Source organism: Aethalodelphis obliquidens, unplaced genomic scaffold (assembly GCF_003676395.1).
Source record: "Aethalodelphis obliquidens isolate GAN/ISIS:26980383/991018 unplaced genomic scaffold, ASM367639v1 scaffold4, whole genome shotgun sequence".
In the NCBI taxonomy this organism is placed as follows: domain Eukaryota; kingdom Metazoa; phylum Chordata; class Mammalia; order Artiodactyla; family Delphinidae; genus Aethalodelphis; species Aethalodelphis obliquidens.
The window spans coordinates 37,779,091-37,851,179 of record NW_020837948.1 but is presented as its reverse complement, the minus strand read 5'-3'; the positions used below and the strand labels follow the sequence as shown (position 1 = coordinate 37,851,179).

General features: G+C 40.4%; 1 protein-coding gene across 1 annotated transcript; it reads left to right on the top strand.

Annotated features, from left to right (window-relative positions):
- The first annotated feature begins 41,359 nt into the window (after positions 1-41,359).
- Positions 41,360-68,708, top strand: RGMB (repulsive guidance molecule BMP co-receptor b). Its single transcript, XM_027100548.1, has 5 exons — positions 41,360-41,740; positions 42,707-42,782; positions 45,990-46,255; positions 51,370-51,878; positions 65,267-68,708. Exons 2-5 carry the CDS (start codon positions 42,778-42,780, stop codon positions 65,933-65,935), a joined length of 1,449 nt encoding a protein of 482 aa, XP_026956349.1. The 5' UTR covers positions 41,360-41,740; positions 42,707-42,777; the 3' UTR covers positions 65,936-68,708.
- The last annotated feature ends 3,381 nt before the right edge of the window (positions 68,709-72,089 follow it).

Here is a 72,089-nt window from a genome sequence, read left to right as displayed (position 1 = left end):
TCATCAATAAACATATGTGTCCATGTGCCAACATAAAGGTGGCAAACTATTAGATTCTCTAAAATCTGTACAAAAACAACAAAGTTAGCAACACACTGAGCCTCCTAGCAGTCTGAGTTTCCCGCACTGGGGTTCTTTTACTGACAAGAGGCTATGATTTGTGTTACCAAAAAATATCAGCTCCTAATTTGGATGAAGCTGAGATGAATTATACATAGATCATTGGAAACAGTGTGGTCTACGGTGAATGAGGGATCTCAACAAAATCCAACCACTGACGTGCTGAGTGCTTTGAATAAGTCAATCATTATCCATCTGCCTCAATTTAAGTGTTCAAAAAATGGGGTTGTTCAGAGAACTAATTATTAATGTATGTCTGTAAGTTGTTTTGAACTTCTCTTAGAAAAACATCAAACAAAGAAAAAATATTCCTGTTTGCCTATAATGACATAATTTTGTTTTCTTTGGGGCCAAAATATGTTCCTCCTCCTACAGTTTTCCTGGCTCCCTGACTCACTGTTGCCTCACTGTTCCTGCCTGATTTGTTTTCTAAATGATCATTTCTAATGATTTTCTGGTCATCTCTTATAGGATATTTTGTATTATTCCTTCTCTAGAGAACTAACCAAAAGGAGTTGGGTGTGTGTGTGTGTATGTGTGTTGCCGGAGGTGTGCGGGGTGGTAGTCTGCACTGTTACAACATTTATCTCAAGCAGTGAGGAAGTTCCAGTTAAGGAGGGCACAGTTACTTCTCTTTTTAAGAACATAGATTAGACAGGAAAGAATTGGGCTAGTTCCTTGATCCTAACTGGAAGTTATATGACTGCCATTAAAATTAAATCCTAATACATTTCTCAATATGTGAAATCTCGTATACTTACAGAGAAATCTAGGCACAGACTAGGACTGGGACGGTGCATAGAAAAAAATGACACAGAATAATGTAAAACCATGAGACAGACAGTGATGAATAGTTCATCCAAGAATCCAAATAGCCAAGTATTACAGACTTCTTAAGTTCTAAGTGAAGGAACCACTGAGCTAGAATGGCAGTTAGATGAAATCCAAAATTCTGAAAGTAGTAGAGCCAAGGGGAATTAAGGTCACCTGTCAAAAGGAGTGATACTGAGAGTAATGCCAGGAATTCTAGACTCACGTGAACCCAGCTATCTCACAAACACATCATACTGGTAACAGAGAAGTACAACTAAAGAATAAATGTGATCTGTTCTATAAAAATGCATCATCTTCCCTAGGAAAGCAACTGAAATAAGTACGTTGTGTTGTTTAAATCTATGGTAACCAAAAAGCCCATCTTGTGTGTATCATCAAGCAAAATAAATAGGGTTTTGTATGATAGAACTTTCATATGAAGAAATACAGCTAAGACTTGCAATAGTATATGAGCCCACTTCACATGAAAGGTGAGCCTACACCTGCATTCTGAACTTGTCTTCCTCAGGAAGCTTTGAGGGAACATTGTATGGGGGAAGAGAAACCATTAAAATTGACACTGCTGAAGAGATTCCAGTAGCAAAGACTTAAAAACTAAACCATAAAGCAGGGACTTAGTCTGAGCCACAGAAGAAAAATAAGACAAACAAAATTTTCATAAACCAAAGTCCGCTTGTCTTAGACATTTTGCAAATGGAAAACACTATATTATATTAAATTTTAAGTTTTTAATTTAAGGTTGATATTTTACATTTTGAGTTTACACTGCCGTCATTTCAAAAACATCAAAGCAAGTCTGTTTAAACTTTTTTCTTCCCTCATCCTCATACCAGCCTGAAAGCTGAATAGGAAAAACCAATCTAGCCAACTATAGGTAACTTAATTTATTCTTGTCTGTGTTTCAATATGAAATGTCAGAATTTGTGGAGAGGGGTTGGGGAAAGAGTAGATCTAAAAATAATAGTGAACAATGTATATCTATTGAGGATCTGGTCAAGAATGACCAGCAGCTGACCATTAAAGCTGCCACCCATAACTGAAAATATTGAAGTAGCCCAATTTTGAGTACTCTCATCCATAGCAAAAACCCATGGAATGCCAGCTGTCATTGCTTTGGCACAGGCAGTATTGCTTCTTCTCCTGCCAGGCCCACAGATCTCCTTTGCCTCCCTCAGTTATTTTTACAAGCCAACCAGCACTCCCAGCAGCTTTCCCTGCTGTCTCTGAGGTGCAGTCTTTTAGAGATTTCCTACCTAACTTGTTCATGCTTCAATGAGAATAAGCTAAAATTTACTGGACATGAGAAGAATTATCCTTTTATCATTATTGTTAAGGTAATGTAAAAGAGACTCCAGGGCATGACCTCCACACAGCCACATGGCTTAGACTGCACACCACACAATGCCATACAACTTCATGGAACAACATTCACGCTAACTATGATGTGAACGGTGCCTCCGGAAACTGTAAACTGCAGTAGTTCCATTCAATATGTTTGTAGAACTATAAAGAGTTTAAAAATCTGACAAAACTGATTCTCTCTTCTCAAACATCTTCCTACTATTCTTCCTAACAAGGTGTATAAATCACTCTTTTATTTTCAAGTTGTACAGAGAATACAATTTCCATATTCTTTCATGATATATTATTAAAAGAACTAAAGAGGGAGAAAATTTAAGTATCTAATTTTCCTTACCAAGGAGAACATTTCGAAAAGAAGAAAAGGTGTTTAGTTTGTTTTGTTTTCCAGCTAGTGTATTCACTAGAGCCCAACAAGAATCTTCTTTATTTTTAATGTTCAATGTACAAATTGCATTTTCTGAAAAGAACATTTTAATTCTGTGAATAGTCTTCACATGTTATTATGTAGAGTGGCAATTTCAATTCAAGTTAAATCATTTCAGAGTTAAATGGTTCTATTCACATCTGCTAATCTTAAAAGGCCAAGAAAATGATTGGATTTTTATTGGATTTAGTTTGCAATCAAACTCTATGTGGGTCAGCTGTTTATAGGTGCTGTTATAAATCTAAAAATGTCTGTCTTAATGATCATCCCCTATTATATTTAAGAAAGTAAAGGACCCTGGGAATGATACATCTCCTTTTCCTATTCCCTCAAGCAGTACTGAGAAGAAGGAAGTCACAAATATATTAAAAAATCTCACTGACACCCCCAAATCTGAAGGATATCTTCTAGTGAAGAGGAAAGCATGACAAGGCAGAGGATGAAGAATGCATTTCTAGACTTGAAACCCCTTCCCCATAATAAAGAGATCATAACACACCAGAAGCCAAAAAGAACTCCCTAAATCACCAATTTGTTTTTCTCCCACTTAAAAAAAAAGCAGGAGAGGGCTTCCCTGGTGGCACAGTGGTTGAGAGTCCTCCTGCCGATGCAGGGGACACGGGTTCGTGCCCCAGTCCGGGAAGATCCCACATGCCGTGGAGCGGCTGGGCCCATGAGCCATGGCCGCTGGGCCTGCGCGTCCGGAGCCTGTGCTCCGCAACGGGAGAGGCCACAACAGTGAGAGGCCCGCGTACCGCAAAAAAAAAAAAACAAAAAAAACAGGAGAGACCCATGTAGTGACTTCCCAAAAATAATTGCATCCCACTGCAAATACTTAGCAAAGTTGAATAAGAAAAGGGGAAAAACAAAGACACACTAAAATTTTAATAACCTAATGAAAACAAATTAGAAAGCCTTATGTGAAGATTATCTGTTTTGTGGCAATTAAATAGCACCAGAGTCACTTGGAAGAATTCCTAAATTTTGACCTCTACTTTTACCCCACAGACAAAGGAAGAAAGGCAGAGAGACAGATGGAAAGAGAGAGGTGCATGGGAGTTGCCAGAAATGAAGGCTCGGTAGAACAGAATCTGGAACCTAAGGACCTCCTCCAAGGAGTGGGAATAGTCATCTGATGCCACCCATCACCTACATTGGTAGGTTCTTAAGATATATCCCAAGGTCTAGTACACTCCCCTGATCTAGGACCTTCTGCCAGGTTTCTCTTGCCACACATTCAGTCCCATTGGGCTGGGTCCTGAGAAAACTCAAGCCGACCCATCTTTTTCATGTGCTCACTTGGGCCACAGAAGATTCTTGAATGTTTGACTCCCACAAAATTACAGAGTACAATTTGACCAACTGCTGGCTCCTCAATCCTTGCCTCATTAGCAGAGGAAACATTACCAGCCTGGGTCTTGGCTTCAGAGTTTTCCAGATAAGCGTAAGCACAAGTCTCCTCATTTTTCATACAGGTTTAATATTCTAGATAATTCTTTTTGAGTCCCCCTCACTTGACTTAAGGTAAAAGAAATGAACTACTCTCTCCTACCCTCCCTCTTCTTTCTCATAAGTGAAAAGAAATATGCCAAAGTATTCTTTACTCCTAAAAAGTTTTTTCAAATAACTTACTTGATTAATCTCTAGCCTCCTCTTACATGGATTAGAATTGTGTGATGGTCATGGATCTATGTCACCTATTAAGTGCATGCTTCAAAGATGTATCTAGCACATCTGTTTAGATCATAAACTACTCATTATCCATTGGCCTCAACTTTGAGGTTTAGCCAATGTTCATTTTTTAATTTTTTTTAAATTTTTATTTATTTAATTAATTTATTTTTGGCTGCACTGGGTCTTTGTTGCTGTGCGCAGGCTTTCTCTAGTTGCAGCGAGCGGGGGATACTCTTCGTTGCAGTGCGTGGGCTTCTCATTACGGTGGCTTCTCTTGTTGCGGAGCATGAGCCCTAGGCATGAGGGCTTCAGTAGTTGTGGCACGCAGCCTCAGTAGTTGTGGCATGTGGGCTCAGTCATTGTGGCTCGCGGGCCCTAGAGCGCAGGTTCAGTAGTTGTGACGCACAGGCTTAGTTGCTCCGCAGCATGTGGGATCTTCCCAGACTAGGGCTCGAACCCATGTCACCTGCGTTGGCAGGCAGATTCTTAACCACTGCGCCACCAGGGAAGTCCTAGCCAATGTTCTGAACTATCAAGATCAGTCCTATTTGCTTTATCTTACATAATATTTGAAATATTATACTTATAACATTTGTTTGTGGCTACACAGTTTGGGTTGGTCTAACCTGCATTCGTTAAACTAGAATGTCTTGTTTTTCCTCAAAGATTGGGAAAAGTAAAGCATCTACCTATAATTTATTCTCACAGAGGGACCATGATTTGAGCTTTTTAGTTTAATGGTTCACTGAAATGTCAAGAAGTTCTCTTTATTTATTAGTTAAAACAACCAATTCTTACTAACTTCAATTATAATGTAATGTAAATTAAATCTTCTCCCAGAATTACATATTTTATTTTAGAATACCAAAAGAGATAAGATATGGTTAGGTCTATCAAGTGTATCTTCTAAATGCCATGCTTTCCTTTCAAAACCAAACAAAAGGGTCAGCCCTTATTCTGAAACTAGTGGATTCCATACCTTATTCTGGTATGAATGCTCATATCCACAAACTTGCAGATAGCCCTGAAGGCAAAAAGTAAGAAGTACATCTTCATAGGGATAATTTGGACTCTAAGCTGTGTGACTTTTAGCAGGACATTCAATTTCTCTAGACCTCACTTTCTTATTTATACAGTAGATATGCCAGGTGCCCCTCATAACCCAGTTTTCCTCTTCTTTCTAGGTACACAGCTAGACTACATTTCCCAGCCTCCCTTGCAATTAAATGTGGCCATGTGGGTGAATTGTAGTCAGTGGAATGTGAGCAGAAGTGATGTGTGCCTTGGAGGACTATCTCATGAAAACCTCCCAAATACTCTCATCTGTATTCTTTTTTCTCCTGGCTGGCTAGAAAGGAGATGACCCTCAGGGAGACTTTGACAGCCCTACTTAATGAACACAAACCTATGTGCCTTCTCAGAATGTTTCAGTGCCTCATTCTTTCCAAAGGTACCAATCACTGCCTGGACCACTCTGCAACTGCCTTTACTGGTACTGTTGATGAGTTCTCCAAACTGGCTGGAGCCCCAGGTGAATCCCCATGCCTCCTGCATGGCCCTCACGGCCTACTCATGCCCCATCCTGCTCTGTGATCCTCTACATTTTTGCATAAAATGCCACACTGTATCTTCAGTGGCTGGTTCCCTGAGTGGTCACTGCACAGCTGACCATACAATATAGAAATGTGAGCCCTATAGCATGAAACTTGCCCATGAGAAACATGAAATAGGAAGACCAGCCTTGGCTCCACATTTAAAGAATCCCTCTCTGTGTTGGGCTTCTTTTCTTCTAGCATGTCCAAAGGGGAATTTTCTACAATACTTCTCTTCACCCCTTTCCCTCTCCTGAACCCAACTGCCCTATGCCTTTTTACTTACCCATTGTATTCAACGTTCTTTACTCTTTTTTTTCCTGTTTTTAGACTCCCACCTTCTCATATGGATTACTTTTATTTCAGAGTGAGGATACTCCAATCCATGTATATTTTAGGAAGAGAGTTTCCATCATAGAGGCAAGTATATCATGACATATTATGTATTATTTTTCATAAGTTGGCTCTTTCCCTTTGTTTGAAGAGTCAATCTGGTTAACCATAAAATGATAAAGAATATATTTATCTTACTACTCAGACTATTTGAAGTAGGAAGAAAGTGATGACAACTCTAGGTCAATAGCTTTAAAAACATGACCTTTAAATGAACAAAACATTTCCCTGTTATGAGAAGGGAATGAATTTAGTAAAAAGAACAAGGGTATAGATAACTGTGCCACACATCTGATTCTGCAAAAGAAGTGGCTGAACTTTTTAAAAGGACTCCAAGTAGGTCTGATTCCTTATAGGTGTTATACCCTCTGCTTCTTTTCTAGGCCCTCTTTATGCCATGCTTCATTTTGTTTTGAGCCCAGATTTAGCAACCATCTCTACTTATTAACCATATCATTTTTGGCAAATAATTTAAGTTTTTTGAGTTTCAGCATTTCATCATAAAATGTGAATAGCATTTACTTCCATAGGTTTTAGGAGGATCGAATATGGTAATGTATATAAAATATTCTAACATATGATCTGTCACATAAGTACTCAGTAATGTAGTATGTTGTGTACCTCCCTTTCCTTCATCTTCATTTCATCCCTCTGTAGGTAATTGAAACTATGAGTCAATGCTGAGCATGATCAGGAAAGGTAGATCATATCTGATTACAAGTAAGGAAGTTAAACTATTCCTGCCGTGTGTGTGAGGGCCCTAAGGCAGGAGAGATGCCTACTCTATGAGTAAATGAACTGCTTACAATATCAACTTCTTTGATAACTCTGGTGCCCTGTTAGGAAATCAAATCCTGCATTAATGGGTTTGCCCTCTTTCTAAGTCACATAGGGAAATACAGAATCTGGTCAGGAAGTTCTCTATTCCTTTAAATCATTGTACATTTCTGTACTTATCTTTCAAAGGCAAAGCAGAATGCATTAAGAGAAGTCAGGCAAGTAGAAAATAAACTGTGCTGCAAAATGCTTTCTCTTTATTGACAACTGAATGGAGATTTAAATAAAACAGGGGGGTAGGCAATTTAGTCAAATGATGAGCATGATTAATGTTCTAAGCAATTTCTAAACAAGTCAGAGCATATATTTTACCATTTGTTAACAGCCCCTAGGTCTTTTGGTCCAGTTAGTTTTAACAGGCTCCAACCAGAATCCTTAAAAATGTTCAAAAAGCTACTTCTTAGGCTAGAAACAAAGGAGCTAGGTAAATAATAAGGTAAAGGAGTTAAAGATTTATATATATTTCATATCAATTTCTATCTCTGATTAAGCTCACTTCTCATAATGTCACATAGTCTCTCTGTATGTATATTTCTATCTCCATCTATAAAATGGGATCATACAGTCGTATTATTCAAAGGAGCCTCCAAAGATTGTATAGTATGTGATCCTGTCTCTCAACAGGCCAAAAGTCCTAAATCAATTAGTAGCTAACCTGTTTATATAACTAATGCCCGTTGTTGGTCATCCTGTCTAGTATCTAATAATCCAAATAGTAGTAAATAGATAAATAAAACACAAATAGGTTATGTTTTTTTAATCCATATATTGTGTCCACTTCAATTAAATTAATATCAACAAATATTTACTGCTTACATTTCTTACCATGTGCAGACAAGAGTATTAGGTACTACATTTAGTTTATTCAGGTCAAGCATGGTGCCAGTGAGGCCACATTTGTAAAATCAAGCTCCCAAATATTCCAGTTAATACAGATCTATTATCTGGTCACAGGGTGCTTTCTTAATCCTGGAACTACAAAATTACACACATCCAGTCCTTGGAGAAAAGGAAGACCAAGGAAGAGATTATGGTTCCATTAGACAAAAGAATCAAGGCACAAAACCTACAGAGTGAGCTAGTGCCCTCTAAGGGAAAGACACAAGCCATCTACCCACTATCATTCCATCAAATTCTCTCCCACCACATACCTGATAAGGAAATTCTCATCATAAATTAGGTGTCTATAATTCTGAGCTTTTTAAAGCTTTAATCAAATTAAAATTTCTTCGGTTTACTATCACATTCCAAAAGCAGTCCGCAAGACTTAGGAGTTTCACTTCAAACCCTTATAAGGCAGTCACTATTCAATTATCTTGTGCTCAACAGTCTTACTTATTCTTATGCTGACACCTTCCAAACAGAGCCCTTATGACATCCCTCCTTGCAGCTTACCTTAATGAATACCTCATACAAATACTTTTTTAAGAAAGCAAAATGTTCCCTATTGCCGTAAATAACTTTTATATTGGAGGAAACTTGGCTGCCCAAGAATAATAAAAGGGAAGGAGAGACAGAGATGCCAGAACAGCTGATAGATTCTGGTTGCCAAAGTTTTAAAAATATGATTCTTTCTCTGAAGTAAGATACCTAATACTATATTTTTTATCACTAATGTCTTTAAATTGCTTTTTTATGTGAATGTTATATTTTTGATCCCATCAATATAGTCTGAATTGTTGAGTTAGATAACTGACTTTGAAGTTGAGGGTGCAAAGGGAATCTTTAGTAATTGAAAATTTTTATATACTCTGTTAGTAGTTACTGTAGTTTCATAAATGGTTTTAAGTATTCAAATTTAAAAAGCAATTGGGACTTTTGGGAATATAGAGTAAAATTGATTTTAATGTGTCAAATTACTGCAAATTTTTCTACAGTTTTTTTATGCAGTTAGAAAGAACACATAAGGCTATAAACTTGTGAGCTTTAAAATTTTAGGAACTTATTCCATCAATTTTCTGGAGTAAATGAACATTTTGCACAAAAGCACAACCTTTACAAGAGTTGATAAACTAGTCATATTTTCTCTGACCATGTAGAGAAATAGGAATATATAATTAAAGGTCATGTTCTATTGTTTTTCTTTCCACTTGGAATATTAAAATTAAAATTGAAGATTTTATTTGTAGCTGCCAAGTGCTAAGCATGTGTTGAAACCTATCAAAGTGAATATGCAGTCAATCCTCATTATTTATGGATTCTGTGCTTGCGAATTCACTACTTGCTAAAAGTTATTTGTAACCCCAAAATCAATACCCGCTGAGCTCTTGAGGTCGTTCCCAGACACACGCGGAGCAGCAAAATATTTGAGTCATCTAATGGCCACATCCCAGCTGAGGTTGGACAAGGTGACACTCTGCCTTCTTGTTTCAGCTCTCATACTATAAAGAAGTGTCCTTCCTGTGGTCTACTTAGTGCCATATTTTTCACATTTTTGTGCTTTTTCTTGGTCATTTTACTATTTAAAATATCCCCAAGCAAAATAATAAAGTTCTGTCTAGTGTTGCTGAGCACAGGAAGGCTTAATGTGCCTTAAAGAGAAAATGCATATATTAGATAAGCCCTTTTCAGGCCAAGTTATAGTACTGGTGGCCATGAGTTCAATGTTAATGAATCAGCAACATATGTTAGATAAGGTGTCTTTAAACAGAAACACACATAAAAGAAGGTTATGTATCAATCGATCACAACATAGGTCAATGTGACCAGAGGCTCACAGGAATCTAACCCTGTTTTCCCCTAGTTCAGTATTCATATTAATTCAGTGTTCATAGCAACTTTAGAGAACCCTACTACTGCAAAAACCAAGAATCTTCTGTAAATACTGACTAATCTTCTGACTAATTCTGACTAATTCTGAAAGTGAGGGGATGGAAAAAACGCAGATAGAAACTAAAAGAAAGCTGGAATAGCAATACTTATATCAGATAAAATAGACTTTAAAACAAAGACTGTAACAAGAGTCAGAGAAGGACATTATATAATAAAAAAGGGATCACCAGAACAAGAAGATATAACAATTGTAAATATATCTGACCAATTCTAATTGGTCAGAATTAGTCTACGGATAATCAGACGTTGGGGATACTCTCAAGTTGCACTTCGCTGTGATCCCATGGCTGCCTTAAGTTGATCTTTTACTATCTCCCACTCAGTCAAGGGCTTTGATCACTTTACCTTCCACCCCTACCTCATTTTTATAACAACGTGTTGACTTGGGATCTCCTAGTTAATATAATAGGCTCAAATCCCTATAGAAATCTGAAGTTCCTTTTGGGATTGATACAAATACCCAAGGATTATATGCTTTCTGCTCACTTCTGATTCATTCTGCTTGCTCTGATGATGTCATTCAGTCTATGGACTGCCTCACTATAACTTATAAATACACAAAAATTTCATATAAGCCAAGGATGAGTTTAGTGTCATCACCTGAAGTTTGGGGGCTGTGGAAACAAGAGAAGATCATAGTTCAGGTAAACAAGCAACTTTACAGTGAACATTATACATTCTTATTCTTAAGGTATCTTATAGCCACACCATCACTGGAGAGCTTCCAGTGCTCAGTCCTCCTCTACTATGTCTTGGACTCACCACCATGTTCTATACCCATACCCTTTCAAGAGCAAAAAACATATATTTTATGTTCTCCTAGAGAGAAATTTACCATCCTTTTATTTAACCCTGGAGCAATATGGTTACTCATACATTAAGGGTTTCATCATCTACTCCAAGTGGCCTATCAAGATCTTTTGCTGAACCAAAATTAAAATTTTCTCCCTAATAGGAATTCTATTGCGAAAGTTGAACTTTAGTACCGTTTCAGCATCACAGAGCTAGTACACAGTGGAGCCAGGTTGTAGCCCACATTCTTGGACTCCACAGTCTGTTATCATTTTCTTTTTAATTGAAGTATAATCGACCCACAACACTATGTTAGTTCCAGATGCAGAACATAGTGATTCGACATTTCTGTACATTACAAAATGATCTCCATGATAAGTGTAGTTACCATCTGTTACTCTACAAAGTTATTACAATATTATTGACGATATTCCTCATGCTGTACGTTTCATACCCATGATGCATTTATTTTGTAATCTCCTTCACCTATTTCATTCATCCTCCCACCCCACGCCCCTCTGGCAACCATCAGTTCTCTGCATCTATGAGTATGCTTCTGTTGTGTTATGTTTGTTCCTTTGTTTTTGCTTTTTACGTTCCATACATAAATGAAATTATATGGTATTTGTCTTTCTCTGTCTGACTTATTTCACTTAGCATAATACCCTCTAGGTCCATCCATGTTGTCGCAAATGGCATATTTTCATTCTTTTTTATAGTTGAGTAATAGTCCATTGTAGATATATATCACATCTTCTTTATCCATTCATTCATCTGTTGATGGACACTTAGGTTGCTTCCATATCTTGGCTATTGTAAATAATGCTGTGATGAACATAGGGGTACATATTTTTTTTTGAATTAGTGTTTGTGTTTTCTTCAGAAAAATACTCAGAAGTGGACCTGCTGGAATGTATAGCAATATACATTATAGATATAGATATAAACATAGACATGTAGACATACAAATATATAGACATCCGTATGGTCTAATGTGTTTCAAAGCCAGTGTTTCCTTAATGATTTTCATTCTGGATGATCTATCCATTGATGTAAGGGGTGTAAGTCTCCTACTATTATTGTGTTACTGTCAATTTCTCCCTTTATGTTTGTTAATACTTGCTTTTAAGTGCTCCTATGTTGGGTGCCCATATATTTACAATTGTTATATCTTCTTGTTCTGGTGATCCCTTTATCATTATATAATGTCCTTCTATGTCTCTTGTTACAGTCCTTGTTTTAAAGTCTATTTTATCTGATATAAGTATTGCTATTCCAGCTTTCTTTTAGTTTCTGTTTGCGTTTTTTCCATCCCTTCACTTTCAGTCTGTGCATGTCTTTAGATCTGAAGAGAGCCTCATATACAGCACATAGATGGGCCTTGTTTTTTATCCATTCAACCACTCTGTCTTTTGACTGGAGCATTTAGTCCATTTACATTTAAAGTAATTACTGATTGGTATTTACTTATTGTCATTTTGCTGATTGTTTTCTGATTTTTTTTGTGGTTCTTTTTTTTCCTTTCTTTTTCTCTCTTCCCTTGTAATTTGATGACTATCTTTAATGTTATGTTTGGACTCCTTTCTCTTTTGTGTGTGTGTATCTATTACAGATTTTTGGTTTGTGGTTACCCATGATGTTGATTTTCCCTTGCTGTGTTTAAGATTCCCTCTTTATCTTTAATTTTTGCCATTTTAATTGCAATGTGTCTTAGTATGATCTTTGGGTTCATCTTGTTTAGGACTCTCTGTGCTTCCTGGACCTGGATGTCTGTTTCCTTTCCCCAGTTAGAGAAGTTTTCAGCTGTTAGCTCTTCAAATAAGTACTCTGCCCCTCTCTCTCTCTCTTCTTCCGGGACACCATATAATGCAAATGTTAGTATGCTTGATGTTGTTTCAGAGGTCTCAAAAACTATCCTCATTTTTTTTAATTCTTTTTTTTTTTCTATTCAGCTTGGGTAGCCGTTCACTACTTGGAAATCTTTCCACTACTTGGGTTTAGCTTTCCACTACTCTGTCTTCTGGTTGCCTGATCTGTTCCTCTGTATTATCGAATCTATTATTGATACCTTCTAGTGTATTCTTTATTTCAGTTAGTGTATTCTTTAGCTCTGCTTAGTTCTTCTTTATATTTTCTAACACTTTGTTAAACTTCTCACTGTGTTCATTCATTCTTCTCCCAAGTTTGTCAGGCAACTTTATGAGCATTACCTTGGACTCTTCATTGGGTAGACTGCTCATCTTTACTTCACTTAGTCTTTCTTCTGGGGCTTTATCTTTTTCCTTTATTTGGAACATATTTCTCTGTTGCTTCATTTTGCTTAATTCTCTGTTTTGATTTTTATGTAATAGGTAGATTGATTCTTGGAGAAGTGGCCTTAGGTAGGAGACATCCTATGGGGCCCAGCAGCACACTCCCCTCTGATCACCAGAGCTATATGCTCTAGGGGTGCCCCCATGAGAGCTGTGCCTGCCCTTCTGTTGTTGAAGGGCCAACTACTGTGGGCATCCTGGTTTGCAGATCTAGCCCCAGCTAGCTGGTGGCCAGCCCTGCATTGTGTGGAGGTTGCCAGCCCTCTGGTGGGTTGGTCCAGGTCCTGGCACAGATGGCAGTGGGGCCCAGAGGATCCCAGGGCTAGTGCCCCCCTGCTGGTGGTGGGGGGCCAAGTCCTGGGGCAACCAGCTGCAGGGCCTGGGGGCAGGGGCAGGGGGTCTTGAGACTGCTGCTGAGTGGCTGGTAAGCAGGTAAGCCCCCAGTGGTAATGGGCTAGCAGGAGGACTCCAAAATGGTGCTTTCTTGCACCAGTGTCCTCATAGTAAAATGAGCTCCCCAAAGTGACTGCCACCAGTGTCTATGTCCCAAGAAGAGTCCCAGTTGCCTCCTGCCTTCTCGGGGCTCATCTTCCTGATGCAGAACTGCCAGGCTGTGGAGCCCAGTGTGGGGCTTGGACTCCTCACTCCTTGGGGAGGACCTCTGCAGTTGTGATCAACCTCCTATTTGTGGGTTGCCTACCTGGACCGTATTGTGCCTCTGCCCCTCCTACCCATCTCATTGTGGTTCCTTCTGTATACCTTTTGTTGTAGAAAACCTTTTCTGCTCGTCTTCAAGTCATTCTCATCAATTGTTACTCTGTCAATAATTATAATTTTGGTATGCCCATGGAAAGAGGTGAGCACAGGGTCTCCCTACTCCATCTTGGCCACATCCTATTATCTTAACACCCAAATTATAATGTCTCCTTTTCAAAAATATCATCCCTTCCTCCCCTTGATATCTCACCTCACATATAAATACTCACTAACTCCATCTTCTTGACCTTAATTCTAAAAATCAGGAGGCCTGCTTCACACAAATAAGATTGCATCTACTGGCTTAAGCAGAACATGGAAAGGAAACTAAATGTTTTTTCTGACAAACACAAAATGGGGAAGCAAAAGAATATATAGAAGCGTTGCTGCATATAGTAGACAAGACAAAAGGACTTGTCAACTTCAGGGTCAAACTTTGCAATGAGGTCATGCTTTATAAACACCATCTACTCCAAACACATAGCAATAATGGGTGAAATACTAAGAGAGATCAAAAAGACATACTCAGATTTATAGAAAAGATAATATCCAGGCTATCCAAAGAGTAGATGGGGGTTTCCATCCAGGTCAAAATAGAGCAACAGCCACCGGGAATTTGATTCCTGTGGAAGAAGAGGAGCTAAAAGTATTTCATGCAAGATAGGAACAGTAGTGTCGCTACTTGAAATCAGGGCCTGATGTGAGTTCTCTCACATGTGAAAGGAAGAGGAGAAAAAATTTGGCAGACTTGCTGGTGGGGGCTGTAGCTTATTGGTAGCTGTGAGCCCAAGGAAAAGTACAATCTTGCTACTAGAAGCTCAGCTAAACTGCTTACTAGGTCTTCCATACTCCCGTATATTATTGAAGTATGTTTATAAATCCTAGTTTTCAACTGGGCACCCAGAGAACTAAGTGGGTGCCATAAAACAGGGAGTTTCCTGGCAGTCCAGTGGTTAGGACTCAGCTTTCACTACCATGGCCTGGGTTCAGTCGCTGGTTGAGGAATTCAGATCCCACAAGCCTCGCAGCATGGCCAAAAAAAAAAACTAAATAAAACAAACAAAACACATAAAACAGCCCAATAATACAGGGAATAGAGAAAACAAAAGCACTCAAAATAAGCCTGCAAATTCTAAAACAAATTTTTTTAAAATGAGAAGCTGAAAAAAAGCAATGAGAAAAATAAATTATATTTGAAGTGGAATTTATTTCATAAAACATAAAAATGAGTTTGAAATAATATTTGGAGGATTTCAAAGAGAAATAAGGGTACATCATCCATGCAGAAATAACAAGACATCATGACACCAAAGTAGGCACAAAGGATATAAGATCAAGTTCATATTAAGAACTGATCACAGTTCCCCTTATGACATGGGTGTGTAAGCTTTTACCGCATCTGACGCTCCTGCATATAACAACTGTAAACTCTCGACAAAATACTAAAAGCAACAAACTGAAGGCACTGGAGAGCGAACCAAAGCAAGGGTGGAGGTTCCCATTTGTTTTACAACCTTTAGCCTGAGGGCAAAAATAAGTTGATGTTGAACAAGGTGGCTAAAACTCCAGTAGAAAAACCACAATCCTTCTTGCCTGAGGAATCAGAAGACAGAGTTCAGAGCAACCACAGACACTGGAAAGTGGGAAGGGGGGAATTCTAGAAAAAAAGAAAACGGAGAAGGAAAGCCTCAAATTCTGTGTTTAGACTCTGCACAAATCTCTGGCTAATCCCTGAAACATGCATGCATTGGACAGACTCCACTAAAGATAAAAGAACCCAGTCTAAGATTTCCCAAAAGTCAGAGTTTGCAATTTGAGTGCAACCAAGTTAATGTCTGCTAAAATACAAAAATCAACACTCTTTGGAGGAATATAACAGAGTTTGCACAACATAACATTTCACAATATCTAGTATAAAATCCAAAATTACTCAACCAGGAAAATATCCATTTTCAAGAGAAAAGTATAATAAACAGAGACCAATCCTTGATGATCATAAATTGGAAATAACAGACATGGTTTTCAAAGCAGCTATTATAACTATGCTCAAGTACATAAAGGAAAATATGTGCACAATAAATAAATATAAGCACAATAAATAAATTTAAAAGATGGAAATTCTAGAACTGAAAAACATAACATCTGAAATTTAAAAAAATATATATTTGGATGGGTTTAATAGAATGAAGGTGACAGTAGTAAGCCAATGAACTTGAAGTTTGGTCAATAGAAATAATACAATCTGAAGAACAGAAAAATTTTTTTTAAATTTTTTAAGAGATTAGAACTTCAGAGGCCTGTTGGACAATATGAAAAGGCCTAAAAAAATATATATATATGTGTGTGTGTGTATATATATATATATATATATATATATATATATGTATATGTATGTTTATGTATATATATGTGTGTACATATATATATATATGTAAGTGGAGTCATAGCAACAGAAGAGAGAATAAAACAGAAAAATATTTTGAATAAAAAGTGGTGAAAATTTTCTAAATTTAATAAAAATATCAACTTACAGATTCAGAAATCTCAAGGATCTCCAAGTAGGACTACTATGAAGAAAACTATATATGGCACTTGAGAGTCAAACTGCTGAAAACCAAAGATGACAAATAAATCCTGAAAGCAGCCAGAGGAAAATGACACATTAAATACAGGGCAACAATAATTTGAACCATCATTAACTTCTTATTAAAACCAACATTCAGTAGTGAAAGTAACAAAAAGATATTTTCAGACAAAGACTATAAGAGTTTAACATCCACAGACCTGCACTAAAAGAACTTTATGTTAATAACCAAAAGAAATACAAACCATAGGGGAAAGCAGCAGGGGGGTGGCGGGGGTGATGAATTGGGCAATTGGGATTGACATGTATACACTGATGTGTATAAAATTGATGACTAATAAGCTGCTGTATAAAAAAATTAATAAAATAAAAATTAAAAACAAACCATAGAAGTTTATAAAATGTCAGCTATTTTAATAATATTAAAATAAAAATAACACATTTATGGGATTAAATGGTAAAAAGTAAAATTCTAAATAATAATAAAGTTGCAGGAGGATGCTCAATGCATACTTAAAGTATACTAATACCTTTGTCATGTTTAGGGAAAAGAATAGAAATACTAAATAATGGAAGGCCCATTTAGAAAAAAAATGTATCTTAACATTTTAAGAGTAACACTAGAACAATAAAAATACAAGTTATAGCTTTCAAATAACAGAATAAGGAAAAATTATCAATCTAACAGAAAGCAAGGAGGGTAAAAAGAAAAAGAATGTAACCACAAAATACAAAGATAGCAGAAATAAGTCCAAACATACAAACTGCCACAAAAAGAATTGCAAAGTTCTAATTATAGCAATTATCTGTGGATTTTTCTTTAATTCCAACCTATACTTTGCTTTCAAAAAAGCTTAATAAAAATGAAGTCAAATTGAAAATAAAAGGAAAGGAACAGAGATATTATCAAAATACTAGACCTGTAAAAAGCTTAACAGTATTAATATCAGGCAAAATAAGGTTAAAAGCCGTCACCCAAGACAAAGAAGAAATGTGTATAATAATAAAAGGAACAATCCACAAAGAAGAAATAATATTTACGAACTTATATGCACCTAATAGCATGCACATAAACATAAAAAGCAAAAACTTTTAAGTACCTTTATTTGAAACATACATCAAGAAGGACTTCTTTCCACTGCCACCTGGGAAACTAATTAAGAGACTTCAGGTCAATCAGTTAAACTCTGCTCCCTCTTTGTGAAATGGTACTATTCATGTTTGTCTTAGTGTCTTTGCAGTGTTTTTGTTTTAACCAGATAAAGCTTAATAGACAAATACATACTGACATATGTATATATGTATATTTATACCTATAGATACTAACAAACACAAGGGGGAAAAAATGTCATGATGGACATTGGAAAGAATGTAAGAACTAATTACAAAGATCTGGATCCAGGGGGCTACAAATAATAATTAAGGCAAACAGAAAATACATTTCCTTTGAGAGCTTGCATTATTTAAGTTACATAATTAAGAACAAGTAATATTCTTGACTATTTCATAAATAGTTTATCAACATGAAAACACGTAATTCTTGGCTCTGTAGTGTCTCCTGAAGTGTCTTTTATTTTTATTTATTTATTTTATAGATTTATTTGTTTGTTTTTTTGTCTGCATTGGGTCTTCGTTGCTGTGCACGGGCTTTCTCTAGTTGCAGCTAGCAGGGGCTACTCATCGTTGCGGTGTGCGGGCTTCTCATCGCGATGGCTTCTCCTGTTGCGGAGCACAGGCTCTAGGTGCGCAGGCTTCAGAAGTTGTGGCACGTGGGCTTCAGTAGTTGTGGTGCACGGGCTTAGTTGCCCCGCGGCATATGGGATCTTCCCAGACCAGGGCTCGAACCTGTGTCCCCTCCCTTGGCAGGGGATTCTTAACCACTGCACCACCAGGGAAGCCCCTGAAGTCTCTTTAAAAAAAAATAATAATGATAAGGTTTGGTTGGATTGTCAGGAGGTCATGCCACACGGCACATGCTTTGATAAGAAGCTTTTTAAATTTTTGAAGACAAAATGAGCTGCATCATAAAAATATGTAAAATCTGACAGTTTATGTGACAGATTAAGGAAAAAGTATCAATAGATACTCTGGTGCTTTAAGAACAGAAGTAGTTAAATAGTAAAACGGTTCACAAAGAAGGTTGTTGAGTTCCTGCCCATTACTTTGATCTGTTAGTTACCAATGTGTGTGACACTACTTTAAGCTAAACATAAACTTCATGAATTCTTAATATCCTTTTAGCCCTTGAAAAAGTAATGTCCATTGGAAGTAGTTGTCTGAAAAGATGAGAATTAGTACAAAACAAGCTAAAAAGGGCAAGTTCCTGTCTTCCAGAAACCTACTATGTAAAGCAGATAAACCTACTACTGATGAAGGCAAAAGATTAAATTATGTCAATAAAATACAAGAAAATATAAATTAGTTATTGAAAGAAGAGAGGTTAAATGTTTTCTTGCCTATGAGCTTCTCGAAAGTAGGATCCACATCTTTTTCAGTTATATTTCTCCAGGGACTAACACAGGTCCAGGCATAAAACAGGTACTCAGTACTTGATTGTTGAATGGAATTGAATTAAGATGGCATTGGTGCATTTAACTGGGTCTGAAGTGAAAAAAGAACATTGGAAAAGCCAGCATGTACGGAGAACAATGACATTAGTGAATGGCTGTTTTTACCACCCAGGACTCATGTGTTTCTCTTGGTAACAGTGCCCTGATGCTAATTCTCCCTCTCAGCACATGGGTTCCAGGTGAGCTGCCACAGATAGCTTGGGGATGGTGTGTGACACAGACCTAAGCCAATCAGCATGGCACATTACCCTGGGCAAGACTTATTGACTCAATGATGGGCCCCTGGTCCAATTAGAGACAAAGAGACACTACTAGGAATCCAAGGACAAAGGTTTGTACTCTTTTGCATGGCATTTGAAGAACAGACCACAAAATTAACACCTGCTGCTGATCATGAGGGAGAGCTCTCCTGGGGTCAAAGTCAACTAGGACAATGTAGAAATGAGAGATAGAAAGAGAAACCACAGTCCCACTTGGCATTGGTTGAGCCCCTGTATCCAGCTGGACCGTATGTCTGCCAGTCAGTTGTTACTTTGAAACCCAGGTTTCAGCAAAGAAAAAGGACCACTTCCTCTTTTCTTCAGTCCTCACAACCATCTCCTTATTTTCTGAGTCTGCTCATTCTACCCCTTCCCAAATATACTTGTGTTTCAGAATTATATTATGCGTGTATAAGCCTGCTTCCCTTCTGAAATATGCGCTCACCCATGAAAAGGATTGTATCTTATTCTTTTCATATCCACAGATCCTACACAATTTAACTTCTGGAACATAGTAGGCACTTAGACTAACTGTGGAGATAGTGTGTGTGGTACTGTGGAGAGAGTTGTAAAGCAAGCACAAGGAGGTTCAAACTAGATATTGTCTACAGTGTAGAACATCTTGGCACCTCAGTTTCCCCATATGTAAAATATGAAGAATAATCTAACTTCCACAATTTCTGGTAAAAGTTAGATAATGTTTGAAACATGTCTATATGATGCCTAGCTTACAGAAAGTCCTCAATAATTATTATTGTTTTCAACTCCATTCCCAGTAAACATTGTATTAATTGATAATTCAAGCAAGAGGTAATGAGAATGAGACAGAGGACTATAGTTACAGGATATAGTTACAGGAAAAAACACCAAATTGAGGAGATAATATAAAGTAAAAACAATAAATTTGGCAAAGGACTAAACAGAGTGAAGAACACAGATAATTAAATGTAACCTAGAAGATGTGAGGATTCAGAGAGATCCCTGATGATTTCATCATGATATAGGGGAAAAAAAAAAGCACAGGCCATGTTATCAGCTGGTTAATAAATCCTCCTCCAAAGTTCGAACAAGGTAATTGGCAGTTGCAATGGTAAACTGTAATTTAACTGCTGTAAACCTGTTGATTAGTCGGACTCCAATTCTCTGTTAGAGACTCCATCAGCCATTCCAGTAACTAATTGCCCAAATTCAGTTGTAAGCATTGAGCTCATTGACAAAAAAATTTAATGATAACACAGAGCGTATGGCAACAACAAAAAAGAAACAGATGAATATCCAAAGTGAGATAAAGCTACCCTTAGAAATAAACTTAATATTTGGTTGGTACCAGGTCTTCCTATGGAATTTCCACTGAACCCGTCTGATGAGATTTGCTGACTGGAAACATGAGGAATAAGTCTAAATATCAAAATGAAGTGAATGGGCTTCCCTGGTGGCGCAGTGGTTGAGAGTCCGCCTGCCAATGCAGGGGACACGGATTCGTGCCCCAGTCCGGGAAGATCCCACATGCCGCGGAGCGGCTAGGCCCGTGAGCCATGGCCGCTGAGCCTGCGCGTCCGGAGCCTGTGCTCTGCAACGGGAGAGGCCACAACAGTGAGAGGCCCGTGTACAGCAAAAAAAAAAAAAAATGAAGTGAAGGTTGAAACATCTATTCAATATATGGATACAGTACAGAGCAATGAGTGAAATATTTTAGCCCAATAATCTCTTTTTCCTTACTAGAAAAGAGTTCAACTTAATTATGACAGTGCATTTCCACCGATGGAGTAGACAGTGCAAATAAGGCCAATGAGATTATATGTATATTATCTATAGTATTAAACACATTTCTATTCGATCAATATAAATCCCTGTAACAAATTTAGACAAGGGAATTCCCTGGCAGTCCAATGGTTGGGACTCAGCGGTTTCACTGCGATGGCCCAGGTTTGATCCCTGGTCAGGGAACTAAGATCCCGCAAGCTGTCTGGTGCGGCCAAAAGAAAAAAAAGAATTTAGACAAAGAGTGTAGCATCTAGGCTATGGGACCCTTGGTGAATAGACATAGCTGGATAATTGACTTTTTTTGAAAGTTGACTTCATAATTTTACACGCCCAAACTCTTTTAATTATGTTGGGTAGAATTCTTTCCAAAATAAATCACTGACTTTACCTGACTCTTTAAACAAAGAATATTAACGACTCAAATTTATCATTATAAATAACAATTATTAAAGCCTTAAATACTTGAATACCCGTGAAACTATTATTTTCATTACTAGGAATTTATCTTTATAGCCTAATCATAAGGGTGCACGAATATTTCACTTCAAAGATATTCATATAAGATTGGTTTCATAAATGATTACTTATATGATGTATACTCAAAAGCCATAGAAATAGTAAAGGCAAATAATGAATAAAATATGCAACATTTACAGTATTTTTACAAAGTGAAAAATGACAATGAATATGTCACACTGTTTAAAAAGGAAAATATAAATGTTTCTATGAATGATATTGTGCAGTGATGTAGTGGTAGCCTTCAGAGCTACTGATGAGCATAGAGCTGTTTGCTCTAACACACACACAAAAATCAGGCTCTATTATAGTCCTTTTCAAGTCTTGAGCCTGACTTTTGAAATGTTCCTGCCTTTCTCCATCTGCTCTATCTTCTCAACACTGACATTGCACCTGTCCCTAGCAGCCCTCCTTCATTTTCTTTTTCTTAGAGTCATGAGATTGAATAGGACATCAGTGATCATTGAAACCAATCACCTTGCAAATGTTCAATTCTCCTCATTGACAACTCTGTCGAATGCCAACCACCTGAATCCTGTACGCATCTACTATGACAACTTAATTCTTCCTCTGGCTGCCTATTGCTCCTTTCAGCTTTGTGAATTTTTTTTATCTATTAGTCCCCTTACAATGTTCATCTTTTGGTTTTAGTGATAGCCATTCAAATCTGAACTCCTTTCCAGTTACAGTTTTTTAAATATTTGAAAATAACTATCATGGTACCCAAAGTTTTCTCTTTTCCTTCATTTTTCAGCCATTCAGTGAATTATTATTTACCCCCTACTTTGTGCTGGGCACCACTCTAGACACTGGGATTATAGTAATGAATAAATCCAATAAGGTCCCTGTCCTCATCAAACTCACATTCTAGGAAGGAAGATAATAAACAAGAAAGTAAATAAGTAAACAAGATAATTACAGATCACAGGAGTTATCAGGCAGAACCTAACTAGGCTTTTGTTCCGGAAAGGTACTAGGAGAGACCGAGTACATGAGGAAGCACCGTATCTGAGTAGAGACCTGAAAGTTGAAGCTCCATCCATGGGAAAAGCCAAGGGAAAATCACTTTAGGCAGAAGGAACAGAAGGTGAATTTCCTCTCAGGTGAGAAAACTCTCAAAGTGACCTAGGAACACAACAGTGGCTGGAGAGGTGAGAAATGAGAGGAGCAAGGAGCGTGAGGTGAGGTGGAAGAGGTACGCAGCACCAGATCATGTAGGGACTTGGTAAAAGGCTTAGATTTCTTTCCAAATCCAAAGGCAAGTGACAGGCATGAACGTGATGAAACCTGATTTATGCTTAAAAAGATCATTCCGGCTGCCTAAACATTATAAATTCCTGTAACCATTTCTCAGAGGACTGATTTGCATTGCTTCTCTTGGTCCAACCCCTCTAAACATGCTCTAGTTTTTCTACATTCTTCTCCAGAAGGGAGCCCAGAGCTAAAGGCAGTGCTTTGGCTGTGATATGATCATTCAGAGTAAAGTGAAATAATCACTTCTCTTACCCGGGATATTCTTCTTCTACTGTGTAGCTGAAGATTAAGATATCCTGCAAAGTTGAAAATCATATAAAGAAGCTTGTCAAAAACAAAAGTAAATAAACTCTGTTTGAGAGCTTAAAGGAGTGGTTCTCAACCTTGCCTGCCCACTAGAATCACCCAGGGAGCTTTGAAAAAAAATCCCTGGTGTCTAGACAACATCCCAGGACAATTAAATCAGAATCTCTGGAGGTAGCCTTTTTTTAAAAATAAATTTATTTATTTATTTTTCGCTGCATTGGGTCTTCGGTGCTGCACGTGGGCTTTCTTTAGTTGTGGGAAGCAGGCTTCTCATTGCAGTGCCTTCTCTTCTTGCAGAGCACAGGCTCTAGGCGCTCGGGCTTCAGTAGTTGTGGTGCATGGGCTTAGTTGCTCCGCGGCATGTAGGGATTTTTCCCGGACCAGGGCTCAAACCTGTGTCCCCTGCATTGGCAGGTGGATTCTTAACCACTGCACCACCAGGGAAGCCTTGGAGGTAGTTTTTAAACATCCCCAGGTGGTTTCATTATGCACCCAAGGCTGAAAACCATGAGAGAATGGCTAGCCCTGCGCTTCCCAAAATTTAACATGCAGAGAAATCATCTGAGGATCTAGTTAAAATGCATATTCTGATTCCCTGGATCTGGCGCAGGGCCCAAGAATCTGAATTTCTTAATAGTTTCCAACTGGTACCTTTGCTACTGTTTTAAGAGCTACACTGTGAATTAGCAAGGGCCCAACCCCAAAGTTCTCACAACATGAACCAGAATCATTTGAAGGGTTTGTTAAAACACAGGTTGCTGGACCCCACTCTCAGATGTTCTGATTCAGTAGACCCCAGGTGAGGCCAGAGAACTGGCATCTCTAACAAGTTCTCAGGTGATACTGAAGCTGCTCATACAAGCAGGATCTCGCTTTGCGATCCACTGAGCTACCTAATGAGGAAAAAACACATGAATTATAGGCTCTGAAGTTCAGAGCACAGTCTTTATGTTTGACTTTCATGACCTGGAAAACTTTTCTTATCTTTTGTTCTCCTCTGAATTCCATCTAGGCACACTGTTATGTATATTTTCCACAGGAAAATGCTAGCTAAAAGGAATTTAATTTTGAGAAGGAGAACTATGACAATGGCAGGCCGGTAAATATGCTTTCGTGAGAGGGAAATTAATCTGGAACACTGAAACTAGCCCTGATATGTTTTATCACAAAGAGAGGCTTATGCTAAATTCTGAATTATCTCTTTCTCATAGATTTTAGCTACAGCATGCAACCAGTTCCCCTACTTAGTATAATCTCGAATGTTCTGAATTCTTTTTTCTATTGTGTATCTGCCTATCCACTTTCCTGTTTGCTTTGTTTCAGTGCATCTTTGTGTCTCTTTCTTGTGAACATGCTGTATAATACAAACTAATAAAAATATATGCTACTAAACTGTGGAGACTTGAGAACAATAAACAGAAAATAAAGTGAATTGCTCTTCCAGCACCAAGTGTTTCTCAATAAGCATTTTTCTGAATAACATCTTACCTTCAGACTCATCCTTCAGACCCATAGCAAAAAAGCTGACAGATATATTACATTGCATATATTTTTGATGTGACATCATTCATTTCCTTTCTCTATCATTCTGTGATTATTTAGTTTTATTAATAAGATGTGTTAACATAATAAACCAGAAAGTCTCTACTTTCCCTATAAACATATTTAGTCAATAAATAAAATTTTTGTTTATGTCCAAGAACTACAAAATAATACATGATTAACTGTCTACAATGTAGATATAAAAAACTACCAAGCTTAGCACTCTTCTGTGAATCAGTTAAGAATTTATACAGTTGTGATACAATCAAGTCTATTTTTAAAAACCCTAAAACAGGGCTTCCCTGGTGGCGCAGTGGTTGAGAGTCCGCCTGCCGATGCAGGGGATGTGGGTTCGTGCCCCGGTCCAGGAAGATCCCACATGCCGCGGAGCGGCTGGGCCCGTGAGACATGGCCGCTGAGCCTGCGCGTCCGGAGCCTGTGCTCCGCAACGGGAGAGGCCACAACAGTGAGAGGCCCGTGTACCGCAAAAACAAAAACAAAAACCCTAAAACAATGATGACACAAGTCACCTCAATATAGCATGAATTCTTACAGTTCTAAGTTATAGTATGTATATGCAAACTACATACTTATCAAACCAGACATGGGAGGGTAGATGATTGGAAAGCTTCAAGTGTTCTGTCAATTACCTCTTATTCTCAGAACAAAGGACAGTAATAAAAGGTATATAACAAAGTTCTTTCTTCTATCCAATTTAAAATGTCAGATTACTTTACGGCTTTTAACCCTCCTGATTAGAAACATCCTCTGAAGGATAACAAAAAAAGAAAGAAAGAAAGAAAACAATCCCATCAAGGTACATTTTATTGAGTTTTTTTAAATTTAATTTAATTTATTTTTTTATACAGCAGGTTCTTATTAGTCATCAGTTTTATACACATCAGTGTATACATGTCAATCCCAATTGCCCAATTCAGCACACCACCATCCCCACCCACCATGGCTTTCCCCCCTTGGTGTCCATACATTTGTTCTCTACATCTGTGTCTCAACTTCTGCCCTGCAAACCAGTTCATCTGTACCATTTTTCTAGGTTCCACATACATGCGTTTATATACAATATTTGTTTTTCTCTTTCTGACTTACTTCACTCTGTATGACAGTCTCTAGATCCATCCACGTCTCAACAAATGACTCAATTTCGTTCCTTTTTCTGGCTGAGTAATACTCCATTGTATATATATATGTACCACTTCTTCTTTATCCATTCGTCTGTTGATGGGCATTTAGCTTGCTTCCGTGACCAGGCTATTGTAAATAGTGCTGCAATGAATATTGGGGTGCATGTGTCTTTTTGAATTATAGTTTTCTCTGGGTATATGCCCAGTAGTGGGATTGCTGGATCATATGGTAATTCTACTTTTAGTTTTTTAAGGAACCTCCATACTGTTCTCCATAGTGGCAATATCAATTTACATTCCCACCAACAGTGCAAGAGGGTTCCCTTTTCTCCACACCCTCTCCAGCATTTGTTGTTTGTAGATTTTCTGATGTTGCCCATTCTACCTGGTGTGAGGTGATACGTCATTGTAGTTTTGATTTGCATTTCTCTAATAATTAGTGATGTTGAGCAGCTTTTCATGTGCTTCTTGGCCATCTGTATGTCTTCTTTGGAGAAATGTCTATTTAGGTCTTCTGCCCATTTTTGGATTGTGTTGTTTGTTTCTTTAATATTGAGCTGCATGAGCTGATTATATATTTTGGAGATTAATCCATTGTCCGTCGTTTTGTTTGCAAACATTTTCTCCCATTCTGACGGTTGTCTTTTCGTCTTGTTTATGGTTTCCTTTGCTGTGCAAAAGCTTTTAAGTTTCATTAGGTCCCATTTGTTTATTTTTGTTGTTATTTCCATTAATCTAGGAGGTGGATCAAAAAGGATCTTGCTGTGATTTACGTCAAAGAGTGTTCTTCCTATATTTTCTTCTAAGAGTTTTATAGTGTCCAGTCTTACATTTAGGTCTTGAATCCATTTTGAGTTTATTTTTGTGTACGGTGTTAAGGAGTGTTCTAATTTCATTCTTTTATATGTAGCTGTCCAGTTTTCCCAGCACCACTTATTGAAGAGACTGTCTTTTCTCCATTGTATATCCTTGCCTCCTTTGTCATCAATTAGTTGACCATCGGTGTGTGGGTTTATCTCTCGGCTTTCTATCTTGTTCCATTGATCTATGTTTCTGTTTTTGTGCCAGTACCATATTGTCTTCATTACCGTAGATTTGTAGTATAGTCTGAAGTCAGGGAGTCTGATTCCTCCAGCTCCATTTTTTTCCCTCAAGACTGCTTTGGCTATTCGGGGTCTTCTGTGTCTCCATACAAATTTTAAGATTTTTTGCTCTAGTTCTGTAAAAAATGCCACTGGTGATTTGATAGGGATTGCATTGAATCTGTAGATTGCTTTGGGCAGTATACTCATTTTCACAATATTGATTCTTCCAATCCAAGAACATGGTATATCTCTCCATCTGTTGGTATCATCTTTAATTTCTTTCATCAGTGTCTTATACTTTTCTGCATACAGGTCTTTTGTCTCCCTAGGTAGATTTATTCCTAGGTATTTTATTCTTTTTGTTGCAATGGTAAATAGAAGTGTTTCCTTAATTTCTCTTTCAGATTTTTCATCATTAGTGTATAGGAATGCAAGAGATTTCTGTGCATTAATTTTGTATCCTGCAACTTTACCGAATTCATTGATTAGCTCTAGTAGTTTTCTGGTGGCATCTTTAGGATTCTCTATGTATAGTATAATGTCATCTGCAAACAGTGACAGTTTTCCTTCTTCTTTTCCAATTTGTATTCCTTTTATTTCTTTTTCTTCTCTGATTGCCATGGCTAGGACTTGCAAAACTATGTTGAATAATAGTGGTGAGAGTGGACATCCTTGTCTTGTTCCTGATCTTAGAGGAAATGCTTTCAGTTTTTCACCATTGAAAATAACGTTTTCTGTGGGTTTGTCGTATATGGCCTTTATTATGTTGAGGTAGGTTCCCTCTATGCCCTCTTTCTGGAGAGTTTTTATCATACGTGGGTGTTGAATTTTGTCAAAAGCTTTTTCTAGATTTTTGAGATGATCATATGGTTTTTAATCCTTCAATTTGTTAATATGGTGTATCACATTGATTGATTTGCGTATATTGAAGAATCCTTGCATCCCTGGGATAAATCCCACTTGATCATGGTGTATGATCCTTTTAATGTGTTGTTGGATTCTGTTTGCTAGTATTTTGTTGAGGATTTTTGCATCTATATTCATCAGTGATATTGGTCTGTAATTTTCTTTTTTTGTAGTATCTTTGTCTGGTTTTGGTATCAGGGTTATGGTGGCCTCATAGAATGAGTTTCAGAGTGTTCCTTCCTCTGCAATATTTTGGAAGAGTGTGAGAAGGATGGGTGTTAGCTCTTCTCTAAATGTTTGATAGAATTCACCTGTGAAGCCATCTGGTCCTGGACTTCCTTCATTGGAAGATTTTTAATCACAGTTTCAATTTCATTACTTGTGATTGGTCTGTTCATATTTTCTATTTCTTCCTGGTTCAGTCTTGGAAGGTTATACCTTTCTAAGAATTTGTCCATTTCTTCTAGGTTGTCCATTTTATTAGCATAGAGTTGCTTGTAGTAGTCTCTTAGGAGGCTTTGTATTTCTGTGGTGTCTGTTGTAACTTCTCCTTTTTCATTTCTAATTTTATTGATTTGGGTCCTCTCCCTCTTTTTCTTGATGAGTCTGGCTAATGGTGTATGCATTTTGTTTATCTTCTCAAAGAACCAGTTTTTAGTTTTATTGATCAATTTATTGATGTCATTTATTTCTGCTCTGACCTTTATGATTTCTTTCCTTCTGCTAACTTTGGGTTTTGTTTGTTCTTCTTTCTCTGGTTCCTTTAGGTGTAAGGTTAGATTGTCTATTTGAGATTTTTGTTGTTTCTTGAGGTAGGCTTGTATAGCTATAAACTTCCCTCTTAGAACTGCTTTTGCTGCATCCCACAGGTTTTGGACCATCGTGTTTTCATTGTCATTTGTCTCTAGGTATTTTTTAATTTCCTCTTTGATTTCTTCAGTGATCTCTTGGTTATTTAGTAATGTAGTGTTTAGCCTCCATGTGTTTGTGTTTTTTACATTTTTTACCCTGTAATTCATTTCTAATCTCATAGCGTTGTGGTCAGTAAAGATGCTTGATATGATTTCAATTTTCTTAAATTTACTGAGGCTTGATTTGTGACCCAAGATGTGATCTATCCTGGAGAATGTTCCATGCACACTTGAGAAGAAAGTGTAATTTGCTGTTTTTGGATGGAATGGCCTATAAATATCAATTAAATCTATCTGGTCTATTGTGTCATTTAAAGCTTCTGTTTCTTTATTTATTTTCATTTTGGATGATCTGTCCGTTGGTGTACATGAGGTGTTAAAGTCCCCCACTATTATTGTGTTACTGTCGATTTCCTCTTTTTTTTTTTTTTTTGCGGTACGCGGGCCTCTCACTGCTGTGGCCTCTCCCATTGTGGAGCACAGGCTCTGGACGCGCAGGCTCAGTGGCCATGGCTCACGGGCCCAGCTGCTCTGCGGCATGTGGGATCTTCCCGGACCGGGGCACGAACGCATGTCCCCTGCATCAGCAGGTGGACTCTCAACCACTGCACCACCAGGGAAGCCCGATTTCCCCTTTTATAGCTGTTAGCAGTTGCCTTATGTATTGAGGTGCTCCTGTGTTGGGTGCATATATATTTATAATTGTTATATCTTCTTCTTGGATTAATCCCTTGATCATTATGTAGTGTCCTTCGTTGTCTCTTGTAACATTCTTTATTTTAAAGTCTATTTTATCTGATATGAGTATTGCTACTCCAGCTTTCTTTTGATTTCATTTGCATGGAATAACTTTTTCCATCCTCTCACCTTCAGTCTGTATGTGTCCCTAGGTCTGAAGTGGGTCTCTTGTAGACAGCATATATATGGGTCTTGTTTTTGTATCCATTCAGCAAGCCTGTGTCTTTCGGTTGGAGCATTTAATCCATTCACGTTTAAGGTAATTATCGACATGTATGTTCCTATGACCATTTTCTTAATTGTTTTGGGTTTGTTTTTGTAGGTCCTTTTCTTCTCTAGTGTTTCCCACTTAGAGAAGTTCCTTTAGCATTTGTTGTGGAGCTGGTTTGGTGGTGCTGAGTTCTCTTAGCTTTTGCTTGTGTGTTAAGATTTTGATTTCTCCATCAAATCTGAATGAGATCCTTGCTGGGTAGAGTAATCTTGGTTGTAGCGTCTTCCCTTTCATCACTTTAAGTATATCATGCCACTGCCTTCTGGCTTGTAGAGTTTCTGCTTAGAAATCAGCTGTTAACCTTATGGGAGTTCCCTTGTATGTTATTTGTCATTTTTCCCTTGCTGCTTCCAATAATTTTTCTTTGTCTTTAATTTTTGCCAATTTGATTACTATGTGTCTCGGTATGTTTCTCCTTGGGTTTATCCTGTATGGCACTCGCTGCACTTCCTGGACTTGGGTGGCTATTTATTTTCCCATGTCAGGGAAGTTTTCGACTATAATCTCCTCAAATATTTTCTCGGGTCCTTTCCCTCTGTCTTCTCCTTCTGAGACCCCTATAATGCGAATGTTGTTGTGTTTAATGTTGTCCCAGAGGTCTCTTAGGCTGTCTTCATATCTTTTCATTCTTTTTTCTTCATTCTGTTTAGCAGCAGTGAATTCCACCATTCTGTCTTCCAGGTCACTTATCCGTTCTTCTGCCTCAGTTATTCTGCTATTGATTCCTTCTAGTGTAGTTTTCATTTCAGTTATTGTATTGTTCATCTCTGTTTGTTTGTTCTTTGATTCTTCTAGGTCTTTGTTAAACATTTCTTGCATCTTCTTGATCTTTACGTCCATTCTTTTTCTGAGGTCCTGGATCATCTTCACTGTCATTATTCTGAATTCTTTTTCTGGAAGGTTGCCTATCTCCACTTCATTTAGTTGTTTTTCTGGGGTTTTATCTTGTTCCTTCATCTGGTACATAGCCCTCTGCCTTTTCATCTTGTCTATCTTTCTGTTAATGTGGTTTTCGTTCCACAGGCTGCAGGATTATAGTTCTTGCTTTTGCTGTCTGCCCTCTCTTGAGTTATTTTTAGGAAAATAAAAGAGAAAGATTGACTTGTAATGTCTGAGGCTTTTTTTTTTAAATTGAGGTATAGTTGATTTACAATGTTGTGTTAGTTTCTGCTGTACAGCAAAGTGATTCAGCTTTACCTATGTATATATTCTTTTTTACATTCTTTGCCATTATGGTTTATCACAGGATGTTGAATATAGTTCCCTGTGCTATACAGTAGGACCTTGTTGTTTCTCCATTCTATATATAATAGTTTGCATCTGCTAATTCAAAACTCCCAATCCATCCCTCTCCCACCCCACCTCCCCCTTTGCAACCACAAGTCTGTTCTCTGTGTCTGTGAGTCTATTTCTGTTTTGAAGATAGGTTCATTTGTATCATGTTTTAAATTCCACGTATAAGTGATACCATGGTATTTGTCTTTCTCTTTCTGACTTACTTCACTTAGTATGATAATCTCTAAATCAATCCATGTTGCTGCAAATAGCATTATTTCATTCTTTTTTATTGCTGAGTAGTATTCCATTGTATATATGTACCACATCTTCTTTATCCATTCCTCTGTTGGTGGACATTTAGGTTGCTTCCATGTCTTGGCTATTGTAAATAGTGCTGTTATGAACATAGGGGTGTATGTACATTTTTGACTTATAGTTTTGTCTGGATTGGGATTGCTGGATCATATGGCAGCTCTATAAGAGACTTTAGAGTCATAGACGTGGGTTTGAATCCTACCTCTTCAACTTCCTTGTTTTTCCTGGGGCGGAGGGTGGGGTGAGGGGAGGGTGGGTAGCATGACTTAGTAAGTTACCTCACCTTCTAAATTTCTTATCTGTACAATGCAGAAAATAATGATATCAGATTGTAAGATTGTTATGAGAATTCAGTGAGATAATAGTGAAGTTTATATTGGTTTCTGAGCTAGTTTCCTATGTTAATTAATAGAATTTAGTTACAATTATTGCCTTTCTAAAGCCAAAAGCAGGTAATACAAAAGATATCCCAAGTATGGATTACTTTAAAATCAAGTCATTCTTTCCCCCAAATAAAGGGGATAGTCTAAATCAGATTCCCAAACCTGCAAACAAAGCTTGTTTATAATATTTTATAACATTTCACAAGTGCCTTTTGTCCTTGGACAAAAGTATAGTTTGTTCTCACTCTTTTAATCTTTTGTTCCTTAAATTTAACTTCTAAGATTTCTAAACTCAACATGTTCTTTCTTACCTAAAACTTCTCTATCGTCACTCTTTTCTCATTCCATATACATATAATTTACAATCTACTCTTTTCTAGTCTTTTCCCCAAAAGGCCTACATTTCCTACCATTTCTCTGACTGCTTTGATCAGATTGGCTGTCCTGAATTTCATATGAAACATGAGGCACTCTAGGTGTTGGCAGGACATGTGAGAAAAATCCAGACCATTAACCTCTCACACTATAATCAAATGAACCATTTTATGTATTTTATTGTATATAGATATCAAAAAGGTTTTCATGTATCTTTAGGCAAATTTACTAAAGATAGGTATGTTTTTTCTAATTTACTGGACCTACAGGGGAAAGAACATATGATACACATAAGTAGGTGTGAATATGAAATCAATCATGACCAGTACCCTACAGTCTTTCGTGATCCATGGATCCCATCACTGAGATGTGGAATATCTGAAGTGTCAGATAAAGGAAAATTTGGTTCCAATTTCATTAAAATAATTTTAGTAATATGAAGGCTGTTAAAAACAAAAATACTGGGCTTCCCTGGTAGCACAGTGGTTGAGAGTCCGCCTGCCGATGCAGGGGACACAGGTTCGTGTCCCGGTCCGGGAAGATCCCACATGCCGCGGAGCGGCTGGGACCGTGAGCCATGGCCACTGAACCTGCGCGTCCGGAGCCTGTGCTCCGCAACGGGAGAGGCCACAACAATGAGAGGCCCATGTGCCGCAAAAAACAAAAACAAAAACAAAAATACTTATACAATAAAAAAATAATTCAGAGACTTCATCTGTTTACTGAAATGAAATAAAATTGATTATTCAAATTACATGTTTTTACATGCAGTGTGAGAATTCAGGGCTGGATACAGCAAACATCTTGATGTCAGGCAAGGAAATATTGAAGAGATTTTCACCAGGAAATCTAACAGAAATCTTAAACCTAGTAAGTCCAAAACTAAACTCTTACTTTTCCTCACAGACAATATTTAACTTTACCTGAGCCCTCTGCTCCCACTCTTTTGTGTTCGAAGAAATGGCTAACCATGAAGCACCACCCTGCCCTCAAATATATCAAGATAACTCACCTCCACTCTTCCTCAAATGAATCAGATGAGAAAGATCCCTCTCCATCCTTCCTCATGACTCCCATAAGATGACCTGATGACTCCATTTTGTACCTGCCTCTCCCTCAAGGCCCCTTCCTTGTTTTTGAGATGGTCCTCATTAATGAACTTTCTCCTTACTGCAACAGACTGAATAAAATCATCTCCTTAACTGGTGCATTTTGTCTTTCCAACCTGTTCCAACTCAGCTCAGTTGATGGCATTCTATCTTGATGGTGCCTCAGGCCAAAAGCTTTAGAGGGATCCTTGACTACTCCCTAACATCTCCATCTGATCTATCAAGAAAGCCTTTTGATTCAAACATCCAAATATATCCAGAATCAAGCCACTTCTAAGCAATTCCTTTGCTACCACTATTGGTCTGACCTGCTATCGTCTCTTACACAGATTATTGAAATAACCATCCCAATGGACTCCCAGCTTCCACCTTTGCCTGGTCATAGTAAATTCTCAGCAAAACTACAGGAGTGAACTCCTAAAATTCAAATCAAGTCGTTCATCTGCTCAGAATTCTCTTAGGGTTCCCAAATTCAGTTAGACTCCTTACAATTGTCTTGAAGTTCTCTGTGATCTGGGGCCGCTTAATGTATCTAAACTCATAACTCTCCCTTGCTCACTCCATTCTGACAAAACTGGCCTCTCTTCTCGTTCTCAAAAATGCCAGGTATGCTCCTGCCTAAGAATCTTTGCACTGGCTGTTGCTTCTGCCTTGAACTCCCTTCGGATAGTTGCGTGGGTCACTCAATCAACTCCTCCAAGTCTTTGCTCAAATGTCACTTTCTCAGCCAAGCCCACCTTAACCACCCTTTTAAAAACTATACATAAAAACCAGCATTCCATATCTCGCTATCATGTTCTATTTTTCCCAGAGCATGTTACTACTTTTAATATACTCTACAACGTCCTCATGTTTATGTTTATTTTCTGTCTCTCCTTCTAGGTGGGAGGATTTTTATGATTCATTCATTGATATATTTCTCAGTTCTTAACTCTTTTTTCTTTCACCGATATATCTCTAGTGCCTAGAAGAGTACGGGCACATAGTAGGTAGTTCAGTAAATGTTTATGGAAACAATGATTGGCTCAATAACCAACTGACTGAATGAATGAACAGTGGATAAAACAGTACTAGCTCTCTGTTAAAAGTAATAATGGGTACAGTAATGAAGTTGTGCATTGATAACTCGGATTATTTTCCAATGTGATTATATCAGACTTTTTCCACATAATTACCTCTTGTGTTCCTTCCAGGCTCTGGATTTTGTAGGAAACCACTAATATTATTGTGTACCTGGCACCATGGACACCACTCATGCATTTCCATAGTCGCACAGCCCTTACTAAGGAAATGGCACGAGCTACGTTGTGAAACAGGCACGATTATATCCATAAGATAATTCTGCTTGTGAATTCCCTAGAAACGTATAGGCATCCCATTGAAAGAGTGTGCATCAAACCTGTACTCCTGTGATCAAGCCATAGGCTACTGGACATTTAATCAAGTGAAGAAAGTTCATTCAAGTCTTGACAAAAGCTATATAGAGCGGCAGAGTATGAGTTGAGAAAATCTTTGGCTCTCTGCACTACTGAGGAGAGATTCTTGATTGGGCTAGAAGAGGACTACATTTTTAATTTTAAATTTCTAAAAGTAATTCTTAATGTTTTTTTCCCAATTAGTTCACCTTTTAATTCTCCTATTAATTACACTCATTTTATTCGTCAGGGGCGCAAAAACTTTATGATGAATCTCTGTGCATTCTAACGCCAGGACTGTCCATAAATAACATAGAGCGATGAAGTCTAATGGAAAAAAACTGTACTTTAGAATCAGAAAAACTTGGTTCAAATCCTGTACCACCCACTTATTATGTATCTTTGGGCAGGTTTTTCAATCTTTTGATCTGAATTTCCTCATCTACAAAATGAGAACAATCTGTGCTTCAGAGAGAGGTTATGAGAGTGCACTTAGAGCCCAACCAGTCCCACCTACGTCGGAGTCAGACACAAGGTGTCACTCCTAATAGTAATTAAATAAATGCTTCTTCTGTTTCTTACCTTCCTGAGGTTTGGGAACAACCAAGAAATCTCCCTCATTCAAGTGCCAAAGAAGTCTGCCTTAGATTGCTAAAAATTCTCCCAGGTAAAATACTTTTTGCCATAGCTTTTTCCATTCCTTGAACACTGAAAGATTGTTCATACCTTGAGACCCTGACCTCTGCCTAGAACCCTTTCCCCCATATTATTACAGGCCTTTCCATGATATCTCAGAAAGCCCTTTCCATTAATGGTGACTCCTTCTCACCCTTGTTGCTAACATGCACCCTGTTCCTTAAACTCTATAGCATTATTAAAGTTATTTTGTTTATTGATTTGTTTACCTGTTTATTTTCCCACCATCCGAATGTACATTCTTCAGAGCCTTGTCTGAATTATTTTCAGCAGTATCCCCGGGATCTAGAGGATTGCCAGGCTCACTGGTGGGTGCTCAAAAATCATTTGCTTAATCGAAGGATTAAAAGAAAGGAATTATATTTATGCATGATCCTTTCTGTAACAAGGAGTACGTATCCTGGATGCTGATTGTTTACTGGGGGGTCTGGAGGGGGGGGTATATCCCCCATCTCCCTAGTGGCACCCCTACCAGGGGGCAGGGGAAAGGGAAACTTCATCTATTTCACATAGATCCCTGCACCAGTCATGCATTCCTCACATTCTTAGTTGATGGACAGTCCCAGCTGGGACAGCTGAAGAGCACATTAACAACTCAACAGCAAGAGCCTGACCTCTGAGAATCCTTTCCTACTCTTGTGAAATAAGCCCCACTCCTGAATTCAGCCAGATTTATTTCACTAAAACATCTGATGAACATGCACTGTTTTCACCCCTGGGTTCATTCTCAGGCTCCAATCTAACCTTACTTCTGGCACAAACACTGCCTGAGTCTCTTTGTGTGGCTTAGACAACTTGAAAGGATGGCATGATGAAATATGAGAAAAAAAGAAGAAAAAGGAAAATACTTATTATTTTTGTATTTGTGATTATTTGAACACATTTGGTCCCATTATTTTTTCAATTTATTAAGTTGAATTAAAATATATCTCCTTGAAATTTTCTCTGATATTGGTAGGTATAAACATAACATTCATATATTAGAACACACTTAGTTTTTTTATTATTTAAACTCTTAATTGGTAATATTGGCTATTAGAATTGAGGTTATCCAATTTCCCAAATGTCATAGATTTCATGACATTTTAAGGATTTTGGCATATTCCATTCTGTCATATTTTTATAATGTTCTTGCCACTCTGTATACAGGTGAGTGTGGGAATAGAGACTTCATCTCTAAAAGAAGTTATGAATTACCATGGTAGGTCTAAATTGGTTCACAGAAGAGTAACTTTACAATTTTTTACCTCTCTTAAAAGGTTCTTTTCCAGCTTCTTGAAGTTTATCTTTTATAGAGCAAATGTAATGTAAAAGAAAGTGAATATTTGGGGGATATATATTTTGCCTCTTAAGATTTATAGTATAATAAACAAATGGGACCTAATTAAACCTAAAAACTTTTGCACAGCAAAGGAAACAATCAACAAAATGAAAAGACAACCTACTGAATGGGAGAAAATATTTGCAAATGATATGACTGATAAGGGGTTAATATCCAACATATATAAACAGCTCATACAACTCAACATCAAAAAACAAAACAGGCTTCCCTGGTGGCGCAGTGGTTGAGAGTCCGCCTGCCGATGCAGGGGACCCGGGTTCGTGCCCCGGTCCGGGAAGATCCCACATGCCGCCGAGCGGCTGGGCCCGTGAGCCATAGCCGCTGAGCCTGCGCGTCCGGAGCCTGTGCTCCGCAACGGGAGAGGCCACAACACTGAGACGCCCGCGTACTACAAAAAAAAACAAAACAAAACAAAACAAAACAAACAACCTGATTAAAAATGGGCAGAACCGAATAGACATTTTTCCAAAGAGGAAACGCAGATGGCCAATAGGCACATGAAAAGATGCTCAACGTCACTAATCATCAGAGAAATGCAAATCAAAACCACAATGAGATATCACTTCACACCTGACAGAATGGCTATCATCAAAAAGAACACAAATAACAAATGTTGGCAAGGGTGTGGAGAAAAGGGAATTCTCGTACACTGTTGGTGGGAATGTAAATTAGTGCAGCCACTGTGGAAAACAGTATGGAGGTTTCTCAAAAAACTAAAAATAGAACTACCATATGACCCAGCAATTCCACTGCTGAGTACAGATCCAAAAAACAAACAAAAACACTAATTCAAAAAGATACATGCACCCCTATGCTTATAGTGGCATTATTTACAATAGCCAAGATATGGAAGCAACGTAAGTGTCCATCAATAAACGAATGGATAAAGAAGAGGTGGTATATACATACAGTGGAATACTATTCAGCCATAAACAAGAAAACAATTTTGCTATTTGCAGCAACACAGATGGACTTGGAGGGCATTATGCTAAGTGAAATAAGTCAAAGAAAGACAAATGTTATATAGAACAAAAAAGAAGCAGACTCACAGATATAGAGAACAAACTAGTGGTTACCAGTGGGGACGGGAGGAGTGGCAATATGGGGTGGGGGAGTGGGATGTACAAATTATTGGGTATAAGACAGGCTCAAGGATATATTGTACAAGATGAGAAATATAGCCAAGATTTTGTAATAACTGTAAGTGGAAAATAACCTTTAAAATTGTATAAAAATTTTTTTTAATGTTAAAGACATATTACAAGATCTAGAAAATTTGTGTGTGTGTGAGTGTCTTTAATGACTACAACTGAAAAAAATCTACAAATACAGTAGGGAAAAGGTCAGTCCCTGCTGTTCCATGTTCTACTATCTTACACTGTACTGGATGGCTAAACGATTCATGACAAGAGCTTTTCTAATAGCAAGCCCACAAAAAATTGTAGCTTTTTCCCTAGAACGTCAAGGAGATTATTGTCTACTTTCTTTTTATCACATATGTTTTCAGGAATATTTATTAATTTAATACACATTCATTTATCTACTTTATTGTATATGTATGTAGGAATACTTTAGAATTGCAGGGTTTCTCTAAAAAATCAGGCTTTCTTTGCTGATAGAATGTAATAGTTTTCATCTTCTGAAGGATTTAAAAAAATTTTTTCTTTGTTCATTAGCTATGTGTCCAGGCGTTTCATTTTAAAATTTACAATTTACCAGAATTCTTTACTTCAACCATCACATGAGCTGATGGTTCAAGACAGCTGTCTTACATCTTTGTATAGAGGGAAAAAAGCAAAGCAAATTCTCACCCTTTTACAGATAGAAGTAGGTCTTAGATCCTTTATGTTTTCACTCAATTTAAACACTGATCCTGTAAAATAAAAAAGATCTTGATGAACTTCAATAACATTTAACTAAATTAATCACATGTAGAAAGTGTAACAGCATTTTCTCCCAGCATTATTTTATATATGTTCTATTCCTTACCAATCTTATTATTGGTGCTACTAACATTTAAAATAGTGTAATTTATTAGCAATAATAATAATTCTCAAACATTATGAGTAAATAAAGGATATTAAATTGAGCATTAATCTGAAACTAGAAAAGAAGTACAACACATGCAATAAAAAGGAAAACAAATACTGAAAAATGGATTCATTTGGTGCTTGATCATTGAGATGACTCTTCCAATTTGCAAAAGGAAAAACTTAGAAATATCAAAAGTAAGCAAACTATGACCTTGACAACTGGAGAGTTGAATGTATACATTAACCGAACATTTTAAAAGCTGAAGTTCTATCACGTTTAAGTGGAAATTCAGAGGATGGTGCAAATACACATTGAATCATTAGAAAGTTTCTTTACAGTCAGTAGAGAAATGCTAAGTCAAACAATGAAGGTGACTTTTTTGTCCCTTTTCTATTCCCGTCTTTGGTTTATTTTGGTTGGTATGAGAAAAAAAAGAAAGATTAAAATGAAATAAGAGAAAAAAGTTATGGAGCATTGAGCAAGATAAAGAATTTTGGGAGGAAAAAATAAGCCATGTTCTTTTACTAGTGGAACATACAGTGTCTAATAAGAAATATAACTGTTTTTAGCATATATGAATGGGACAGTTATGAGGGTGGGTGTGATTGATACAAGTGAAAGCAACAGAATTTAAAAAAGCTAAAAATGTTTCTCCACCACTGTTGTTTAAACAATAACTTATATTCCCCAATGAAAGTGTACTTAAGAATTCTCTTTAATATATAACTTTTTAAGTGTGCATTGCTATGAAAGCTAAGCAATTCTAAAATTCTTTTGATAAAACTGAAGAAGCAAGAGATTTGTAGTTTGAAAATTAGCACTTCATTATGAAATTTCACCTTTTTTTGTCTTGGTTTCAGAAAAGATTCCACACAAAACAGTCAAGGTTGTCCAGAGGGAGAACTAAGGCTAAAGATTCCAAAGTGAATAGTGAATTGAAAATTCTGGAAAGTATGAGGCTAAGGAAAAATTTAGTGTATTGATTTGATGAATGCATTTACATGAAGACTGACAACATTTGATGAATGCATTTACATGATGATTGACAATACAAATTCCACTGACCAATATTTATGGGAAGGGGGTGGGGAAGGGGATTCTGGCAGCTTCTGCCTACTATTTATGTGCTGTCCAAAGCCAGCTTTAGCAGGGGAGTGTTGAAGGACTGGGGCTGCATTAGAAAACGTCCTCTGGGCTGGCTCTCTGGTCTTGCTTTGAACTCTTGTTCATTATTATTTTATGTGGCAGCTTGTCTTTGTGTTGGTGGAAGGAAAAAGAAAAACACAGGAGACTTGCCTTTACGTTCTAAATTAAAGCTCTGCTCTGCTGCTCTGCTGATTGCTGGAGTGGCTTTTCAAAGGCAAGCAAGTGAGGACATTAAAATTCCTTGTTTCTGTGGACCAGGAGCTGAGGGTTATTATTTTTTTAATTCTCAATAGCAAAAAGAGCATTTTTCAGTGTATCTTACGTTTACCGTGACACATCCCCAGTATTTTTTTTTTCTCAATTTGATTGGCATTTGGAGAAGATAAAGCAAGGTGAGTAAACGCTTCAAAGGGGAAAAGGGAACCTACAGAAGAGACGTCTCTCGTCATAGGATTTCAGAACCAGAAGGAACCCGGCCATTACCCCTAACACACCCATTTTGATAGTGACCCAAGGTCCAAAGACATCAGTTGCCTAAGACTACTATTCAGAAAGTTCTTCCTGGACCCTCCTCACTAGATTCCCACTCCTCCCTGTTTACCCTGCCCTATGCTGCCTCTAGCGTTAGACCGAGAGCAGAAGGTGAAGAAAAGCTAGAGAGGGTCGGAGAAACTCCTAAGGAGGCAAAAAGTGAAGTACCTAGGTCAAGACACTTGAATATTTATTTGCCTGGACAAAGAGAAGCAGCCCGCTCGCCCCAGGCCTTGCACAGAACAGTAGCTACTGCTGAATACCTGTGATGCTCACTTTCAACTTTGGAAGATCAGCTAGTCCCTTCCCTCTCGCCCTGCATACATTCTACTCTTACCCAAGTGATTCTTTCCTTGAACATTGCGTGGGCTTGTTCTTAATAACACACTTCCTCACCTGTGTCTTAGATGTCTCTCTCAACCCTCTCTCCCCTCGTAATTCCCAAATCGTTATCCTGGGTTTTCTTAAGCTGCAAACTCAAGCCACATTTAGATGGACAGGAAAGGTCTTTGGATTCCTTATTTCAGCGAAAATCCAGAGGACCACTACTGCCCACCTCCCCCAGTTTAGACATACTAGGAAGACACTCAAAGATCATTTATGCAAAGGAAGGAATGCATTTTGTGGCCGCTGGTGGACAGCTAGAGAAAGCGGTAGAAGGGGGGACAAGGGACCGCACCTGTGCCTGTGCCGAAGCGCAGAGCAGGAACAACCTGCACACGTTCACTGCCGCCCTGCCCCGGCGAAGGCTGGCACACTCACCAAGCGGCAATGCGCTGGTGCCGCGGGTGGGCAAAAGCAATGCAGCCGGTCTGGAGGGCGGCGCGGAGGGTGGCGCTGGCAGCGTGAAAGGCTCTTTGTGCAGGCCTTAGGGGTGGAGGTGTACGTGCGAGAGGCGCCAGCAGAGCGGGAGCCGGGGGCTGGGGTTCTGGGACACCGCTACCTGCCACTCCGCAGCCGCGCTGGAAAGATCCGGGATGTGCCGGCAGGGGGAGATGTGGAGGGGTGGGGTGGAGGCCCCTGGGTTTGGTCTTTGATTCCGGAGGGAAGAGAGAGCAGCTTGGAGAAAGCAAGACGGAATCGAGGGGTTTGCCTCACGCCCCCTCCCCGAGGTAGCGGAGACGTCGCGGCAGCCGCTTGCCGGGCGCTCACGCAGCAGTCGGGGAACAGGGACAGCAGCCCCCGAGCCGGAACCTCCCTCCTGCCTCGGGTTACCGCCGCCCCGACCTGGGGAAGAGAAGCGGCCGCCGCGCTGCCCCCGTCAGCGCCCCGGCCGCGTGGCTTGCCGCTTATTTTCCCAGCTGGCAAGCGTCGCGCTGCAGACAAGGGAATGCCTGTGGTGAGTTGTTTATTTTGTTGAAGTTTGCGGTGGGCCAGAGGGACGTGGGGGGTGAGCGGCAGGCAGCGGCCGGGACTATTTTGTTTAGGTCTCCGTCCACCTGTGTGGTATAAATCTGCCAGCCTCGGGGCGGCGAGAACCAGGGTGAGAAAACCCCAGCCCTCCAAAAGGCCCCTTCTTGCCCCTTGTAGACCTAGAACCACCTTTGCTTCTCCACTTTTGGAATCGGCTGGATCCTAGCTAACACTACCCCCACGCCCCTGATCAGTGCTTCCCGCCCCCGCTGCGAACAGGGCTGGCGTTCCAAAGGCGAGTCAGCGCCCACTCCCCGGGGACAGCTTGCTATTGAAGTTCCTCCCGGGTACCCTCCCCCGTTCCTTGAGGATAGGGGAGCTGAGGACTTGATACGAGGGGCTCTTGTGAAATTAGTGGGAACTTGTTTGGGCTGCTTCCGGCATGAAGTCGGTTCAGGGGTGTCGGGTCAGCCCATTAGTACAAACTGGAATTTGGGTTGGCCAGAGTTTCCCAGCCTGCAGGCTGGGGGGAAGTAAGCGGTTGGCTCCCGGCGGAGCTCAGAGGAACCCCCGGGGCTGATGGCAGTCGCGGCAGCGGCTGCGTTTGCCTGGAAGAAAAGCTTAAATACATTAGCGAGCTGGTAAAGCTTTTAAGGCCTTCTCGGGAATGAGTGGCTGGGTAATGAGAGGTTAATTTTGTTTGGAAGGGAAGGCTGCGCTGGTTTCCTGAGATAAATGGACAGGAAGCGCATTACCTCCGCGCGCTGGCAAGCGACTCCAAAATGCTTTTTGCACCTGCCGCTTTGAGCGGTGCGAGCCGCGGCTGAGCCCGAAGGGATCGCGGGGGCCGGTTGTATACGCTCGGGTGATGAGCCCCACGCACACCCCAGGCCCTCTCCTTCCGGGGGCGCAGCGCTTACCCCTGGCTCTGGGACTCTCCTCTCACATCCAGGTCCTGCGTGTTCCGGAGCTCAGGGATCCCCTGATCCCGCCAAGCCCCCTCCAGGAACGGAAGGGTTAAGAATGATGTAAGTACAATATACAAGCTGCTTGCCGCTGGGCTGTCGGACTCCGGGCTCCTTCACCCCTGCCTTGCGTAGGGTGGACTGGGGAACAGCAGGGGAGCCTTTACTCTAAAATGGGTTGCACAAATCGCAACCCCGGGTCTGATTCCTGGCTCCTCTGCCCCCGGTGATCTGTTAGAGACCTCGTGTTAGATTTCTGGAAATGGAGATTCTGTTTATTAACAGGGGAACAGTTAAGACATCATGTAAAGGTTCAGGATAAGAAACCACATCTTGTTTAGAATCCATTAATGTTGCTGGCATGTGTTTTAATTCTACCCATTTTGCACGGATGCTTTGCTGTGTCCCCTAATTATACTGTTCCAGTCTCATCTTTTTTTTCCTGAAAACAAAGACGCAGGAGGAAAGAGTACAAGTGGCAAGAAACAGGGTGGATTTGTGAATTGTGCAAGCTGTCACTTCACGATTTTTTTTCTGATTAAAATGTAAAAACTTTTATAAGTCATCGATTTTATGTTTGTGTTCTAGCTCCCTCCCCAGATTTTTCTTTGTAGAGTCTTAAAATCCTCCTTAACTTGCAGCATACTAGCTGCGGGAGTGGATGCGCTGTAAGTGACCATTCACTACGCTCTTGCTTCCCAAGCTGATTCGGGATCTTACTAACAGTCCGAATTTACCCCGCCAATGTGTCAACTAGACTAATGTCTTGAAAATAGGAACCATCTTGTGGTTTAATTGTGAAAATTAACATTTTCCTCTAGCAGGCTGAACACTTATGCAGCAATAAAAAGTGAATTGTTAGGCGTATAAATATTAAGCTTGTCAAATTTTACAACAGAGGAGCAGTAAAGTGCCTTAGAAAAAATGAAGTTTTTCCTCTAAAGAACAACAGCTCCATTTCAGGACACCAGGATTTGCAGTGACTCGAGGGTGCCCTCTGTTGATAAAATCTAGAGCATCCGTGTACTTAAGGAGCAGGATGTAGGAGGGAGAAGAGGAAAGGCGGGGAAATCATAGAAAATCAGGAGTGAAAAGACTCAAACTAAACTGAATTTGATCCTTAACTCTTGGTTATATGTTTTAAAGTATGGTCAATAAAGTAGGATGCTTCTTTCATAGGGGTCGAATTAAATCTTGGGTTAAGGAAGAAGAAACATCTTACTGTTAGTCTTTGCTAGCAAAATACTTGAAAGATAGTGTTCACATTTGATTACTATTTAAAAGACACTTACCAGTATTTCATTAACTTGATTTCATTTGTAATATGTAGTAATTGTAAGAGAGTAAATTTTTGATTTACAACACAGTATCATCTAAAAATCATATCAGATAACTCCCCCCAAAATGTCATTTCTCCAGGCAACTCTGAAGCTACTATTAAGCATATTATAGATACACACAAGGTTTGGATTATATCTTGGGCAGTGAAAGGTGTGTTTACCACTTGAGTCATCATAGTACGTAATAAGTAAGTAATGAAAAGTTGCAGTAAAAATAGATAGGCATCCTTCATTAGGGACCTAGTGGTTTGTATAATTCAGAATGCGTCTAATGAGTAAGCTGGAGCGTTGGAAGGTTTGTCCTCAATTATCCTGGTCCATTGATTAGCACTTTTTAACATGTTGGAATATTAACGTGTCCGTGGTTGATACGAAATTCCTAATTAGAGATTCTAAGTAATGTAGCAGGTAGGGTTGCAGACTGTGACTTGGATATCAGTGAATTTAAAATGGCAGCCCTTTGCCGTTTGCAGAAGGGCAAAGACAAGGGCAGTACGAAGTGGCTCCCGGCCTTTGAGGCCATTCTTGAGATTAGATACCACTTCACACCTACTCATAACAAATTAGAACCTATCATCAATCTCACAACATGCTTTCCTGTATCTCCACTGGCAACCTCTTTTCTGGCAGACAATTGGTTTTCCCTCATTTTGGGATCCATTCAATCGCAAAAGTAGAAACCGACCTGCCATTGGGTTAATTTGCTAATAGACGATGAAAATTTGTGGAAAAGCCACTGAGCAACAAGAAATCATGGCATAATTATTCTACACTGTATTAAAAACTTACTATCCTCATTAATCTAATTACACTGTAGCCGAACACGTTGAAGTTCGCCCGCTCTCAGACCCCTCCCCGCAGCTTTCAGGAAGGGAAATGTCAAAGGAACAAGAACACCGGAGCCTCGCACAGCTGCCAGCGAACTCCGTCGGGAGCTGGCGGGTACCTTCCCAGCCTATCCGATTTGTTCCGGACCGTGGGTCACATTCGGATTTCCAACGCGACTGGGTGCTAGCTTTACCAAAAGTCCGCAACAGGCTAAGAACGCGGTTCCGCAGATGTGATTGGCTGCGAAGGGACCTGCCGCAAGGCTCAGGGTAAAAGCGTCCGCTTCCTCCAAGGAGCCGTAGCCGTAGCTGGAGCTGGAGGGACAGAGTGAGGGTGATGAAAAAGAAATTTTTAATAAAAGTCATGGAGGGAGGTTGAACCTGATCACATTAATTCAAGGAGAAGTCAAAGGCCGGTGCCTTTGTAACGACGCCAGGACAAAGTTGCTGTCGCCTGTTTCAATTGGGTGCGAGGAAACAGTAAATCGCAGAACGGGGTGGAGGGAGAGCAGAGGAGGGAGACGGAGGGAGGCTGGGCCCGGGCGCGAAGGACAGGATTCGCAGCGGGCGGACGCGGAATCCGAACTACACGGGGCAGGCAGAAAGAAGGAGGAGGCACGGAGGGGGGGCGCTTTGGGCCCTACGAGTGGCGGGCTGGGCCCAGAGCGTCCGCCTCTCAGCCAATGGAGCTAGAGGGAGGGGCGAGGTCGGGGTGGGGACGACTCGGATTGGCGGGTGTAGGGCGGGCGGGGCGGCAGTGAGGGGCTGAGATTGATTGAGAGCTGGGCAGACGCGGAAAGATATCCTGGCCGGCGGTGGCCGCTGGTTGGGGCTGCGTGCGCCTCATTTTCGTCCACACCCGAGCTCCACGCCTGGTGAGCCCACGCTGGCCGCCGCCAGGGCGCCCGCGCGCTGCAGGTCGGGCCCCTCACTCGCTCACGGTCTTTGTGTCTTCTCTCCCGCCCCTTCTCCCTCCGCCCGCCGCCGTCTCCGGCTGCCACGATGCCACTGCGCCCTGTTGCCGCCGCCGCCAACTCGCTCCGCCCGCGGCGCACTGCTCGCTGCGGCGGTGGCGGCGGCCCGTGCTCGACGCGGGCCTGAAGGAGGAAGAAGAGGAAGCGAGGCGCGTCCTCCGGCCCATGCCGCAGCCACGGCCCGGGACCCGCCACGGCGCCCGCGCCGCCGCCCTCGCCGGAGCCCACGAGACCTGCATGGACGGGCATGGGCTTGAGAGCAGCATCTTCCTGCGCCGCCGCCGCCGCCCTCGCCGCTGCCGCCGGGGCTGAGCAGTGCCCCCGCCCCCGGCTCTGCCCGCCGCCCCTGGCGTTGCTGCTTCTGTTGCTGCTCAGCCTCGGGCTGCTTCACGCAGGTATGAGGCGCGCGCGCGAGGGGAGCCAGCTCTAGGGCCGAGTGCTTTGTTCCCCGACACCCCCGGTCCCGTAGGCGCTTGCCGGGGCGGAAGGCGGCGTGGCGCGACGGGAAAGGCCTCACTAGCCCCTGCCATGCACCTTAGCTGGGCTCGCGGGGCGGCGGCAGGAACACACCCACTGACCGAGCGGAGCGCCCGGGGCGCAGAGGAGAGGCCTCTTCCCCTCCCTCCCGCCTTCCCAGCCTTCTGCTCGGACCGTTGATAAATCTCCCCTCCAACAGCCACTTATCAAAGATGTAGCGGGCGGGGGCTGCGCACCCGAGACAAATGTTCCGGATGCTTTATTGCTCTCTGCATTGGTGTTTACTGAAAGTCAGGCTGGGATCAGGTTTCCGCAGCCGCCGCCGCCGCCTCGGTGGGGTGACTAGGAGCCTTGTGCTGCTTCTCTGGAGTTGGGGGTGGCGGCGAGGCGAAGAAATCGCACCAGATGGAAAGATTTTCACCAGAGCTGGAAAACCTGGGGGTTAATCTCGAAGTAACTTAAACTTTTTAAAACTGGGATTTCTTTCATATTTGCGAAAGCTGCTTTTAATTCAGCTTTCAACCTCTTTGGAAAAACTCGTGCTTTGTGGCTAGCCGCGTGTTTTCGGGTTCCAGGAGAGGCTGACAGATGTCTTGCCTTCTGGAGGTTTGGCGCTTTCCCTATGGAAGCAGCGGTGAGGAATCTGTTCTTAACGAAGTAAGCCTTCTTCGTTCTTCTTAGCGAAGATGAGCCTTTTAGCATGTTTTAACCTACTTTTCTTTTTAAAATCGTTTCATTAACACGATGTTATATGTGAGTTGCATTTCAATAAAGCTGGGGAAAAAATCTAGGACACTCTTTACTAATAAGTACCACTTCTAGGAGCAGATCTAGACAAAGAATTTTTTTTATACCAAATTGAAAGATAATTTATCTTGTAGTTTGAGCACACTTAGAGCATTAGGTAAGTTTTCCTTCGCGATCTTTTTGTCCTGTATTTGTAGGACAGCAGTCACAACGCTCTGATCTGGAGAATACTGAACTTTAATGCCGCCCAACTGTACGGAGTAATTCTTATTTATTTACTAAGTCATAGCAGCAGTGTTAAAAATCCAGGAGGTCTTTTAAGTAATAGGGAAAAAATGTGGCATTTGAGGAGGCGACTTAATTTACTTTGCATAACTTTGCATTGTGATGTAACAGCTGCATTTTAACACTGTCACTTGTGGAAACAGACCGAGGTCTTAATGGTGTAAATAGTAAGTTTTACGATGATTAAGGTTTTAAATTAGTGACTTTAGAACCTTAGAAAATAAAGTCAGTTTGCTTATGGTTACATGGAAAATTTTTTATGACGTGTCAAAAAATCTGCTCAGGAGGGTTTTGTGTGAAAAAAATAAGTGTCCATAATGTCAAAGTGTAGGTTGCTTGAAATGGAAATTGAAGTGGTAGGCAGGACTGTGTCCCTCTTGACTACTTGGATATCGTTTCCTTTAGTTGCCATTGGGTCCTATAACAGGATTGGAATGTGGTCCTTGAAGATTTCTTCGCTGGCCCATGAAAGGCCTAAGAAGTTGGTTTAAAAGTTTAGAAAATTAAGGTGCCTTAGTTCAAGAACTTGGAATGTGAAACTCCTCTCAGTATCCTAATGTGCTCACGCTGAAGTCACCATTAGATTCTACCCAGAGTTGCTGTGGTGAGTGATATCTGTGGACAGCTTGTTGGAATGGAGCAGTTAATCTGGTTATAGAAAAGAGGGCTCCTTTTTGAGAGATTTCTTTGAAGAGCAGTGCTATTGAAATGCAGGGGGTGTTTCTCCTCAGAGCAGGGAGCCTAGCCGAGTGCTCTTTACAGATGGGCTACCATATGTTTGATGCCTGGATCCATATAATTTGCCTCTGCACCCCATATGGCTCTGCATTTCACTTAATTCACTTCAGCATATCTGATTTCTTTTATTATAAACTGGTGATTGGGCTGCAGATTCACACGCGCAGTCCGGACATTGAGGAAACTGTCTTGAATGGTGAGGTCTTTATGTCTGGATCATTAATGAAAGCTATAGACCCACAAATCCCTTAGTAAGTTTCATTTACCGGAATGAAAATACTGTCACATCATAGATGATCTGATTTGAAAAATAGATCTGTAGCTGCAGATTTTGAGTTCTGCCCTTGGGAAATGAAAAGAATACTTTTATTCACTTTTTTTTTTTTTTTCCCCTTAAGCAAACCTCTACGCTTCCTGAATGGAGATCCAATATGGGAGTTCCTTGCTTACTCATACACTTCATGGCCTTCTTGGCTGCATCCTTGAAATTGTTTCTGCTCTGCATTGTCTTGGTATTTTGACAGGAGGCTTACTTTACCGCCTATAACAGGCAAAGTGCGCATTGTCATTATAAATTCATGAAGCCTGGATGTTTCTGGGTGTACGCTGCAAATTAGTCATTATACAGGAGCCTGTGATGGGGCTGAAACTGCTGACCCAAATGCACTTTCTCTCTATTTAGCCCTCCTCCCTCCCATCTTCTCTATTCAAAAAGTCTGTTAGAAACCTCATCCAAAACAAAGGAACCCAAGGAGTTCTGTTTTATGTGAGATTTCTCAAAGGAATCGGCACCCACCTGCTATGAAAAAGCGAGAGGGGAGGAAGGAAAGGAACAAAAAAGGAGCTGGGAATCTAAATTCTGCTTTTCTCTTTCTTTCTGAACAGTTGCATCTGCATTTCCATGCTGGTCTTACTTCTGATATTTTATGACTATTTGAAATAATTATTAGTAAGTGTATGCTTGGCTAGATTTTATAGGCCATAACAAAGAATAGGCACTGCAAGTTTAGCAGAAAGTTCTTGTGCTGTCATTTATATGTTGTCCAAGAACTGTTCATTACTGAGTGATCTTGGCCCATATTTTATTTTCTTGCTTACTGCTTACTGTGAAGCTGATTTTAAAAGAAATACTGTAGTTACGTCTTTTTTTAAGCTATCAAGTACTGTCTTGAGAATCAGGCATTTAGTAGAGATGTGACATGTGGAGGAATGAAAACAGGATTTGAGGAAAGGCACCATGCTCTGGGCTTCATACTAGCTGTTTACAATCCAGCCAGGACAAGGCCTTTAGTGTCCCTTTGTCTTGATTTTCCCATCTGTAAAATGGGTTTAATACCATTTGGGGGGTTGTTGGTTGGTTGTATTTTTTTGTTCGCATTTTTGCTTTTTTGAGTAAAAATAGTTGAAAAATGATTTGATCTACTTTATAGAGAGGAATTCTATAAATATCAACTTTAGAATGAGCAAACATAAAAGGGACCAAACACATCAAGATGTATTTGATTTTTTTAAGTGCGATTTAGTGATAGCTGTAAATTCATAGCTCCAAAATATTAAAATATTTTAATCTCTTTTACTTGTGTTAAATCAAATATCCAATCTTGACTATATTTTTCCCTTTTTGGTTTTTGAAATTTAAGAATGGTTGGGAAAGTGCCTTAAGAGGTTGTCATTTCCTACCCTTTGTTTCCCCAGCTGATGCCATGAGCAGAGATTACAGGCTATTTTATTCAGATTTAAAAGCAGTTTACTACTGAAAAGATTAAAATATCTTTCTAAGATGATTATTAGGGTTAGTTTTAAGTCTTTATCAGGTAAATTACTAAATCTTGATATTATCCTGAAGTTTTGTTATGCCTAAATCTTGAATAATTATACATTTAATAATACTCTACTGACTGATTTCCCCCCCCCCATAGATATTTTATGCCTAGAAAAGATCACAGAGTTTACTGTAGAACAACCTACTCATTTCTCATATGAGGAACCTAAGACTTGACACTGAGGCTCCTCCATGGTTGAGAGACCTATAAAGGATGGGCAAAAGTAATACAGATACGCGTTACAGTTCATTTGTATAAAATTTGAGGTGGATGATAAAGAAAATTGTTTCTCATTTCAGTAATCCTGGTGTTCCCATTTTAAGGAATATAGTGTTAAACTGATTGGTGCACACCACTGACCTAGTCTTGGCAGTTCATTGTGTTTTTTGTGCTTTGAGAGATTTTACACATTTTTATATGAGAAGCTAGGGGCAAGCCATAATTTGAAAACTGACTTTTTAAATAGTAGGGCAGTAATCACATGATTTTTCATTCATTTTAGCTTGACTTAAATCATTAAGTTAATGTGAATTAATCATTAAGTTTATGTGAATTGTTGATTTAGGGGAAAAGTAGTTTATATATACTCTAATAATTCTGTCTCTGGTTCTGTTTCTGGAAGAAAACATAGTTGGTGGGATCACCTGTCAGTGTTACGTACTTTTTGATTTAGTGTACTTTTACTGGTGAACTGTTTAGGAGCTGGAATCCTAGTGTGGTTGATGTTATGGGATAAGTGAATACCTAGCTTGGTCAAATCAATCACTTCATTTTTTTAAGGGAACATTTACACTTTGTATTGATAGAAACCAGGAGATTAAGTGTTAATTTATATGCAATTTGTTGATAAACATTCCTCAAGAAATGCAGAATAACTTAGTACCTGGATTTTTTCCTGATATTCTTTGCCTATAGCCATAGTAGAATCGGGTAAAGGTGTTTTAACTAATCATGCTGTAATTTAGGAGTTTCCCTTCCCTGAGGTGTGCAGGCTTTACTCGTGGTTTTGTGCATAGACAGTGATTTCCAAAGCACATTACTTATGCAGTTTTCAAAATCAAAACAAAGTTCATATCTTTGACTTGGTCTTAAAGCAAAGACATCTTTCTCAAAATCTATAAACAATAGCAAAGTTGATAAAATATTTCGTTTATCATTCCCTTGTAATTTTACCCTAAGAACACTGGGCTAGACTCCTGTTTACTCACAATGGCCCATGCTTTAGTTTCAAGTTAACTAGCTGCATGCAGTGTTTCTCCCAGTGGCTTACTTTGTGAGAGGCCAAGAAGCACAATACAGCCCTATTTCTGAAGGCCTTCTTAAAATAGGAGTATATGAAATAGAACAAACAGTTCCCAGAGGAGAATGTCATTTTCTCATGTAGCTCAGGAAGTTGTGAAGCATTTAAAAAATGTTTGTTCTTATCTTCTTTCTCATAGGTGACTGCCAACAGCCAGCCCAATGTCGAATCCAGAAATGTACCACAGACTTTGTGTTCCTGACTTCAAACCTGAACTCTGCCATTGATGGCTTTGACTCTGAGTTTTGCAAGGCTCTGCGTGCCTATGCCGGCTGCACCCAGCGAACTTCAAAAGCCTGCCGTGGTAACCTAGTATACCATTCTGCTGTGTTGGGTATCAGTGACCTCATGAGCCAGAGGAACTGTTCTAAGGACGGACCCACATCCTCCACAAACCCTGAAGTGACCCATGACCCTTGTAACTATCATAGCCACGCGGGAGCGAGAGAACACAGGGGAGGGGACCAGAACCCTCCTAATTACCTTTTTTGTGGCTTGTTCGGAGATCCTCACCTTAGAACTTTCAAGGATCACTTCCAGACATGCAAAGTGGAAGGGGCCTGGCCACTCATAGATAATAATTATCTTTCAGTTCAAGTGACGAATGTGCCTGTGGTCCCTGGATCCAGTGCTACTGCTACAGATAAGGCAAGTGTACTTTTTTCTTCTTTCCAATAACTTTCAGAGTTTGATTCTTCAGGCAACTTTTGAAGTGTGATACAAAAGACCTAGTTTAAAAGGAGCTTCTCTTGGTCATCTTGGCACGCAGGGTGGATGAAGGATTAAATGAAAATTACTTGGTAAAAAATTTCTCAGTGGAATTCTAGGGCTTATGTAAAATGTGGGTCTAAATTTAAATAGGCAGTGATATGAAAAATAAAAAGTAAACATTGAAGTTGGGTTCTCTAGGGAAAAGGCAGGCTTGCTTAATGAAAAAAAAAGTTCTTTATTTTTTCAGTGGTGTCATTTTTAAGTGCAGATGTGTGTGGCTCTTGAAGAAATCCATGTTCAGATTTATCAGATGACTGAAATGGGTGTTCTGAATAAAGAACGCTGTGAAGCCAGAGGCAGTAACCCATCAGGAAATTTTATTGGGAACTTGGAAGCTATAGTAAAATGTAATGGCTATAAGGCAGCTTCTCAGTGGCAAGCCCACAGTGGTGTTTTAGTTCCTAACCTAGTGGTGACCAAGGAAGTTAAGAATTGGATATTGCAGAGCAGTGATTTATAACCCCATGTCATCTCAGGATAAAAATGTAAGTCAGCCTGAGGGGAAAACTGACATAGTTAAGTTAAACTTACCCTGTCTAGCTGCCAGTGTATGTGGTTGTTGTTTGTTTGTTTTAAAGAAACTAATACTGAATAGAGATCCTCTAAGCCAATTTTAAGGCATCAGTGTCTTAGTGCAAGTAGGTGGAGAGGAGCTATGACTGGCTTTCCAGTTGCCAGTCCGAGCTGATTCAGGTGTTAATAAATAAAGCAGTCAAAAAGGGTTGTCCATGAAAATAGCATCCCAAGTAAGCAGCTCCTTCACCGTCTCCTCCAACCACAAAATCACATATACAGGTTTTCTCATCTTGCTTGATTTCCTTTGTTTATCTTTTCATCAGTTGGTTTAGACTAAAATATAATTGACAGGGAACAAGCTTTTATAATACTTAACGACTGTTCTTTTGATTCCAGGACACCTCCCTTGCCTCCAAACATATGTGGCATAGTCATTAAGTGAATTTAAATTATTTTACTTCACATTTTGTGGAGGGAATTTTACAGCACCTCCAGAGATGTATGGAGACACCCCGGGGGTGTCACAAATCTAAGATTAGAAGTCATTGCTCTGAACAAAGACTATTACATCGATCTAGACAAATTAGGGGGACTTAAAACTGTCTACACTTCAACTCCCAATAAAGCCCAAGCTTACCTTTCCAAATCTTATATCTCAAACTTTTCTTCCTCTGTGTTTTACAAGTATGCAAGTAATTTTTCCTATCTGTATATTAAAATATGTATTTGCTGTATGTTATGATATGAAGTTAGTATAATTATGAAGTAATAAGACAAGCCATGGGCAAAAAATCCATCATTATTGCAGTCATAGGATATAAAACCTGGGAATAGTCTTTGGAAAGACATAACACTGAAAATTCAAGAAGACAGTTCCATTAGGAATGTAGAAAATCATCAAAATCATTGTGTGAATAATTGAGGGCTTGGAGTGGTATCCTTCAAACGATACTTTTGAGATTAATAAGTGCTGTGTGCATGGGAAAATACAGTTGACCCTTGAACAACATGGGTTTGAACTGCACCAGTCCACTTACGTGGATTTTTTTCCAGTAGTAAATACTGCAGTACTACATGATCCATGGTTGGTTGAATCCTTGGGTGCAGAACTCTCGATACAGAGGGCCAGCTATAAAGTTATATGTGAATTTTCAACTGCACAGGGGTCTTTGCCCCTAATCCTCCTGTTGTTCAGGGGTCAGCTATATTGTTTCTTTTCACAAGCCCAAAGTTTTGTTTTCCAAGCCTTCCATCCAGTCACATGTCACTTCTGTTTGGTGTTCAACCTTTCAAAATTTTATACTTTTTACTGATCATGTTGAAAATATTTGGGGACAACTGGTTACCTTATGAGTATTAACATTATATAAATGGAACAGTTGACACTGAAGGACTTCAGATCATTCTATTTCAGTTGTGGTTGAATCTCTCATAGTTTTTAGCAAATAAATAAATACAATTTGTTTTCTCCCTCACTTTGGTAAGGATCAAAGATTTTACCCATTCCAGAAAGGAGAGGGGAAAAATTATCCTCTAACATAAATTCAAGCAGACAGTGAGAATGTTTGGTCTTTAATTGCACTATTGGAAAGTATTTCCCCACATCTGGTGACCATGCTGTTCAGCAACAAATTACTCTATGACCTCTAGTAGTTGTTTCTTTCCTTCTTCTTTTTGTAACTCTCTCCAAAGCCCCCAAAAGCATCTGGAAGGTTACTGTTGAGGGCCTGTCTCCATGTTGGTATGGCTTCTGCTGGTGAAACCAAACAAAGGCCTAAAATTTTGCACTGCAATTTCCTTTTACCAACCCAGGGCCAAAATGAACCCTTTTAAAAATTCTAAGCAATGAAAAAATGATGGCAATAAAAATTAAAACAATGAGACAAAAAAGTACATAAGAAATAGGTTCCAAAAAAGATCTGATTTTTTTTCCTTGATGTCTACTGTAATACTGTTTTCAAGAAACCTTTAAGAAGAATTTTTTATATGAGTCCCAGCTTTACTGAGACCTTAAATACATAGACCAGCTATTGGATAACCCAGCACTGCACATTGCGGGTACTGTGTCATCCTGTGGTCAAGCATTTTTAATGACCTATGTGCTCAGTGTCACTAGATTTAAAGACTGACCAATGATGTCATATCATAGAGGCTGGCTGGTTGTGATGCCGAAATTATAGTATTTAAGCAAACATTCATTTCACCACCTTCAGCACTAAACTGAAGCACTAGACTCAGGTGTTTTGCTCAGGGAAGTCCCTAAGGCAACTCAGTCCTGGTAACCTGGCTTCTTAAGCAAGTCATCTTCAAGGCTGTCTCTGTGAGCTCTACCTGCCCCTAAACACCCACGTTTCAAACCTCATCACGAAAAGACAAAGCTTGGGGGGAAAAAAAATCTAAACTACAGAGTCACCTGTATACTCAAGGGGTCATTTATTAGCTAAGACTTTTCCTTATCCACATGGCAAGCAGTGAGTGTAGGGCAGCAAGACCTGCAGTGCTTGACAGTTTGGCCTCATCTTCCCTTGTCTACTTTCTCTCCCCGTTCCCCAGGAAACGTCGGTCATGCTGCGTGCAGGTATGCCTTCTCACGGCCACTGGGTTTATGTCGTGCCCTCCACCAGCCTGTTGGGGATCCCTTCCCAGGAGTCTGTATGGTTGGCCACCTTGCCAGCTAGATGTGTTCCTAAAGGGGAGACCAGGGCTATTTTTTCATCTCTCCCCGCCCTGGGGCTGCCAGGGTTCCTGGCACACCTGCACACCTCTGCTGAGATCCATGTCAGCTCTGGGCCACCTTCTACACCTTTGGCTGTAAGGGGCAGCTTCTGGCCTGCAGGCACTCTGCGGGAGAGAGATGAGAGAGGGGGCAGGCTTAGAACTGGCAGCGCTGGCTACATGGGAAGAAAAGCAGTTTCTGTTTTGGGCTGGGGGTGGGGGAGGGGACACAATGCCAGTATCTCTCCTGGGCCTCACACAGGTAAATAACCAGGTCATCTGTGGGGATGCTGGGCTTCTGTAACTTCTCTTCCACATTCTCTTTGCCAGCCTCTCAGTCTCAACTCCTTTTTACTTCATTCTGTGCATCTATGTATCCCTGTTTATGTGGATTTAATAAGGAATTGTATATGCCATGATTACAGGTGATTTTGGTATAAATTATTTTATGAAAGGATTCTGCACTTTACAAATGTATTCCTAGTAACATGTATTAAAAGCACCAGTCTCTCAGGTGCATTTAAAATGATTCCTTTAACCAAAAAATTTCAAGGATGAATGTATTACACACCTAAACGATGGCAATATTTTTAAAAATTATTCTGTACAAATAATTGGTATACCTTTGCTTTGTTTTCCCTTTTGTTTTAACGTAATCATGTCCTTTCTCATCACTCTAGCTTTTGTATGCTGTTCTTCAAACTCAAGTGAAACAAAACTGCAAGTAGGAGGGGAGATTGAGATGACTGCAGGTCCTTTATAGATCTTCAGATTTTTCTGTACTTCATCCTTTAGTGAGAGAAGGTGGTTTACCTTCAGGCAGTTTGACTTTGGGGAAGAGGTGTGTTCTTTGTGCTTGACCAAGCCGGGTGGCTGTTGAACAGGTACTCTGAGGTGCCTTGTGAATTCTTGCTGCTGCCATGGGCCACCAGCTCCCAGTGACCCCATGGGCAGTAGCTTTCAGTGCCTATCCAAAGCATGGTAAGAGACCCTGTCTTTGAAAGTCCATAATTATCCCTAAGTCTCGAACTCTAGCTGCTTTCTGGGAAATTTCCTGAAAACTTCCACTAGTTGATGATACTAGAGATACAGGAAGACTTAGTCCCTTTGACCCATTCTTGCTTACTATCTTCATCAAACTGCATAACCCAAGGGGTTCCCTGATGATAAAATACTCTTCACTTGTAGGGTCCTAGAGCATGATTGGATCCTGTGCTCCTTTCTGATGCCCCTTAGCATGAACTGTTGTTCGACAATCAAATGTGGGCATGTAAACCAATGTTCTGGGTCATTCTCTGTTGGATACAAAATCAGAGCAGACGCGCCTGCATTGCAAAGGCTTTCCACTGTCTTTTTTAGGCATATCTTTGGATCAAGGTTTGGAAATCTGTCCTCTCTTGACCCTAGGCCTAGTGCATTTTTTTGTAGCCAAGTTTTTGTAACCAATTATGTTTTTAGTATCTTCATGGAGACAATGTGAGCTACACAGTGGTGATCATTCTTATTTTTGTGGACTAAGGAAGATGCCTTATCCTTCCCTCTGCCAGATTGTGATTTGAATACATGGACACTGTGCTTTCGTGCAACATTGTTACAGAAGGGACACGTGGCAGTTTCTTTGAGAATATAGAGCCCTTTCCTTCCAGAGAGCACAAGCTGTCTTGCAGATACATTGTAACTAATCCTTAAAATCTGAGGTTGCTCTTTGTTTTGTTACGATTATCTGTTATGCAGCTAATTCTTGCCATCTTTTTAAGATTTGCATCTTGTCATGGTCCTCCTTGTTTTGCAGAAATGCTAAAAAAAAAAAAAAAAAAAGTTATAACACCAGTTGAGGCATATTGCAGAACAGATGGGAAAGAAGTTTGCAGTTGTAGCTCCCAGCTTATACTATATTCATTTCTCTGATAAAATGTATAATGTGGTGCTGCATTTGAAACACCCAGCATTAAAGGGCCTATTATGCATGGGAGATGCAGAGTTGAATGTTATCTCTGCCTCAGTCTAAGCACATTACTAAACTTTGCAGCAGTCAGTGGAGAATTGTGGGTTTGTGTGGGGGGGAAAAAAAGCCATTTGCAGGGTTTCTTCTTAGAACATTGGTGGCCCACATTATAAGCTGGTTCCAAGTGCTGCGAGTTGTCTCGGGTGTCAGGAAGGACCAGGAGGTTGGGCCAGAGAGATGGGCTGCTGTACCCAGGGCCTGACTGTCCCCGCTGGTCACCATCACAGGTCAGTGTTCTTACTCCTAGGATTTGTCACAGTCTCCCTTTTCACTTCCCACTGTTCAGGTGGCCCCTCACCTGCACCCAGGTCTCCTCACTCCTGTATACCCTAGCAGGCTCTAGAACCCTGGCTGCCACTGTTGAAAGGTTATTGATCTTTGATTTAATACCAGAAAGCTTTCTAGGGAATTTGACCATCAGTATCACCAGTTCTTAGTTAAAATCATTTTTTCAGGGTTCCATCTCATCTTTAAGACACATGAAAACATGTCTTAGATAACCTTATCCTCCCTGAATTCACTTATTGTAGAGATAATATTGAAACATTAAAGAATAGTTTTTAGAAAAGCAGAAATCAGGTATAATTGCAGGTGGTAGTATTTCTATTTGTCCTTTTCTGTTTCCTGCATAGCTCTCGTTTGTACTGGATTGTAAGGTCTCAGGCCCAGAAACTATTCAGCTTTGCTTCATAGAACTATATGAAACTTCAGCAGATTGCCTGGAGGTAAAAGTATATGTGGGCAAAGGAAGAAGGAAAAGGAGAAATTATTAGCTCCATGATGTATCTGTAAGTGTGAAAGATCATTTTGTAAGGTGAAAATGGGCCTGCCTTGTTTATTCTTTATGCTGTACTTTCCAAACAAGATACACCTTTATATTGTTCATACAGATTCATGTACTCTGGGTAATGAGTCTTTTATCATCTTTCTGTTCTCTGGAATAGAATGAAGAAATACGGAAGATGTTAGTGGAAACTGTCTAAAAATGTATAAAATTTGTGTCTGTGTATCTTGTCAGTTTTATATTTTGAATCTCTCTGTGCCGCTCCCTCTGTGCCAGATGTGGTTTGGAAGGACAAAAAGGACCTTTGTAATCCCCCATTTATAAGTGAAATTAACCCAACGCCTGCCTGAGCCAGCCAGGATTCCATGCGAGTGCTGTGGGCCTCTACTCCTTTAAAACAAATCCACACTCCTTCATAGTTTAAACCAGAGGCAGGAGGCCAAGTCTGATGCACAGCTGAGAGTTAGAACTTGTTTTTCTGTCACATTTCCAAATGTTTCTCTCTGCCCTGTTAAATTTTCTTTGAGCTAACATTTTGAGAGGAAGGGGCAAGAAGGAAACATTGGATGGTTGGTACTTTTTTTGTTGGCTTCAATTAATGCTAACCAAACAGTTTCTGCCTGTGCGGAATGTGGGATAGTTACCTACAGTGTTGAACAATGAAAAATGCTACCTTACCCATTTTGTCTTTATTTGTTTTGACTGTAGTAGAACTTGCTCTTCCACTGTTTTGAATTTTGTGTTCTCATGGGTGGGGTAACTTCAGGACTTCTTAAACTGCTCAGCTTGTCAGTAAGTAATAACTAACAAGAATAGCAGCACCCATCTAAGATGCAGAATTTAGCTGGAGAGCCTTGTAGTGAAAACATGATGCTGTTGGGTCTAGAAAGAACTTCAGGTGAAGTTGGGTCTGTGGAGAGAGGAGCTCTGTATGTCCCAGTTAGCTGGTTATTAAGAGCTGGAGCCCAAAGTACCTTTGCTGCTGCTGGTGGGGTTCTTTCAGTGTTGGAACTTAGTATACACACTGTGGATAGAATTGATGTGACAGCATTTAAATACTAACTTCCCATCTGCTCTGCATGTGCTCCTGAAAAAAGGGGGTCAGGGTTTAATCTTTCCGTCTAAAGGTGTGGGTGAGTACACACATAAGCACACGTGTGCATTTATGTGGTGTTCATGCTTTCCCCGCTCCCTGCCTCAGGAAAATGAAGACAGAAGGATATTGTTTTGTAACTTTCCAGTTAACTGGCTTCTTGGAATATATGGTCACTGCCTGTAACCACCTCGTTCCTGGGCTTTGCTTTTTTTTTTAATAGCCCTGGGAACCTGCAATTGAACCTACAAGTGACAGAGTGTGAGTGTATTGTGGAGACCTTCAAGCCCTTTTGCTTTTTAAATCACCAAAACTGAAAAATGATCAATGAGACTGTGATTTCCTAATCCCCATTGGTTTGGGAAACAGCTGTGCTGAACCCTGGCCCTGTGCCCATCCCCCCCCCCCCCCCCCCCCCCCCCCCCCCCCCAATTAGGAGGGAGATCCCTAAAAGCAAGACTTGCTAGGGCAGATTCCTGCCCCTAGAGTTATTGCCTCTGGCCCTGGCTGTCACCTTTCAGAATATTTTTAGCCTCTGGTCTAAAGCACAGTGGCAGCCTCGGCCTGTAATACTGTCTACACATATCTAACTTCGCATCTAGCAGTGTAGTGAGTTCCTACATTTGCTGGCCTCCTCAATGCAAAGTCCGAACACAACAAACAAGAAGTTCCGTTTGGAGTTCTCTGAGTGCCAAGACTGTGAGGACCAGAGGCCTTTCCTCCCCAAACTCAGCTCTGGTCTGTAAAAGGAAACTGGCCGATTTCCCTGTCTCTGAGCCTATTTCTACTTCCAGCCTTCCTTGTTTTAAGTGTACAGAAATTGCCCTTTGGAAGTCGACATTTTTTTTGCCTGTCCCTTTTATGTGTCATCCCTGGGCCTGCTTCCCTTTCTCTCTCACATGCTCTTTCCAGCCACTGAGCTTAATGCTTCTCCCCTGGACCACCCTAGCAGCCTCAACTGTGGGTGTCCTTTCCCTCTGGTTTGGTTTCTTCTTTCTCCATCTGCTGCCAAGAACCCCTCCAGCAGCCAAGGCAGCCCTTGTTCCTGCATGTATTACCTAGGGCAACACTGAAGAATAAATAAGTCTGATCCATTCCGTTTCTCTGGAATCCTGTACATGTTTCTAGAACAGAGCTCTGTGGAAAGAGACTCATGAGCATAGAGAAACCTATTTTGATATCCTTAGAAGGTAGGAGATTTTTATAGTCTCATTCAGGACTTAAAAGAAGTCTAGAGTAAGATTTTTAACCTGCCACCCTCCTCTTAAACACATGTACTACTGTCTTCCTGTTAGTATCTTGTCCTACTCCAATGAAATTACTTAAGAAACTATACTCTTACAGATCTTAAGTTCAGATTTCCTATAGGTAGATAGCTGATATGTAGGCTGAGTCGGAATGGTAAAATTACATTCGGTTCATCGAGTTCACACCTTCCTGACAGATTTTTTTTTCTTAGTTTTTCAGGAAAATTATCAATGACATCAGTTATTAACCAATGCAGCATTTTTTCCTTAAGTATGGTACATACACTCTCCTAGGTTTTGTATGAAACTGTTCAAACAGAAAGTTATTCTAGATGAATATGCTTTTGTTTCCTGCTCCACAAAAGGGAGAGAGATCCAGAGTTCTCCCCAGTCCAGCCGAGATACTTCCTTATGGTGCTTCAGAGCTTCCTAGGCTCAGACTCCTCAACATTTATAAAAACTGACCCTCTGAAGTTAAGATTATGTGTTTTAGAGCTGGAGATAGAGCACGTGTGTTTATTTCTTTGAAGCATGTGCCCTTTTTGGAATGGTTTATTGTTTTGCTCAGCCTTGAGGACTGAGTGTAGAGGCTGTACTCCACTGATCTGGTAAGAGCAAAGGGGCCATGGGCACAGCGTTCTCTTATTCTCCCACAGTTGCCTGTTTTTTCAACCTATAATTGCACCCAGAGGATCTGAGGAAGTAGACTTATCAGCTAATTATATGAAATAAAATTAATTTTAGCTTTCTTAACACAATAGAATCTTAATTAGGTACATATCAAAATTGTTTCTGTATGTTCCAGGCTGATTTCTGTGACTTTCAGTTTGGTTTGCAGGCCCATCTTAATCCAAGAGATGGAGTCCCTTGATCTTAAAGTCAAGTTCTGCTATTAGAGAAATCTAGTAAGGTCCTGCACTTGCAGTGCCAGATGGCCTGATTAAACACCAATAAATGTTTCTTCCAAAATACAATAAGCACAAATAGTTAAGTGCACAGCCTGTGGGGAATTCTACTGTTTGAAAACTTCTGTGCAGCACTTTGCAAGGCTGTCGAGCCTGGGGAAGCTCTGTCTGTGCATTGCCAAGGCAATGCCTGGTTCTCTGGGCTACGTCGTTTTCAGTTAATTTTTTTTTTTTTTACTTTCCTGGTGGAAAGGAGAGGCAGCTGCCTCTAAATATTGGTATTTCACAGCAAACCTTAAATCCTTATGGCCTTACTCGTGTGGAAAGGTTGATTTGTAGCTGCTCTCTTGCTCTTCCTAAGAGACCCGTTGGGTGGTAAAGATCTCAGGGAATGAAACATTAAAAATGAATGAGGGGACTGGAGTAGTTTGTCTGAGGTGAGGGTTGGGAGGGGCTGGGCGGGGGAGGTTTAACAAAAGGCACTGGTGTTTTAAATGCACAGAAATGCCATCCATCAATAATAAATGGTGTGGCATAGAACAGATGTGCCAAATTGAGTTATTACAGCATATGGATCAGTTCATAGAGGGGGGAAAGTAAGCAGCATAGCTGGTGTTTTTAAATTATCTGTTTGAGAGCTTTAGAATACATTTTTGCATGTCCTGTTTTTACCCTCTGACAGCTGCTAGTTGGAAATAGAAAACGTGTGGAATTACCAAACATGCCAATTAAATTTTGAGTGTTTTTAAAGTAAGAATTATTGAGAGTGAATACATTTTTTTTTTTTTTTTTTTTTCTGAAGAGGGAGACAGAATCTGGAAATGAATTTCTGGCCCTTCATGGCTGAGTGCCTGCTTTTTAAGACCTCGAGTTGTAATTAATTGTATGAGGAATGAAATTACATTACAAAACTTAAGTCATGTGAAACTGTTACCTAGTGTTTTCTACTACATTGATTATATCTCTAGGTATCTCTTCAGTACTTACTTAAACTACAGAGGACCACTCAGGAAACTTCTCTCAGGCTTTGAGGTTGCTTCATTACCCTCAGCATCTTGATTCAAGGGCTAATTCTATACATATGCTCCGAGCGAATTATTTCACCTAAAGGAGGAACAACAAGAGAAATACCAGCTTCGTTGTCTCATAGAGAAAATCACTCCTAGGAAATTGGACAGACAGAAATCCATTAGGTAAACTGGAATATTTTGTAAGTGTAGATAGTATGCAGCGGTCAAGCTTTAAGTTTTACTTGATCTTCTAGAAGTAATGGGAGTTACTGTCAGTGTCACGGGCATAGCAGAGGACAATAACGTGAGAGTGTTTGAAATGACTCCCGAGTTGGAATTGGTGGACTTGGTGAGAGCTGGAACTATTCCACTCATCTTAATATTGACCCTTGCTTGCCTTTTTAGAAACTTGTTTGGAATTGGATCTCTCTGGTGTGTTGTCGCAACAAAACTAATTCCTCTGTGTTTTTCCTAAGGTGAACTAAAAATTACTTAATTCTTGCAGATAACGCCAAGTTGGTTTAAATTTGAGGTTTGTTAGACTGGAAGGACAAATGGCCTAGCTGTTTTAGAAGAGTTCATTTACTCTTTGAGTGTGGATGTTCTAGTTGAAAATGAGGAGAGTGGCTGTATGAAAAGTCTATTACTCTTATTGTAGCCGTCTGTATTAACTTTCAACTCTTCAGGTGCAGAATTTACTTGAATAAATCTTTTTCACCTCCAAGGGATCCCAGCTTACCTTAAAAAAGCACTTGTCAAACTGTCTTTAGAGCCACCAAATAAATCTATTTTATAGTCCCATTAGATATCTAGCTCAAAATCCCACTCGCTCTGGAAGGTCGTATGGTTGGATGCACAACAAATTTCCTGAAATCATCTCTGGTACACCTCCTTCAGGTTGTTAGGAAGGTGTTGAAATGTGAGAAGGCTGGTCATGAAATTAAATTGTGGCTCAGGGTAATTAGGAAGGGAGAAAACCAAGCATTTTCTTAGTGCATTGTCTGGCTTTTAGTTGCAGCTGCAAACAACGGATATGAATTTAACCAGTTGCTACAGTGCAGCTGGTTCAGATGTGGCTTTATAACTGGCTGAAGTGAAATGAACAGGCTGGAAAATTCCAGTTAGGTAACACTGGTGGTAACATGTGGAATTAAATAGTGTGAGCAAATGCTGGCCGAGCTGGGGAAAAAGCCCTTCGGACATAAACTTGAGGGTGGTGGTGAGGACTTGTAGAGAGCGGGGTGGGGAGGGGCCAGCATGGCCTTTTAAACAAGGGTCTATTGTTTTGATTAGCCCCCTTGCAGGAGGTGGAAGGTTCCCTCCATCCAGAGTAATCTGTAGAGTGTTTGGCTTGTCTACCTCCCTCCTTGACTGAAGTCACCTGATACTTTTTTTTTTTCTTCAAGAAGAAAGAATAATTGGGATTGACACATACACTCTATTGATGCTATGTATAAAATAGAAAACTGATGGGAGCATACTGTACAGCATAGGGAACTCTACTTAATGCACTGTGGTGACCTAAATGGGCGGGAAGTCCAAAAGGAGAGGGATAGGTGTGTATGTATGGCTGATTCGTTTTGCTGTGCAGTAGAAGCTAACACAACATTGTAAAGTTTTGCTGTGCAGTAGAAGCTAACACAACATTGTAAAGTAACTCTACTCCAGTAAAGATTAATTTAAAATAAAATAGTTCTCTGAAAAAAAAAAAAGAAGAAGAAGAAGCTGTTACCTCAGTTATTGACAATAACTCAGATCTCAAAGCATAGTCTTTTTTCCCCCTTGGGGACCGTTTTCCCACCTGTGTGACCCAGAAGGCCCTGTCTCTTCCTCGTCCTCTTCCTTCCATCCCCTGCGGCAGAGATGTTGAGGATGTTGGAGACAAGGTGCTCAAGGTTCATTTTTTTTAAATAATTGTTCTAATTAAGGAAATAAAATCAGTTCACTCAAGGGAAGCTTTTGTATTATCAGTAGTTTTTTCTCCATGAATTGTCTGCTTAACTTGGCGGGTTGAGAGTTGACTGGGGAACAGATTTCTGAGAAGTTGAAGGGCCATCGTGCTGTTTGGGGAAAACATTTGCTGTAACTAGATTTAAGGTATTTAGTCTGCCAGTGCTTGGGAGCTGCATTTGCTAAGTGAGTTTGCTGTCACAGCGATTAGTCAGTCATGTGAAACATTTGATTAAGGGACTTAAGAGAAATCTTTCCTGAGGCACATGATTGGTAGCTGTTGCTGGGATGGCCCCCTCCTCAGCTTTCCATTTCCTCCCTCAGTGTTTATAAGTAAGTTTGTAGTGATGAGTCATGGGATATGGTTTTAGCGTCCAAGGGAGAAACTTTTTAGAAATTGAAGTTCTGGTACGGGGCTTCCCTGGTGGCGCAGTGGTTGAGAGTCCGCTTGCCGATGCAGGGGATGCGGGTTCGTGCCCCGGTCCAGGAAGATCCCACCTGCCGCGGAGCGGCTAGGCCCATGAGCCATGGCCGCTGAGCCTGTGCATCCGGAGCCTGTGCTCCGCAACGGGAGAGGCCACAACAGTGAGAGGCCCGCGTACCGCAAAAAAAAAAAAAATTCTGGTAGGTTTATTGTTAATTAAGCCACTTAGAGCTTCTGCATAACTGAGAACGGAATCTTTTTTTCTCAGAGCTCTACCACAGCTCGTCTGTTTTTGGAAGGAGACAAGATATAAATTACCAATAAAAATTGCCTGTATCCCAACAACAGCATTGTTCTGTCTTAGGAAAATGAACATTTTTTCCGGAGGCACATTCCCTGGATCTGTGTTAAATTATCATTCCAAATACATAGGACTTTTAAAAGTTTCCCTAATAGTGACACCATTCACTTGCAAGGCAGAAGCAAAGAGGCCTAGTCTGGAGATTCTGCCTCTAGCCATTCAACTCCAGAATGGAGAGCAGCTCTTGCCACACAAGGATGCACCGTCCCGTATCCCTCCCATCGTGTTAAACTTTGTACGCGTTCCTTCCCACAGATCACCATCATCTTCAAAGCCCACCGCGAGTGTACAGATCAGAAAGTATACCAAGCTGTGACAGATGACCTGCCAGCTGCCTTTGTGGATGGCAGCACCAGTGGAGGGGACGGCGACATCAAGAGCCTGCGTATCGTGGAGAGGGAGAGCGGCCGCTACGTGGAGATGCATGCTCGCTACATAGGGACCACGGTGTTCGTGCGGCAGCTGGGTCGCTACCTGACCCTCGCCGTCCGCATGCCTGAAGACCTGGCCATGTCCTACGAGGAGAGCCAGGACCTGCAGCTGTGTGTGAACGGCTGCCCCCTGAGCGAGCGCATCGATGACGGGCAGGGCCAGGTGTCTGCCATCCTAGGGCACAGCCTGCCTCACACGTCCTCGGCCCAGGCCTGGCCTGGCTACACACTGGAGACTGCTAACGCTCAATGCCACGAGAAGATGCCGGTGAAGGACATCTATTTCCAGTCCTGTGTCTTTGACCTGCTCACCACGGGGGATGCCAACTTCACTGCCGCAGCCCACAGTGCCTTGGAAGACGTGGCGGCACTGCACCCCAGGAAAGAACGCTGGCACATTTTCCCAAGCAGTGGCCTCGGGACTCCCCGTGGAGACAGCCATTTGTCTGTCAGTCTAGGCCTCGCGTGCTCCATCCTTATCGTGTTTTTGTAGGGGTTGTCTTTGTTTTGTTTCTGTTTTTGTCTATAACAAAATTTTAAAATATATATTGTCATAATATATTGAGTAAAAGAGTATATATGTATATACCATGTATATGACAGGATGTTTGTCCTGGGACACCCACCTGATTGTACATATTGTGTTTGACTGTTTTCACGTCTGTTGGATGTAGTGTTCTTTGATTGTATCGATTTTGTTTTGCAGTTTTGTGAAATGTTTTATAATGTCCCTGCCTGGGGACCTGTTAGAAAGCACTTTATTTTTTATATATTAAATATTTATGTGTGTACCTGGTTAGTATGTATATAGTACACGTGCACAGACACCGTACGCAGCGTTCCCTTTGAAGATGACCGGTGACGTTGTTTGTAGCTCTTCCTGGCTGCGCCCTCCTGTCCTTTCCCACTGCTGCTCATCCCATGCACGCAGCTTTCACCTGCCGCCTCCTGGGGCAGCTGCCTCGTTCCTTTGAACTAGGTCCTTACCCTCTTCTTCTGCCCTTGCTCGATGTGGAAGGACAGTTAACCCCCCTCCAGGTGCTTTTGGCTGTTTAAACACTGATTCTAGGCCCTCTTCCTCTTTTACAGCTGTCACTTTTTCGGAGGGTGGGGAGAATGTTAGTACCGTTCTTATTAACTAGGATTGTTATATCTGAGCACTTATAGTATGGTAGGTTGAATGAAAACTGCTGTTTTTATAGGTCAGAAGGGGCTAGTGATGACAATTTCATAGATGAATACCAGGCATCTTGCTTGACCCCGGCAGCTCTCAGAATTTTGTCATCCCGTGTCCTTGTGTAAACTGTAGCTTTTCCCCTTTTAACTCTATTCTACATTGAACGAACAAAACGCAAAAACATAAATTGAGTGATCATGCCTTGCTCTTATCTCTGTAATTTGTACAAGCCCACATTCTTAGCCTTCTCTTCCTTGGCTGTTTGGGCTCAGACACACACTGCTGCCTGTGTTCACGCCCAGTAAGCCCTCCTCAGTCTCACTTTAGGACCCCAGGGACTGGGGTTTGTTAGATTCTTGCTTTAACATCAAGGCCCAGATCCCATCACAAAGCTTTCCTCTTCCTTGCCCTCCACACCGAGGCCTTCCTCAGCCTTTGACACATCTGTGTGCATAATGGAGTGGACTGGGGCGCTCATGACAGAAGCGCTTCCTTGGCCTGACTCTGTAAGTAGCTAACTCTGGGTGCTGGTTAGTCCAGACATTCGCACTGGGCAGTATTGCACCCCAGGTGGCCTCTCGATTTAATCAGATACTCTCCCTCTTAACATCAGTAGGTGACTATTATTTAGTCATTTTACTTTATAGTAATTTCACCAAGCAACAGAGAAACTCCTTGCCTCTTCAATTCCATTGTTGGCACCTCTTGCAAAAGGAAAACACCACCAACAAAAGGCAAGAACGGTAACTGAGAACATGAACTCCAGGCTAGGTAGGTTTATGTTGTTACATCTAAAATGTAAATGTATGGTTCCAAGAATTAGTGGTAATATTTATACTTTACCCTAATCATTTACGTAAATGCAAACAAAAGTTAGTGAACTTTAAATTTCACAGCAGAATCTTTGGGTCAAGATTCTGCTTAGTTTTAGTTGGCCAGGTAATTTCTTCCTTTTGCCATGTCCTGTTGATAAGTGGCACTGCCAGAGGCCCAGACTGGCAGGAAAGAGGATGTCATTTTGTGAAGTTCTGTTTCTTCGTGAACTGATCTATCAGTCACAGGATGGAGATGTGGGTTCATCCAGAGGTGGCAAACCTCCTCTCGACCATCTTCTGGTATATGAGAGAATAATCTTGGCCAGTCTGGGAAAATCCTGAAGGCATCCTGCTTACAGAGGGTTGAAACCCAAACCTGTTATCCTTATATAAGAGCTGGACCGGGGGCCTACCTACCATCAGCTCTGAGCCGTGACTTCTTTTGTTCACTTACAGAATCCTGTGCCAGGTTAGAAGCTATAGTTAGCTAGTAATTTTGACGTAATTTGAGTAGAATGAAGGAAAAATATTTAGGGTACTTGAACCACTATTTTTGTGCAAATAGTCTAAAAGTGAAGTAAAAACAGTAGAAGTTTTCTACAGTATCTGGGTTTAGAGTGTATATGATTAACATACCTTTGTCCTTTTCAGGGAAAGCAAAACAACCACCTCTGCTAATAGTTGGGAAAAGAAAATTGGGTTGTTTTGCCCATATCATTTACCTGGAAAGGATGCTTAAAAGCATCCTACATCACTATTATTAGTACCAGTGTATTTAGCTGTTCTCCCTTTATAGTCAGTATCTCTGTATGACACTGAGGCCCTCCCCACAGATAACTGTTTCAGAAATACAGATATTTCTCTAGAGAAGGGCCTGGTTTATCTTCTCCAGTTTCTTTCGTAGAATGTCTAAAGAAAATGCTACTTGCACATGTTGGTTTTTGAAATCCTCCTTAACCAGAAGAGTGTCGGGTCATACTAACACATAGGTAGGATGTAGCTGTTCAAACGTCTTCTGGGGGAGCTTAAACTTGTGGGAAAACACTGGTTTTCACAGATGCTCCACGTGGCTGTCTTTAAAAGACTCGAAACATTTTTTTGTCCTTCTCTTTGTTATGCTTGGAAACTCCCACAGTGTGTAGAGTCTTTGCAAAGAAACCTTTAGATGTGGTTCATAGGTGTATGAATAAGTATCTGTGTAAAACAGTGAGTGTGCAGTGTGTAAATACTTTAAATTATGGTAGAAAAATAAAGTTACATACCATCCTGTGGAATGTTTGTTCTGTGATTATAGTGACACCTTCTGGAAGAGCCGAGAAATAGCAGAAGAAAGGGAGTGAGGGTGTGTTTGTGCAAAATCCTTTATGGTTACTGACAGTAAGTTGTACAACTTGTCCACAGACTCATTTTCTAAACTATATCACTACTGTGGTTTTTCCTTTTTAAATTTTAAGCAGTTGCAGATAAGTCAGTATTATCCCAAAGGTCTGTCTTTAGTATTAGTTTTGGGCCCCTGCAGACATGGGACCTGCATTTGGTTCTTTGAAGGCAGCCTGGATGGCAGCAACTTAGTCCTGGTGGGGAGGATCTTGGGGGGCAGGATTTTCTGGCTTTGGAAACTTCTGTAAATCCCCACTTCTTGGGTGTTCCAGAAAGAGACATCACAAGACTGTAAGTTAGTCTTTGTTCACGAAACATGCCAAAGGGTAGAAAAGCTTGAAAAAGAATTAAACCCAAACTGAAGGCACAGAAAAGCACTGTTAGTGCTACTAGGTAGAATATTAAATGGAGCCAATTCTGATTGGGGAAAACATATATAATCATTTCTTAAAGAGAAAGTTAATCCTTATACTTAGTGTTTATGTGTGGCAGTTCAGAACAAATAAAAAAGGAAAATTATGTCAACTGAACACACATGAAGTAGGATGACAGTGTTAACAGCCACTGAGTACATAGTGCTTATGTCTGTACTGAATGAACACTACGAAATAATCTGTCACAATGAGGTCTATGCTTAAAAATAAAAAATTCTTCACTGTATTCATGTCCAGACCTCCAGCTTTTCAGGGATTGAAACTTGAGCAGCTGTCCAAAAATCTTAAAAAGAGGTCGTTATTGTCTTGAACTGCAGATGGTGACTAACAAATATTAAGAATCCTGTTAGTTATCTCAATTTTCTCTTTTGTTTATTTTTTATTAAAAAAATTTTTTTTTTGGTACCCACAGCAGTTAGCAGCATCCTGTTGCCTGGAATCACCTGGAATAACACAGTCTTGGATTGCTGCCGCCCTTTCTGGGCAAAGATACTTTGCCACAGTTTTTCCCCTGTTCCCATAAACAGTTATCTATTTGTATGTGAACCAAGGAGCATCTCCCTCTCTTGTAGAGAATGTCATCAAGACGTTCAAGAAACAGGGCTTCCCTGGTGGCACAGTGGTTGAGAGTCCGCCTGCTGATGCAGGGGACACGGCTTCGTGCCCCAGTCCGGGAGGATCCCACATGCCGCGGAGCGGCTAGGCCCGTGAGCCATGGCCAGTGAGCCTGCGCGTCCGGAGCCTGTGCTCCGCAACGGGAGAGGCCACAACAGTGAAAGGCCCGCTTAACGCAAAAAAAAGACATTCAAGAAACAGCAAGCAGTTCCCAGTTCTTTGTTATTTCACTACCTAGCTCACCATATTGTTTCTGCTTCCATCTATTTTCTGTGTGTCTTTTAAATGGACAAGTCATATTCACATTATTATTTAGATGGTATTTTCATTTGAATTTACTTCTCTTCTTTCCCCAAGTATCTCTCGTAGGCAGGATGCTTAACGCAGTCCTTTGTGCCCTAAACGTGATGTCTGTGAGGTATGTGCTTGGAGTGGGGATGTCTGTGTGCGTCCTCTCCCTTGTGAGCAGTGTGTGGATTTACAAAGAGACTGGACATCCAAGCCCCAGGAGAATATACTAACAGATCCTACAGAGGTAGAATGTATGCCATTGGCCTCGTTAAAATGATGTTCAAACCACTTGCACAACCCAGTCCTGTCAACTAAAATGTATTAAAGTAGGTCCATCAAACTCTAGCCAGAAGAAAGCAACCAGGCAATGTTTTCTAACTGAGAGTTCTTCATGGGTCACAGTTCTAGGACCCATTTTTTATTTTAATAATGAAAACTCCAACTCCAGAAGAAGGAAAAAAAGTAAACATTCTGCTATCAGATTGGATATAGATCAAACCACACACAAATTAACCAAGTATGAATTGTACCTACCTTAAATGACGTTTTAAAAACCAGGATTATCTCAGTCAATAATGTAGCACTACCAAGGGAAATGATGCTATTTGATGGCATAAAGGACTTGCTTCCAGGGGCTTCTAACAAGAAGCAGTAAGGTAGGAGTCACTGAAGGGGAGGATGAGGGGGACGATAAATTCATTTTCTCCCAAGACCTTCTTTGGATCTGCCAAGTAACAATGTCGTTTATGCGTTGCTGGCCATCGCTGCAGTGAAGTCTGTGGGGAGCTATCGATTGGCTCACTCTAAGTACACGGGAAAGATTCTGCGCCAGAGTCACCGCATGGATGTTCATCTTCCTTCTTGGGAAGGAAAAGGAAAGAGCAGTGAAATAACTTGGGATAGCACAGAATATAAGATTCTCAGTGTCCTGTCAAGATGGAAATTTTGGTGATGGTTAGAGGCTGGGAAAGAGGTGAAAGTTTATCTAGGGATCTGGGAGGAAACATGGCAACAGGACAGGAAGAGCTCACAAACCCGAATGACAAATATGGAGTGCATCCTGATTACATTTGCAGCCACAGGGCCATTATCACAGGTTCTTTGGTGCATAAACATGTGTTTTATATACTCTTCCTTAGAGGAGGTGGCATAGCATAGCGGTCAGGATTATGGATGGTGGAGTCACACAGTTCTGAGCTCAAGTCCACATACTCTACTAGGCGTGCAGCCTTAGATTTGCCAAGCCATATAGAACTTCACACTTCAGACATTCATTATGAGAGTTAAATATGTTACCATATCTAAAGTGCTCAGCACAGCACCTACCTAGTACAGACCTAGCCCTCAACATATGTTACATAAAAATGTACCTAAGGTGGAGATTTGTTTGTTTACTTTTAGGAACTGGCAAACTCTTGAGCTATTTCTAGAGCTAAGTTTGCATGTAGGCCCCTGTGAACATTCCAGAATTTAGGGCTGGGTCAGAGTTCTGCCGATCCCTGAGATTAGACACATCCACAAGGGTGATGAACACTGTACCATGGCTCCTAGGGGAATGGGTAAGACCAAAAGCAAGAGCTGTGCATCCCAGATGCCTCCTGTCTACCTCCTCACTGCAGACCCGTCCCCCCGCAAAATCTCAGTGTAGACTCTTCCAGGACTCTATTAAGAGAGTGATTCAGACGTGTGAGCAACCACTTGAGCTGGACACAAGCTCAGGGATTCAGGGTGGCCTGGGGACCGGAAGAACTCTAAGAAAAGCTGCTACCAGTGAAATAATTGCTAGAGATTTCTGGTCATGTGTTATGTATCTCAGCAAGTAAGAGTCCCAATGGAGAGAGTATCCAACTTTGGGAAAGGACACTGCCATGTTTTCATAGATTGGGTTGCATGTAGAAGGTTTGCTAGCAAGGCCTTCAGTACTCACACGTAAAC

Coding starts and splice junctions, on each gene's coding strand:
- RGMB (XM_027100548.1), top strand. Junction 46,256..51,369: donor CCTCGGGCTGCTTCACGCAG/GTATGAGGCGCG, acceptor TCTTTCTCATAG/GTGACTGCCAACAGCCAGCC. Junction 51,879..65,266: donor GTGCTACTGCTACAGATAAG/GCAAGTGTACTT, acceptor TCCTTCCCACAG/ATCACCATCATCTTCAAAGC.